Raw genomic sequence first — 72,089 nt, 5'->3', positions numbered from 1 at the left:
TACACCTGGGAAGTTCTTGCGGATTCTGAAACTACAATGTTCATAGATGAGAAAAATCAAAAAACAAAAAATTGCCGGAGCGCTTTTTAAATAAATCGCGATTCAAGTTATCATTTTTAGGGGTTGTTTAGGTTTTCACGAATTAGCTTAGAAACCGCATGGCCTATCGTAATGAGACTGAAGAAATTGTTGTAGATATGAAAATTCTCTACAAGATTGAGCTTTACGGTATTTTCGTAGGTTTTACCATTTTTGAGATATTGAAGTTCTGCCCCCTTATAAAACAGCGTCATGAAGCGTGCGCCTTAACTAACTTATAATTAACACCGCTTACACAGGGGAAGTTTTTGTGAATTCTGAAACAGCATAGTTCATAGATGAGAAAAATCCAAAAACAAAAAAAATCGCTGTAGGGATTTTTAAATAAATTGCTGTCAAAATTCACATTTTTAGGTGTTTTTAGGTTTTCACGATTTTGCTTGGAAACCGCAAGTCAAATCGAAATGGAGCTAAAGAAAATGTTGTAGCTGTGAAAATTCTCTACAGGATTGACGTTTACAATTTGTTCTCAGGCTGTACCATTTTTGAGAAAAAGAAGCTCAGTTTACAATTTTATGTTGTTTTGTTAGGGTTTCGCGATTTTGCTTGAATACGGCGAGTCTTATCGGCATGGGACCTGAGAAAATCTTATAGCTGTGAAAATTCTCTACAAGACTGGCTTATGTAATTTTTCCTATGTTGTACAATTTTTTTAGATATATAAGTTTAAGTTGGGAAATTGCAGTCATGACATTGTTTTATAAGGAGACGATACAGAATTGAATTGAATTTGAATTGTCCCAATTTCAACTTCTTATCTCAAAAGTTGTTAAACCTACGAAAATACAGTAAAGGTCAATCTTGTAGAGAATTTTCATAGCTATATCATTTTCTTCAGTTTCATTTTGATAAGACCTGCGGTTTCTAAGCAAAATCGTGAAAACCTAAACAATCCCTAAAAATGTCAACTTGAATCGCGATTTATTTAAAAAGCGCTCCGGCGATTTTTTTTTGTTTTTTGATTTTTCACATCTATGAACATTGTAGTTTCAGAATCCGCAAAAACTTCCCAGGTGTAAGCACCTTCCATTTAAATTTTATTCAAGAGCACCGTGGGTACCCAAACGAGTGTTCCAATAAATCCCATCTTAGAACTTGATTTAACTTTGAGCAACATATTACGATTGTCTAATCAAATTACGATTGCCAAATCGATTTATCCGTTCGAGTGTTACCGAGTTACCCCATGGTTCAATAGCGGGTTTTTACATGACTCGAAAAAATGTATAAAACCTCTACGGCCAGCATGTGTAGTGGCTGGTGCGCACGGTGCACAGTGTTGCCTCAGTGGACAAAAATCGAAAAATGTGTTCTTGACTTTTTTATAATTTTATGGTTTTATTTTATTGAGAACACTTCAAATAGGACAAACCTCAAAGATGTTGTCGATATTTGGTGTTACTATAAAGTTATAGCTCGTTAAACATAAAACATTTTTCGTATGTGACATTTACTAAAATGTATTTAAAAAAGAAACCCATGTTCATGGAAGTTTTTTAAAGAAGTTATTGACATATTCCACAACTTTTGAATAGGGAATTAAAGAGTGGTCGATAGTCTTGCAATTTATGAAAAAAAAAGTTTACATATAATGAGTATACATAAAGTACCGTTATGTTGATTGAAACAGTAAAGTGTTATACAAAACTCACGAATTTCGCTTCTTTCATGGAGTGTATCTAAAAATTGCAGCAAATTGCAGTTTCGACCATTTGGTACATGAAACAGACATCCCTTTCGAATTAAAAAATGCAAAGTTTACATCCTATAAAATCCGATTCTCGGAGCCACAACCATATCATCATAAACAATTTGTACGAAAGGAGCAAGAATCCATGTTTTGCCTCAGTGGATAAATTCATTTGATTTGACTGCTTCGTTTTATATATACAAATATAAAGCGATTTTTAACGAAATCGGTAAAACTGATCAGAGGCCCAAGCAAAAATCGCATATTAAATTTGAAGGCGGTTCAATTAAAATTGGCTGAGTTATAGCAAAATCTGGGAAATATATATATGGGGGGCTATATCGAAATCTGATCCGATTTTTAACAAAATCGGTAAAACTGATCAGAGGCCCAAGCAAATATCGCATATTAAATTTGAAGGCGGTTCAATTAAAATTGGCTGAGTTATAGCAAAATCTGGGAAATATATATATGGGGGGCTATATCGAAATCTGATCCGATTTTTAACAAAATCGGTAAAACTGATCAGAGGCCCAAGCAAATATCGCATATTAAATTTGAAGGCGGTACAATTAAAATTGGCTGAGTTATAGCAGAGTCGGAGAAATATATATGGGGGATATATCCAAATCTGAACCGATATGGACCAAAACGGGAATTTTTCATTCCTATGCCCGTATAAGTACTTATATAAAAATTCATCGACCTAGGTCAACTCCTTCTATTTTTGTCCACGTTTACAAGGAAACGGCAACACTGTGCGGTGCCCGGACATAACTCCCACGGACATAACTCCCAAAATGATTTTGGGCGTTATGTCCGCTGCCCTTTGCGGACATAACTCCCAAAATTCGTTGGGAGTTATGTCCGTGAAGAAAAGCGGACATAACTCCCAACGATTTTTTCATAATTTATAAATTATTTCTTTGCTTAATTCAGTTGTACTCTGTCTTTCGTTACGAACGGTCGCAAACAATCGCAACAATCAAGAGTAATTTTAAAACTTCTTTCACCAACATACTTGTGTTTACATTTCATTAAGATAATTGATAACGCGTAAAATCTGTCAAAAAGAAAAAAGACGAACAAACTGCAAATGGGCCGAGGGCCTCCGAAAAGCGGGGCTCACCCCAAGAGCAGGTCAAGTGCGTTGAAACACCCCAAACCATCACTGGTATATGGAGGTAGTATTGGCTCTGACCGACCTTCAACGTCACGAAATAACAGATATAGCATTTTATCTGATCCACATGAAATGGATACCACCCAAGAAACTAATATCATAGAGGAAGAAAAAACTCCAAAACCTCCACCAATTGTAGCTGACAGTAGCATCCCACTAAGAGAGGTTCAACATCTGCTGGGCGATGATTGTACCTATAAACGCATCTCGGTGGGTACAAAAATTTTCCCCCTAACACTCGAAAAATATGAGTTTTGTAAAAAAGCTCTTAAAGAAAACAATATCGAATTTCATTCATATAATTCGAAAGATAATCGTCTTTTTACGGTATTCCTTCATGGTCTGCCAAAAATCAATACCGAGGAAATAACTAATGAGCTGGTTAGTTATAATTTATCACCTACTTCAGTAACTGAAGTAAACACAAAGTACAGCACCATTCACGACGCTGTATACAAAGTACAGTTTCTTCGTAAAAACTTCTCTCCATCGTATTTACAAGGTATAAAAACAATAAACAAGGTCTGGATCACCTGGAGAAAACAGAAACCGAAAACCAACAACAAACCCACCCAATGTTGGAACTGTATGATGTACGGACACGGTGGGGAACATTGTAACAGACGACCAGCGTGCATGATATGCGCCAAATCGCATCACACGAGTGACTGTCCGTTTAACAGCACAGACAAAAGACCTGCGGTATTTACATGCTACAATTGCAAGAAGTTCGGTAGAGAGAGAACCGATCATTCAGCCAACGACATCAACTGTCCCCTTCGCGCTTATTACCTTGAGGTACGTGAGAAAGCTACATCAAAACAAAACAGAAAATCACCTGTTAAACGAAACCACACAATTGCTAAATCTTTGGAGAGAGAACAATTTCCAGCAAACAATTTCGCTCCAGTTCAACATCAATTCAGAGAAACTTCGCGCTCCTATAGCGATCAAACGAGAAATACAAATCAAAATGATCTCTTCACAATTGATGAGCTCTTCGGTATTTTTACCTCCGCTCTTAACGAGTTGAGCAAATGCACATCTAAAGTGCAACAGATACATGTTGTTATGACGATGGTTAAGCATGCTTATGATCTTAAATAACTTAATGCACCTTAAAATTCTTCATTGGAATTCAAATGGAATTTCAAACTACTCCCTTCAAAAACAATTGGAAGTATTACTAGAGAAAAACAACATACTTATTGCTTCTCTAAATGAAACATTTCTTAATGCTAATCACAACCCGTATTTCAACAATTATGTACTCCACAGAAATGACAGAACTATGTCAAGAGGTGGCGGCGTCGCGCTCTTGGTCCATAGATCTCTAAAGCACTCATTGCTTCCGCTTACAAAAACTTCGAATATCGAAAACTTATCCCTTGAAGTCACGATAAATCAAAAGGTTATAATCATAACATCCGCATACTGTCCCAGATATTCAAGAAACTTTAAAAATGATATAATTGCACTAACTCCTACTGACAAAGAATTTATTTTACTAGGCGATTTAAATGCTAAGCATCAAAATTGGAATTGTCATACAAATAATACAGCCGGTATTATATTAAATGACCTTCAACAAACCCGAAATTTCTTTATATACAACCCAAATAATCCAACCTTGTTTCCGCACCAGAATAATCGTATTGCTTCAACGGTCGATTTAGTTCTAAGCAACTCAACGCTCTACATGCGAACAGAAACATTAGGATACGAAATTCCTTCCGACCATCGCCCAGTCTTATGTACGGTAGAATATTCCACAATTGGTACTAATGATCTGAGGAAAAATGTATACAAATATTGTAACTGGGAGCGGTACAACTATGAAATCAGCCGTCGCATTATAATAACTAGGTCGTATTCGTCAAAATCGGCCATAGATAAGGAAATTGATAACCTTGTAAAATTGATTTTGTCAGCCAGAGACACTGCCACACCAAAAATACGACACTCAAATTCTTCAAACCTTCCTAGAGATATACTCCAATACATACGCGAGCGTAATAAATTCAAGAGGAAGCAACAAAGAGCAGTAGATGGTCGAACTGTTGCCTTTTATGACCAATGTACGAAATTTCTTAATAAGATTATAGATAGAAGAATATTTTCTGAAAGAAATAGTAAATGGTCCAATCTCTTAGAAAAAATGAAACCAGGTGACAAAAGATTTTGGAAATTAAGCAGAAGTTTAAGAGGAAAGAGAAAAAATCAGTTAACTTACTTAGAAGTTGGTACAAATAAACTAATTTCTGACGCTGAAAAAGCAGAATGTTTAGCTTCGACTTTCTCTCAATCACACTACCTTACGATGAACAATACCCATCCCTCTGAAAGCAGCATTAACCGGAGCGTGGAACAGTTTAAATCACTGCCACCTTTCACAGAAAATATCGAATTCATAACAGAAACTGAAATATCAAGTATACTATGCAACCTCAACTGCTCCAAATCACCAGGATTGGATGAAATTCCCAATCTTCTACTGAAACATCTTCCTGAAAACGGAATAAAACTTCTTGTGGCCATTTTTAATAGCTGCATTCGTTTGAATTATTTTCCCTCAGCCTTCAAGAAAGCCAAAGTCGTAGCAGTTCTCAAACCCAATAAACCAGCAACAAATCCCACCAGCTATAGACCAATTAGTCTTTTAAGTAACATTGGGAAGATTTTTGAAAGGTGTATTCAATCGAGATTAAACGATTATGTTTCCAACAATAATCTACTGGCTAAAGAACAATTTGGATTTAAAAAGGGCCATAGTACGGTCCATCAAATAAAGAGAATCCAAAACATGGTTATAACCAATAAAAGACTCAGAAAATCTACTGGTGTGATTTTATTAGACATTGAAAAGGCCTTCGATACAGTATGGCACAATGGAATCATTTATAAACTTATCAATATGAATATCCCCAAATACCTATGTAAAATTATTACTGATTTTCTGTATCAAAGATCATTTTCTGTGTATATAAACAAATCATTTTCTACAACTAAAGCTATCCCAGCTGGTCTTCCACAAGGCTCAATTTTATCTCCCATTCTCTATAATCTGTATACTGCCGACTTTAAAGCGAACAGAACTTTTGATGTAGCATATTATGCAGATGATACTGCTTTGATAAGTACAAGCAAATTAACTAGCGCTCTGCTAAAGAAAATGGAGTCAAGCTTAACAATGTGTAACAATTACTTTTCCAAATGGAAAATACGAATAAATCATCAAAAGACACAGGCCATCATATTTCCTTTTAATAACTCACCTAAGCGCTTACCACGAAGACAACTACAGTTAAATGGAAATTCCATCAATGTACAGAAGAAAATAAAATATCTTGGAGTCACATTAGACCATAAATTAATATTTCGCAATCACATCGAGGATACCTGTGCAAAAGCAATGAGATGTTTCCGAGCCCTCTGGCCTTTACTAAACAGACGTTCTAAACTTAGTTTCAAAAAGAAGAACCTAATTTACAAATGTGTAATAAGACCAATAATGTCATATGCCTGCCCAATATGGCACAATGCAGCCAAATGCCACATAAAGAAAATGCAAATAATTCAGAACAAATGTTTGAAAATGATTAATAACAAGCCTTGGAGATATTCTACAGCACGATTACATAGCGAAGCTGGATATGAGACTTTTGCAGATTTTTTAAGCATACAAAGTACAAATTTTTTCACAAATGTTCAAAACTCTCCTTATGAAATAATGAGAGAATGCTTAGAATTACTTTAAATACATAATCCCATTAAAATCATCAAACCGAAAAGAAGTGATATGTAATAGATTATATAAAAATAGTCTCTTACATTCTCTTACATTTTCCAATATGTTTGAATTATTTTCTCAATACTCAATTAAGGTTTTTTCCCCATTTTTACCTATAAAACAGTATATATTAACATTGTTAAAAATTCAAAATATATTAATAAGTCCTTGTAGATCTAAGCATAATTTGTTGTAATTCTTAAAGATAAAACTCATAAAATGTCTGTATATATGTATATATAAAACGATACTTTTGGATTGAATAAATTAAATTAAAAAAAAAATTCTTTGCTTAATTTTGAAATTTATAGTTATACATTTTTTTTTAAATTTTAGAGTAGAAGTTAGAATGTAAGCGGAATTATACATTTGAGAAGGCCTAAGTGCCAACCAATATTGAAGTATCCACAAAATCCTCCTGATTTCATAAAATTAGTTAAAAACGAAATTATGCCCGAAATGATGTAAGTAGCAGTTAGGAGAAGTTATTTATTCAGAAAGTTTTTTTCGTTTTTCAGAAAGTATTTGAATAATTGCACAAACACTTTTTATCTTCTTAAATTACTTTTACAAAAACTTTATATTTTCTTAAATTGTGAAAATATTTTTGTAAAAAATCGCGAATATTTTTACAAAAACTTTTTATCTTCTTTAATTGTGAAAATATTTTTGTAAAAAATCGCGCGATTTTTTCAAAAATATTTTCGCCTGCGGCGCTTTTCGTTTTTCAGAAAGTATTTGAATATTTTTTACAAAACCTTTTTATCTTCTTAAACTGTGAAAATATTTTTGTAAAAAATCGCGCGATTTTTTCAAAAATATTTTCGCCTGCGGCGCTTTTCTTTTTTCAGAAAGTATTTGAATATTATTTACAAAAACTTTTTATCTTCTTAAATTGTGAAAATATTTTTGTAAAAATCGCGCGATTTTTTCAAAAATATTTTCGCCTGCGGCGCTTTTTGTTTTTCAGAAAGTGTTTGAATATTTTTACAAAAAATTTTTATTTTCTTTAATTGTGAAAATATTTTTGTAAAAAATCGCGCGATTTTTTCAAAAATATTTTCGCCTGCGCCGCTTTTCTTTTTTCAGAAAGTATTTGAATATTATTTACAAAAACTTTTTATCTTCTTTAATTGTGAAAATATTTTTGTAAAAAATCGCGCGATTTTTTCAAAAATATTTTCGCCTGCGGCGCTTTTTGTTTTTCAGAAAGTGTTTGAATATTTTTACAAAAATTTTTTATTTTCTTAAATTGTGAAAATATTTTTGTAAAAAATCGCGCGATTTTTTCAAAAATATTTTCGCCTCCGGCGCTTTTCTTTTTTCAGAAAGTATTTGAATATTTTTGAAAAAAAAAAATATTTTCTTAAGTTGTGAAAATATTTTTGTAAAAAATCGCGCAATGTAAAAATATTTTTGTAAAAACTCGCGCGATTTTTTAAAAATATTTTCGCCAACGGCGCTTGCCTTTTTTCAGAAAGTATCTGCGAATTTTAACAAAAACTTTTTATTTTCCTGTAGGCAGCATTTTTCGTTTAGGTTGGAAGGCAAATTTTGAATATAATTCGATTGAGGTGGCAACTACTTATTTTGTACTTAATTTTCTCAAAAATGTTAAATCAATTATAGATTATTTTATGAAATGAAAAATGCATATGAACTTAAAGTTAATTTGTAATTTTTTTTCTTATACATTTGAAATAAAAATTGTATTTAAAAAAATCACTTATTTTAAAAAAAATCACTAAGGGGTGTCGGACATAGCTCCCAAAAAATTTGGGAGTTAAGTCACGGCACCTGCGCACGACAACTCCCGAACCGAATACTGCGTGGGTCAACACTTTGTTTATTGTAATATTTCTTCGAATATTAGATGAAATTCGAAGATGGTGCTTATAGGTCCACTCCTTTTAGTGTCTCTCACACAAAAGTTCGAAAATATTCGGAAAATTTATGCGCACGATAACACTTGAAGGGAGTAACCGATGTGGTCGATACTTTGCCTATCGTGAAATTTCTAACAGACTTAGTTAAGGTTCCAATATGGACTCAATCGGTCCATTCCTTCGGGTACCTCCCACACAAAATTTCGGAAAAGTTCAGTTTAGGAGCTGCTCTCGAATCGCTTTGATTTTTGTTGTGCCAACTTGTATGCACTGCCCTCCATACAAGGGTACAAGTTTCTTCTGGGGCAAATCCATACTTCCTGAGAAAATAGCCTAAAGGGTGCAAAAAAACCCTATGACACCGTGTGTAGTAGTTGGAGCGCATGATAACTCTTGAGCGGATCTGCCGCTTCGGTCCAAACTTTGGCTTTCATAATATTTTGTCCAAAATTAGTTTAAGATCGAAGATAAACCATATCGGTCAACTCCATCAAGTATCTCCCCCACATAAGTTCAAAAATGTTCGGAAAAATTGTGAGCACGATAACTCTTGACCGATTCGGTCATACTTTACACATCCTAATATATCTAACAGATGTATATCAGGTTTGAATATGAACTATATTTGTCCACTCCTTCGGGTACCCCCCACACAAATGGTCTGTTCCAGTAAGACTATTCATTTGTTCGTTCGTTCGAACTACCACCAAACTTCTGTTTTTTGAAAATTATTTGATTCATTTTTGCTTTAAACAAAACAACCGTTTTCTACCCGGAAATGCATCATTCCTGCAATTCAATTGCAACGGTCTCCGCAATAAGGTCAGTGAAATTGTGGACTTTATGAGTCGGAAAAACATCATGGTCGCCGCGATCCAGGAAACAAAGCTCACCGCCACCTGTAGCATACCTTGTGATAGTTACAACGTTTTACGGCAGGATCGCACAAGAAGCGGAGGAGGAGGACTTGCCTTTCTAATACACCAGTCTGTCAAGTACAGACCTATCTCGCTTGAGCTTGGCTCTAGTGACCCATACATGGAGTGTATGGGGGTAGCAGTAAAGTGTGGTACTGCCGAGGTAGAGCTGCTCAATGTGTACATACCGCCGATGAATAGCTGTGCCCGGCGTTATATGACCAATATTAGTTTGCTTTTAGAGGGCGATAACCGTCTGGTGCTAGGGGACTTCAATGCTCATCATGAGCTTTGGCACTCCGTCCTAGGTAATGACCAGAGGGCTACAGCGCTGGCAGAGCAAATCGATAGCTCCACGTTTTGCGCGGTGAATGAAGACGCTCCTACGAGGATTAGAGGAAACTCCCACAGCTCGCCAGATATCACCATTGTGGCACCAGGTCTGATAAATGACGTTTCCTGACAATCCGTCATTTCGCTTAGTTCGGACCACCTCCCTATCATCGTCTCCGTAAACAGACCACCCGACTTCATAACCTCTGAACGCCGTACTTTCCTGAACCATGGGAAAGCTGATTGGCAAGGTTTCAGAGAATTTACCAATCACCGCTTCAGACAATTGCCCACCCCCTCAGATCTTCGGGTAGCTGAGAGAACTTTCCGAGACATCATCACTAAAGCAGCCGCTCGCTACATACCTGCTGGTCGAATACCCGAAATAAGACCAAATTTCCCAGCAGAGGTGACGGGACTAGCAAATGAACGTGATGAGCTTCGTCGTACGAACCCCGAAGACCCAAGAGTTAGAGAACTTACTCTTGAAGTCAACAGGCTAGTGGGCGAACATAAGCGGAAAAAGTGGCTAGACCATCTGAAGCAATGCAACATTGGTGCAGGAATAAGTAAATTGTGGGCAACGGTTAAATCACTCTCGAGTCCGGAAAAGAAGGATGACGGTTAAATCACTCTCGAGTCCGGAAAAGAAGGATGACAGAACGGCTGTTACTTTCAACGGCGTGACAGTAACTGACCCAAAGAGGTGCGCGTGTTATTTTAACCGGCAGTTCATAGAGCACCCCGAGAGTGATAGGGCGAAGAGAAGTGTGCTACGCCATATAAGAAGAGCTCTTCCAGCCGAGGAGGTACCACCACAATTTACGATGAGCGATGTTGCAGATGCCATCCGAAACGCTAAATCATCCAAAGCGTTGGGCCCGCACCGAATATCGATGGTAATGCTTAAGCAGCTGGATGAACCTGGAGTTGAGTATTTAACAAGTGTTCTCAACCTATCGTTAGCCACCCATGTTGTACCGGATGCCTGGAAAGTTGGCAGGGTGGTCCCGCTACTGAAGCCTGGCAAGGATGCCAGCAGAGGTGAACCGTACAGGCCGATTTCACTCCTGTCGCCAGTAGCAAATATCCTAGAGGCGCTAGAACCTAGAGGCCAGTTGCCCAACATCAACATGGATTTCGGAAAATGCATAGTACTACAACAGCATTAGACACCATATCCACACATATCAGTAGAGGACTGAACCAGAAAAGGCCGTGCGACCGAACAGTCATGGTGGCTCTTGACCTATCGAAAGCCTTCGATACCGTCAACCATGCCATGCTGTTCGAGGATATAGAGAAAACTAATCTCCAGCCATGTTTGAAACGTTGGGTAATCAACTATATGTGTGGACGCCAGTCGTTTGTAGAATTCAGAAACAAGAAGTCCAAAACCTGTAGATTGAAACAAGGAGTTCCCCAAGGAGGGGTGATATCTCCGGAACTGTTTAACCTCTACCTTTCTGAAATTCCACACCCTCCAGACGGCATAGAGATCGTGATGTATGCGGATGATTGTACGATCTTGGCGTCGGGTCCTATCGTCGATGACATATGTGATAGGTTAAATGTCTACATAGCTGATCGAGTACAGTTCTTCCATTTGAGGAGTATGAAAATATCCACCGCCAAATCCACTGCCACACTGTTCACCACTTGGACGGTGCACTGATTCCGACCACTAACTACCCTAAAATACTGGGTGTAACGTTCGATAGCATGTTCAAGTCGTCCGCGCATGCCACAGCTATTTGCAATAAGATAAGAAGTAGGAACATGGTTCTCAAGTCGCTGGCCGGCAGCACTTGGGGTGCTGATAAAGAAACCTTGTTGACCACCTACAATGCAATAGGCCGGTCTGTGGTAAGCTATGCGGCACCAGCGTGGTCCGCAAAGGTTAGCGCATCGCAGTGGAAGAAGATTCAAACCTGCCAGAATGCCGCCCTGAGGACTGCAACAGGGTGCCTCCTCATGACACCAGTGGACCATCTTCATGAGGAGGCGAAGGTTTTACCGGTGCGTCAGCACAATAAGATGTTGTCGATGCAGTACCTGCTTGGGTGTTACCGCAGTGAGTATCCCTGTCACGATTTAATGGACAGGCTCCCCCACCCAGGCACGTCAGGAGAGACCTTCATGATCTAGAGAGAGAGGTCCAAAGGTATAAAAGAGAACCGCTAGATCAACGAGCCTATCAGGCAGGCTTGAATCGCATTCACACCAACATGGTTGCGCAAGCAGTACGAAGATACAGTGTGAATGCCGTACTTGGAAACCACCGCCCATCCATCGCAGCAGAAGAAGGCCAGCTGCCAAGGCAAACACGAGTGGTTTAGCTCAGTTAAGATCCGGACGATGCAGCCGCCTCAATTCGTATTGGGCCAGAATTGACGCCACGATACCCAACATATGCCCAGCATGTGGATTGGGACCACACGATACTCTGCATTTATTCAACTGCCCAGCTAACCCCATTCACCTGTCTCCTCATTCTTTATGGACGCAACCAGTCCAGGTTGCAGAATTCTTGAGTCTGGATACAGAGGAACTTGATAACTGAAATAATACACGAACGTACATATATGCGTTGCTACAACAACAACAACCGTTTTCTACAACAACAGGAGTTTGGTGACAGTTCGAACGAACGAACAAATGGATCGTCTTACAGGCTAAAATTTCTAACTCATTTTAACCAATGTTTTTGGTAAGTTAGCAAACAAAAGTTGTCGCTAAGTCATCGGTAGGCAACAGTGTTGTTAACTTTTGGTGGTTCTTTTTATTCATAATATTGCGTTTATAATTTACCAATATTTCTTGGTAACCAAAAAATAAGTTAGAGAATTTCATTACTGGTTTTCTGCTTAAAGTCGACTTTATTATGTCATGTTTATGCAACTGATCAAAGCGTAGAAAAAACCGGAATCATATAAATGGGAAAACTTATTCCTCATGGCCGTTTAATAAGCAACTCGGAAATATCATGGGCGAAAATTATCAAGGCTCACTGTGATTATTCATAATTCAATCGGCCCACAACAGTTTTTTTTCGTTCTTATAAATTATAAATGTATTTACTTCTTCATATATATAATTTATTAGAATATGGTCCCACTGGAATTTCACAAATTTATTGAGATAAAAATTAATTGTTTTTTAGTGTATCACAATTTTAAGAAAGTTTCGATACAATTTTAAATTAAAATAGCATTCTATTTTTTAATTTATTTTTATTTTTATTAAATTGTTTTTATACAAGTATCAATTTAAGATAAAATTTAAAAAAAATGAGAAAAACAATTATTTCAGAATATAAGAAAAAAATAGAAAAAAACATAATTAAAAAACTTAACAAATCAAACAAATGATTTTCTTCATCAATAATAAAAAATGCTCATAATCTTCTTTTTGCCTTTAATATAAAACGTAATTCACATTGAGGCAAAAAGTACAATAGTTCTTGATTTTCAATATAAACATTATAATGTGTAAATATAGAGTTGAAGATATATTTATTTTGGGTGTATTAAATAATGGAAAATGAAATGTGCTCATGTCTTCTATTTCCAATATTTTTCCCCTTTCTTTATTTATGCCATGGCATAACAATTATTAGTAAAAATTGCAAGAATTTACCAAAAAAGAAATGAAAAAATTTATATTTTTGTTCTAATTGTTTAATCCTCCAATGTAACATTACGGAAGAGATAGGACATTGATTCCTTGTTGTGTATACGACGAATTGCCTCAGCAATTAAAATAGAAATGTCAATTGTTTTGATTTTATGACATTGTAGTTTTTGTACCTCATGTGGAATGGTATTGGTAACAACAACCTAAAAGTAGAAAGAGAATATAAAACAGTTTGAAATACGACCATTAACTTAGAATTTTATTGATTTACCTCATCAATTGCCGACTCTTCGATTAGGCGTGGCGCATCTGAACTAAGCAAGCCGTGTGTAGCCAACACGTAAATTTTACAAGCACCATTCTCTTTCAAAACATCTGCAGCTGCCACAAATGACTGTACATCATCGATCAAGTCATCCTTGAAAAATAATTGTTAATGGTTTTAAACATTTTACAAATGGTTTCCAAATATTTCTATCGATTTATGAATATTCTTTTGTAATTAGTATGTATGTTGCTGGAGTTGTTTGTTTATGTGAATATGACCTTTAACCCAACAATATATATGTAGTTCAAAGTTGAACTACATAAATATGAATATAGCAATATGTATAGCAAGTGACATAAATAACTGGTAACTAAGGAAGATGTGATCAATCGTTTCTGCTCCGTCTTTATGTTCGCTAAGTCCGCACAAGATAGGACCTTCATAGTGCGAAAAACAGCCTTGGTCCATATTTATCGTGATTTTTGTTCCTTTGGTTGATAAAAAAGCATACGGTTTTTCACACGTATGTCGTGACATAGAGATGCATTGGTTGCAAGGCTTGCTGAGATCCATATCTAGCGAGTTCATAAGTTTTCTTCTTCCAGTAAGGCCATGTTTATATTATAACCTTTTGTAGGGTTAACCTTCCTAATGACCTTTGATGCATACGCAAAGGAATTGACTTTTGAAACACTGTGGGTTCGTTAAATCCGGTTATATATAAACGTACTATAATACCACATAAACTGATGGTCGAACGTTCAGAATTGACTTAAGATGTATCTGAAGAGTTTTTAAAAGCTCAGCTTATAAGAATTTCTCATTTTTTCTTTTCCATCACAATTCAGTGTTGTACCTAGTTATGTAACTTCAGGAGAAAGATTTAACGTAACCCCATCCAGTAGACGGGTAGCAAAAAGTAGTCGCACATAGCCTTTCTAGTGAAGAGCACCAGATCTATTAATTCCAAGACCATTAGCTTTGGATCATAGGGAATAGTCTTGATCATCAACATAGGCAACAAACATTTCCAAATCCATGAGTATATTATTGATCTGGGTTTGATTTCCAGCCTAGACAAATTTAAACAATTTTCAGCGGTAGCTTAAACCCCTAAGCGAAATTTCGGGTTACACTTCCAGCCATGTAAACTAAATGTGGAATCGGTGTGCACTCATTGATATGGGAGAAGTATCCCTTGTTCCTTCAGAGATGTTCGTGGAAAATAAGACCACTTCATGTAATGGTGGAAAACATCTCAAAAGTGCCGACCAAATGTTGAGCAATTCCGACTTCTTGGTCACATGTAGCCAAAAAAGTAGTTGAATCATGAGTGCAAGTGCTTCTGGACTACATCTTTTTACGTGAAAGAAGTCATGATTTTTACAAGGCCATGGTGCAGTGAGGATACTGTCTAATTTGTATCTTCATCACATATTTTGCGTGACTCTGTGGAAGTCAATAAAGAAGCATTTCTTAAGAAGTTTTCGAGTATTTTTGAGCAATAAAAGCGAATTCTCTACTGTAAAAAGTAAAAAATAACCATAACGGATCATGTTTTTTGCTGTTTAAAAGTCGTTTTGCAAAAAACTTATAAATTGTTCATATACAATAAATTCGATGATATGGATACAAATCGGATGTTGTCAAAATATAAAGAATAGACTGTATCTATCATGACTCTCTGTGGACTGCTTCGGAAAGAAGCTATGAAAGTACTACTTCATCATGAAGTAGTTCAATTTTATTTTGCTGGGTTTGTTCCGTTTGCCAGATCCGCATCAACATCAGTGAGATGTAATGGTTGTAGAGAATGGGATGTGTATTCGTGCATGAAACTGGGGGTTCTAGAGTAATTTTTTGAAATTGCAGTAGTGGGGAAATCGATTTAAGAACCCCTAGTTTCATGCACGAATACAAAGCAACTGAAAATACGGAAGTCGGCCATAGTGTGAATAAAGTCCTCAGAGAACATCCCCCATCTATCGCAGCGTCAGCTGCCACGACAAACCAGAGTAGTTTTGGCTCAACTACGCTCGGGATATTGCAGTCGCCTAAATTCTTATTGGGCGAAAATCGACCGCGCCGTGCAAGACATCGCCCAGTATGTGGCATGGGCCGCACGACAACACAAAACACCTTTTCAACTGTTCCGCCAAACCTACTCATCTAACTCCAGTGGATCTGTGGTTACATCCCATCAAAGCAGCCACGTTCCTTGAACTGGATATATCCCTAGAGTCATATTGAACAGAATAACGAACATACACGCTGAAGGTCGTGAGTTCGATTCCCCGGCCAAGCAACATCAGCAGGTCCCATATCATTAAGCTAATATGAATCTGGGTGCAGTCATTGATATGAGAGAAGTCTCCCTTGTCCCTTCAGGGCTGTTTGTGGAACAATTATTATAAACAGTCTGATAAATGACGTATTCTGGCATCCCGTATATTCCTGTCATCGTCTCCGTTAACAAACCACCGACTTTCATAACATCTGACTGGCGTACTTTTCTGAACCATGAAAAAGATAATTGGCAAGCATTCAGAGAATTTACCAATTACCACTTCAGAGAGATTCAGTACCTTAGATACTCGGGGAGCTGAGATATTTTTCAGGAGCATCATGACAGCTACAGCCGTTCGCTATATGTATACCTGCTGATCAAATACCCAAGAGTTATATATGCAACGCCATATGAGAGACCTCTCAGCGAAGTAAGAACCTCCACAATCCGAAACTAGAAGTAATCCAAAAGACCCTTACGAAATCTCGATGGCAATGTTTGAACAACTGCATGAACCCCAAGTTTAGTAATTAACAATGTCCTCAATGTGTCGTAAGCCACCCATATTTTTCCAGAAGAGAAATTTTATGATATTGCAGTAGTGGGGAAATCGAAGCCTGGAAAGTTGACAGAATGGTCCCCCTATTGAAGCCAAGCAAGGGTGCCTGATGAAGAGGCGAAACATAAAGCCAGATTTCCCTTCATGTCATGCTGCCTCCTTACCTATCAAAGGCCTTCGAAACAGTCAACCATGTCAAATTGTTCGAGGATATAAAAAATGTCCTTTTAGCCCTGTATGTTCATACATTGGATAATCAACCATATGTGTTGACGCCAGTTGTTTTTAGAGTGTAGAGTAGAGTGATACATGGAGTTCCTAAGGCGAGGTTGTTGTTGTAACAGTGTTTGTTATTATGTTTGTATGTTCGTTCTTCTGTTCAATCTGGCTCTGGGTCTATCTCTCCTGTATCGTTGGACATCCCCTCTAGAGCATGGATATCCTTCCTGATCTGCCTGCATGTGTCGGGCTAACATGGTAACATCCAAGCAGGTACTGCAACGAAAGCATCTCATTGTATTGCTTTACTGGAAGAATCTATGCCTCCTCATGTAGATGGTCCACTGACGATTTGAGGAGGCACCCTGTTGCTGTTCTCTGGGCGGTATTCTGGCAAGTTTGAATCTTTTTCCAATTCGTATCACATAATCTCGGGGACCAGACTGGCGCCGCATAGCTTACCACAGACCGACCTATGTTATATGCGGTCAACAAGGTTTCCTTATCTGCACCCCAGTTGCTGCCGGCTAGGGACTTGAGGACCTTGTTCCTACTTTTCAGTTTGTCGCAGATAGCTGCGGCGTGCGCGCACAACGTGAAAGTAGTGTCGAATGTGACCCCTAAAATGTTGGGGCACTTTGTGGTCGGAATTCTGCTACCGTCGACCACGACATCCAATTCTCTTCCAAACTGCGCTGTCCATGTGGTGAACAGAGTGGCTGTTGATTTTGTGGCGGAAATCTGCATATTCCTCGAATGGAAAAAGGTGGTAATATCGGTTAAATAGTTGTTCAGACTCTCACAGATGTCATCAGGATAGGTACCAGACGCCAGGATCGTCTGAAGCGGTGATTGGTGAACTCTCTGAAACCCGGTCAATCAGCTTTCTTATGATTGACGAATGTGCGGCGTTCAGAGGTAATGAAATCGGGTGGTCTGCTAATGGAGACAATTATGGGGAGATGGTCTGATCCAAGGAAATGACGGGTTGCCAGGTAACGTCATTTGTCAGACCAGGTGACACGATGGCTATGTCTGGCAAGCTGTGACACTCTCCTCTAATTCTGGTAGGGGCGTGCTCATTGACCGTGCAAAACGTAGAGCTGTCAATATGCTCAGCCAGCGCTGTACCTCTCTGTTCGTTTCCGAGGGCCGAATGCCACATCTCATGATGCTCATTAAAGTCCTCCAGGACCAGACGATTATGACCTTCCAAAAGCGGGCTAATGTTAGGCACGTAATCTGAGATACAGCTATTTCTCGGCGGGATGTATACGTTCAGCAACTCTATCTCGGAAGTTCCACACCTGACTGCTACCCCCATACATTCCATGTACGGGTCATTAGAGACAGGCTCAAGCGAGATAGGTTTGTATTGGATAGACTGGTGCAATAGGAAAGCTAATCCCTCACCTCCACTTCTGATGCGATCTTTCCATCACAATGTTGTAAGCTACAGTTGTTGTTGTAACAGTGTTTTTGTTATGTTTATTTGTTCGTTCCTCTGTTCAATCTGGCTCTGGGTCTATCTCCAGTTCCAGAAAAGTGGCTGCTTCGATGGGATGTAGCCACAGATCCACTGGAGTTAGATGGGTAGGTTTGGCGGGGCAGTTAAAAAGGTGTTGTGTGTCGTGCGGGCCCATGCCGCATACTGGGCATATGTCTTGCACGGCGCGATCTATTTCCGCCCAATACGAATTTAGGCGACTGCTGTTGAGCTTGGTTTCTGGCACCGCAGCGACCTTGATGTTCTTCCGACTCATGAAAGCTACTATTTCCTCGATCCTACTTCGGAGTCTATTGCAATTAAATTGCAAAAAGGATGCATTCTCTGGGATTGGGACAACAACGGCTGGTGTTAAAGGCTGCATGTGCGGTTGTTGTCGAGGGGACTGCGGGGGAGTTTCGTAGTCAGACGACGAGGGAGTTTCGTAGTCAGACGACGAGGGAGTTTCGTAATCCGACGACGACTCACTGGGGACTGTGTTCACGCAGCATGCAGCAACGTAGTCCCTGTCGTAGTCCCTCACGTGGACAAGTCCAGAGCAACCCCTTAGATGCACCCACTCCTGACATCTATCGCATCTCACCGAAGGTTGGATGTGGGTGAAGATGCGGATGTAACAAACTGAGCACCCACCCAAAGCGGGGTGATATCTAATTGTTTCACAAACATACCAGAAGGGACAAGGAAGACATCTCTCTTATCAATGAATGCACCCCGATTCATATTAGCTCAATGATATGGGACCTACTGTTTATCGTCGAGTCCGAACGGCGTGTCTTAAGGCACCACTTGTAGAGAAGATTTACATGGCTGAAATATCTACGGAACTGTTTAACCTCTAGAGATTGTAATTTATGCAGTTGATTGTACGATCTTGGCATCGGGTGCAATCGTCGATGGCATACATATGTTAAATATCTACATAGCTGACTTAGTGCAGTTCTTCCATCTGAGGAATATGGAAATATCCGACGCTAAATAACAGGGTGCCTCCTCCTCATGACACCAATGGAGCATATTCATAAGGAGACGAACATTTTAGGGGTACAATAACAGAACAAGATGTTGTCAATACAGTACCTGCTTGGGTGTTAACGTCGTGAGCATCCCTGCAACGATTTAGTGGACAGACGAAGACACTTCAGTAGAGATCTTCATAATCTGGAGATAGAGGCCCAAAGGTATAAGCGAGAACCTCTGGATCAACGAGTCTATCAGGCAGGATTGTATAGAATTCACACTGCAGATGCACAGACAGTTGAAAGATGATGATGAATGAATACCGTGCTTGGAGAGCACCCTAATCCATCCCTGCAGAAAAACGCCAACAAAGCAGCAACGATAAAATTATATTGATTTAATAAATTAACCCCTATTATTATAAGTCTTCGTTTGTTATTGATTGGATCGAACAGAATTATAACGTTCCGGTATACTTAATATTAAAAGTGATCATTAAATTTCAAGAGGACCTTCTTAATACTAACTTTTAATGTGAAGATTATTTGTAATGAGCTTGCCTTGCCTTTTACTCTTTGTTAGGTTTTATTGTATGCAATAAATAAGTCGTATTCACATTAAAACATCGAGAAATAATAAAACGAAACATTCCATGTTAATTTCTAAAAATATGCATAATTTCCCCACATCTCCCTCTGTTATGTACTTACCACCATAATAGCTATGCGACCATTAACATCACCAACAAGATTCAATGGAGGTTTCACTTTTTGTGGATGTTCAGGTACACCAACCGACACAGAAATGGTACGAGCACGACTAAAGTAATATATTTTTGATTTATTTTGTAAAAAATAACACCCATTAATTTATTAATATTTTGCCAATTTTAGTGATTTGAAATTAATAAAAATGTACTATCATATATGAATAAGAATGGGATGTTAGTTTAACTTTTCAAATGAAACATGATGACGTATAAAGAAAATGCACATGAAGAAATGATGGAAAAAAGTAAATAATAATATATTGTTAAATTAGTAGTATTCGTAAAAGAAGAGGAGTAACACAATTTTGCATACGTTTTTTTTCGGATATACCAACCTAGGTGTTGCTGGTAAGCACATTTCAACTGTATCTGCTACATCATACGAACTGGAGTGATTTTGAATTTTGCAAAGTAAATCAATTAAAACACATCACCGCAATGAAAGAGTAAACAACAAAAATTTTGGCAATTCGTAAATTTTACTTTTGATTCAAATAATTTCAATTTGTTTTACCAGTACCAATTTTAGCATCTTCATACAACAAATACATAGAATATCATATTTATTAGAATGAAATCAAAAAGCAACAACAATTACTAACAAATCATACAAAATGGTAAATATAAAAGCTCTCTTACAAAAGTGTAACAAACAAAACTTGTTAAAAATATCTTTTATCAGACAACAATTGTTAAAATGATTCATGAGTTTTTCGACACATTTAAATGAACTACAGAAAATGGGTTTGTTGACTGGTTTTCGTATTAAAAATGTATTGCACATTTTGTTTATTAATGATATACCTTTGCAGGTGTTTAGAAAAAGACATCTCTCTTCAATTATTGCCATAGTTTACGACTACAAGTCTGTCATTTAAGAAAACCCGCAGTTGAACTGTAGAATTCATGAGGTGACAAATGTAAATTTACATCGTGATGGTAGGTTTTCTTAGAAAATAACAATAACAAACTAGAATAACTACATTTTTTTTTTGTTTTGACAATATTTCGATATCCTCTACTTGCAACAAGTGCAATACTTATAGCATTACATAGGTTAAATCATTTTTATAGCAAAAGAGTATAATAGGCTGGACCGACCGACCATGTTGTACTATACGCCATCAATCTGTCAATAACAAGTTGTCATGGAACTTGAAAAGCGAAGCAATGATTCGAAATTCATATTTTGGGTAAAACAGATTTACAAATCAAAAATTAGTTCGGTTATGAGTGGCTGACTATTAATTAAATATCAATCCAATGGTAGGATCTTGATAATTTGGATGAAGGTTGTCATTGGTGCGAGGTGAGGTTAAAATTCAATGGAGTACCAGGAGCGTAATTCTCGCATACGTTATCGAGTGAGTTTTTGTTCGAAGCCACATTACTAATAATGTATCTATCTGCTTACAGAGATTTCAAAAATTTTCCCAAAAAATATAATTAGAGTTTTTTTAAACTGTTCCCAGCAAAAAATCCTTACTAAATAACGGTTTTTTTTAGTACTTATTGTTAGTCGTAACTACTTACAAAACCCCCACTAACTCATTATTTTAATAAAAAGGGCATATCGCACTAAATAACTAGTTATTATTCTAACCTAGAATAACTAGTTATTTGATGGCCACTGGAAGTAGAAAATTAAGCTAAAAAAACATATGTATGTTTTTCTATTTTTAGAACTGTTAAATTGTTTTTCTTTTTTTTTTAATTTAAATGCTATCATGTTCACCACCAACTGTTCTTTGTTTTTTTTTTTTTTTTTTTTTTTTTTTTTTTTTTTTGAACACACAACCCTCGGATTTTTAGTCGGACACACATGCTCCATGCCACCGTACTCATAACATAGTAAGGAGTAACATAAGTAGTTATTTTTGTTTACATTACTTTGTAATGGAATCTTTAATCTTAGACTAATAAAAGTATAGACGAAAAAATCCTCTCAGTGAGTATGTTCAAATTGAGTGAGAAAACTGCGCTCAATTCCTCTCATTTCTTAAAATGGCAAAAAATATTAATTTTTAAGATATTTATTCTGATAAAAGACAATATGTGAGTAGTCTTTAGCCGGATATACATTCTGATATTAAATATGCAAGAGAATTCTGCAATTTTCCCGTAAAATTGTACCCGAAAATGCAATTCAGTGAAAAGACTGTGCATATATGCAAGGGCGACGCCTAGAGAAAATATGCACATTATAATTTCTCTTTCCATATTTTTATTAGCCTATGCTTCTTTCTGTCAGGAATTTGGCAAATAAGAATGTTATTTGTGCAAAACCTTTAAAAGCACCGATCAACAATTGATCGATTAACACCACAGCGTTAGGATGTGCTACAAGTTCTGCAGTGGGTGCCACCGTTGTGAAATGGTAAACACTCCCGCATTGAACTTTATATGACCGGGTTCGATTCCCTGGCCAATCAGGCTACAAAGAGCAGGTCTTATATCATCGAACTAATACTAATACATTTCAGCGGCCAAATATCCGCGTAAATGTATAAAACACATTTGGATTTGAAAAACAAAAAGTTCTAGGACAGAGAAGCCACTACATAGTCGATACGTCCGAAGATCTGCTTTACCACCAGTGAAACCAGGTAACGTAATTTGGTGACTATGTGGTTTCGAGTCCTTGGCTTTCCTTTTCACTTGCAAATAATTTCCGATCATCAAGCTTAACTCTAAACGAGAAAATTAATACAAAATCATTAAAAACGATATTCGCCCAAAAAGGCAAAATTAAAAAAAAAAAAAAAATAAAAAACAGGCTGAGCCCGGCTTGAAAACATATTAAAAAATGTCATGACGTGTTAGCGTTCAAAGCCAAAACTCATAACTTCAAAGGCAGCGCAAAAAAGCGTTTGTCGTGAAGAAAATACATTTCAGCGGCCAAATATCCGCGTAAATGTATAAAGCACATTTGCATTTGAAAAACGAAAAGTTTTAGGACAGAGAAGCCACTACATAGTCGATACGTCCGAAGATCGGCTTTACCACCAGTGAAACCAGGTAATGTAATTTGGTGACTATGTGGGTTCGAGTCCTTGGCTTTGCTTTTTCACTTGCAAATAATTTCCGATCATCAAGCTTAACTCTAAACGAGAAAATTAATAAAAAATACTAATTGATTTGAAAGAAGTCTGACTCGTATCTTCGGCGATGTTTGTTGGACGATGTGTTTGCTCACTGCATTCTAAATTCAAGCCAATGTGTTTTTAATACGTTGTTTAAATGGAAAAAAATATGAATTAAGGTCCCCGCATCGAGGCAAGATTGTAAGTTTCTCTTTCTGTTAACCTCATTGTCTTGTGAACCACCCTTTATAACGAACTCTGTTGAGTTATTCTTGGCTATCGTTACTCCATTAAGAGTCACCCGCGGAAGTTTTGCATCGACCGATTTTCTTAACATTTTTTCTAACCATTCTAACCAAGTGCTTCGTGTCGTATGGCCAATCTAACGTCATTTCAGATAGTAAACATATACCGGGGGGAAATTTGATTAGTATGTTTGTCACCATATGCTTAAAATTTGCGAATAGATTTGATTGTAAAGGTATTGTAAAATAGACTAAACGACTCTTTTAAATGTGTTGAAATTCGTGGGAATCTCCAATTATCCCGATCGTGCTGATTGTAACCAAATCCTTGAAGTTGTCTATCCATATTACAACACATTCTTTTTAACTCAAACTTCATATATGCTGTCGTTTCCAAAATTGGGCGATTAGTAAGTTGTTACCATCATGAAAATGGTCTATAGCTGTCATACCATCTTTATGAATTCTACAATCCATTATATCAATGCAGTCAGGTATTAGTTGAGTATGTTCGGCTGTGGAGTCGAAAAGGTACAGAATGGTGGTACATGTATTGTAACACATGATCTATTAACACTTTCGCCAATTATTGCTCAATGGGAAATAAGGCCACTGCACCATGCAAAACATAGTTTACCTTAAACTAGGTATTCTGGTTTATCTATGCAGTAGCTAATGTTATTTTTCTGCAATAGGTGGAAATTGTTTTTAGCATCACTGATTGTCACTGTTACCGATTGGGCGTAACAACCAATCAGGCTATTCTGATGTTTGGGAAAAGATACAACCAATAACTTTTATATTTTACTATGTATACTAACTACTGATTGCACGATCATCTCTTCTGGTGTTAATATGGGCAGAGTAAGTTCTAAGTTATCTATGGTGCAACTGTTTACTTCCTGGATGCGAGAAGTCAACCTAAACTTGATAATTTCGTTGGAGACAAATACTTATTAGTTTTCGACGACATTCTTTATTTTTCTCATACGCCACTTACATCAACAAAAAATGAAAGCCTTTAAGGCGTGCTTAGACTAGCCATCAATGTCATATGAGCTGTTACTTATTTTACCCATACGACATCCTTTATATTTGTTAAATTCGATACCAGTTTTAGTTTTTGCGTTCACACTAGGATACAATTTCCTATTACCACATAATATAAATCACGCAACAAACACAAATTATTTTGTTAAAAACTATAATCACACTCACAACACCGCTTAAGTACGATGTCCTCAAAATTCTACCTGGCACCTCGAACATCTAATATATATGTAAGTAATATGTTGAAGACAAAATTGTAGATACGATGTAAATACCCTTACTTTCTCAACTAACATAGTAGACCTCTAATGGTACATAAAGTTCTCTCGTTGCTTAACAGATGCACTCAAACTTCCATTCTCCCATAATTTAATTTGTTATTACTAAGACTTAAATCTGGAAAACTTTATCTTCTCCATATCTGGTACAAGTCTTTTGTGCGCTGGAAATTGTTTTAAGTTTCGCGTGGAAGCACAAAAGGTCAGAGTTGCTGTAGTTTTGCTGTTATTTACATTTCTTTAAATAAACAACAATAATTTTTTGCAAATTTCAAAAAATTTTCCCTTTTCATTCCAAGGATTAATATCGCCCGACTCTGGTATAGACTTTCAAATGCAAACAAAAAATCAGCTTGTCTGCACAATCTTCAAACATTTTTCGATTTCTTTCGATATAAAATAGACCTATTTTCTTAATTTTCTTTAAAATTTTTTTTCGTTGATTTTGAGAAAAAATGCGGCTTTAAACCAACGGAGTCTCGTAATAACAACATGGACGCAGTATTTACTGAAGAAAATTCAGCTTAAAACTCATCGTTGACCATTCAATAATGGAAATTGTTCGAGGCTCCTCTTTTTGTAGGCAAAATGAACGAATTGTCAAATTTTATAAAACAATTTATTCGGCGCTGAGAACAAACGGAGCATTGATTTTTGGACGATGCGTCTGGACGTATGAGTCTTGGCTGTAAAGGAATGAACTGGCCATCTAGTCATCCGGATGCTGTGTAACACTTTTCAGATTTTCAAAATATGCCAAAATGAACTGTCAAATTTTCTGAATCTTTGATATGTGGACGATAAAGTCTTGGTTATAAAATGACCAGTTTAGCACCTAGGCTTATGGAGGCAGAGTTACCATTTTCAAATTGGCAAAATATGTACACACATGTACATTATGAAGGCCAGAAATCGACTAAGGCAAATAGTATTAATTTGGCTTGTTAGAGACCAATTATAAAATATGCCCTGAAGAACATACACACATAAGAAATTAATAGTATCCACATCGTATCTACCAAATAGACGCAGCATTATGTCTTCATATACATAAGTCGGAGTTGCTCGGACCTTGTTCCTAGCGTTTTCACTTTTTGGTCAATGTAAGTGGCTACGAGAAAAAATGAAGAAGGTCGTCGATGATTAATATAAATGTTTTCGGATTACATTTTTTTGGTATACGCTTGCCTTCGGATCTAGTCATTTGTTGAATTCGGAAATAAGAAGTCCAAGAACTGTAGAGTGAAACTGGGGGTTCCACAAGGCGGGGTGATATCTCCGGAAATGTTTAACCTCTACCTTTCTGAAATTCCACCCCGCAGACGGGTCCAATCGCCAATGAAAAATATGATAAGTTACGTATCGACATAGCTGATTTGGTGCAATTCTTCCATATGTGGAATATGAAAATATCCAATGCTTAATACACTGTTCACTGCCTTGACAGCTGAAATGAGGCTACCCCCTCAACATTTTGGATGATGATTCCGACCACTAACTACTCCAAGATTTTGGATATGTCAGCATGTTTAAGTCGTTCGCGCAATACGTAGCTATTTGCGTCAACATCAGAAGTAGCTAGCCGGCAGCACTTCTTACAAAAAGCTATAATCACCGCACCACCCCCATCTATCGGTCTGGAGCCCCTGTTTTGCTTTCGGATCACCTCAACACCTTTGGTACATCCGAATCGCTAGAACCCTGGATGGGATCTCAGCAACAGAAATCGCGGTCAGCTTGCAACCGTCCCAAAGTGCGTTAAAGCCATTCACTGTCTGGGTAAGGATATCTCGCAATTTTTTATCCTGACAGTTGATGACCTTACAAACAGATGTCCTGCCAAAACTTTGTTTTGTCCACATCATCAGAAGTTATGACCTTCCTCAAAAAACCTTCTACCAGCAACCGTTGATCATTTCTGATCTGCCTTCAAGATAAGACTTGTCAATGATTGCACCAGAAGTACATTTGGGACTACCGTTCTCGCAGGCTGGATGGCTCATGTGGCTTCTCACCAGAAGGTTTTTGTGGGTTTCGGCTGGTGCGCGGTAACCTTCGCGTACGATGCCCGTTTTGAGGTTGATGGACCGTCAGTCGAATCAATCATTACCTTCCAGCTTCTGTTTCGTCCAGCAGCTTTAGCAGCATCCACGTGTCGTTGGGCCGGTGGAGTCAAGATGGCTGGGCCTGCGGCACACACCTTCGATGGGATCCGAAAAGTTTAAGACCACTGGTTATTTTGATCTTGACTGGCTGCGGTGTAGTTAACGTAGTCTTTGGGCTGGTGACTTCCTCCGGGCCAGGGAGCGGAATCCATTCGATGGCAGCGAACGCTTCCTTTCAAAGCACGTCACGAAGCTTCAACCGTATATTCCGGAATTCAGCCTGTGTGTTAACAATAATTCACAGTTCTTTTATAGCCGTGTCTGTCTTTTCTCTACCGGGCCTTATTACTCTTGGTGGTTGGGGATGTGAGAGACTACTCCATCTGCCTGGGAAGGGCATCCCATCATCCAACAGAGGGATATCCTCCCAGTTGCTCATGGAAGAACTCTCCCGACTTAGATTTAGAGACGTACTTTCCCTAATGAGATTGAGCAAATTCTTGCCTTGCGTCTTAATGGAGTCATTGATTGTGGAAACCAGTCAGTGTGGAGCAGTCTTCTTCGACCAAATTTACTGTCTATTGTATTTGGTGCAACATTGTCCATAGTCTTAGCGGAGCTCTTTATCAATGGTGTTTTGCTTTCATTTGGAATGTTTTTTGTATTTTTATTAATTTCATCCATAGAGAGAGTTATGACTGGGGAAACAGAAGACCATCATGGCATAGCCCTCTACATGATGAGGGTCATTATGCCTTATCTAAATCGTTTATATTTCTTACAAATCCATTAAAAAAATAAACAAAACCAACCCTAAAAATAAACATGCCAACAAATAAGTAAATTCCAATCATAAAAAAATCATGCACTAAAAATATAACAGTTTAAATCCCATCAGACATACATAATCACACATTAAAAACTAAAATTACCCAGTCTTGAGAACGTTGTACAGAAGAAATTCGAAAGTTGAAATGTACTTTTGTATTTGATACGAAAAATCATAATAATTCAAAGGACAAGATGTGAAGCTTCCTTCACAAGTGAATGCCAGAAAGCGTAATTGTTTTTAAAGATAAAGAATTACAGTTTAGAGACAGGTTTAGGGAGAGAAGAGAGACATGACGAAGTAACAATGATAATAATGAAATAAAACAATAAAACAAATAAAACAATAAATTAATAGAACGCATAGCATACACCAGGACATGTAACAAATGAGAATGTGCATTTTAGACATAATCACACACTTAGGTATACACTGAGAAAAGAGAGCCAGGTGTGTGTTGTTCTCAACAGCTTTTTGCAACTACATGAAATTTAACACTTATGACAGATTTTAGATAGCAGTAAATGATACATCCTAGTGCACACTTAGACAAAATGAAACATGCTGGACATACCTGTTGGGTGGTGGAGAATAACGACCATCGACTTGATCACTTTCGGCTTCTTTGTGTTCACCATGAATGACTCCAATGCCCAAACGTAAACGTTCAGCATATGAGGTGGCTTTTTTAGCTGAATTGGGATTTCGGGCAACAATGACAGAATTGCGATAGTCTGGTATCTACAAAATAAATTATGTTGTTATTAATATCAATAAAATTGAAATACTTTAACCCATTATAGCTTACACTCTCTTGAATGTACTGTAACAGAAATGGTGAAGCTCTTAAATTATCAACTGGTATATCAAAGAATCCTTGTATTTCCTTTTGATGTAAATCCATGGTAATAATGTGTGTCAATCCCGATGTACACATCATTTTGGCAAGCAATTTGGAAACAATACAACCACGTTTCCTCATTTTACATTGTTTGGAATAGGGTAAATAGGGAATAACACCCACAATGGATCTGGCTGATGAGGTCTTACAGGCATAGGCCATAATTAACAATTCCATAATATTGTTGTTAGCATCTCTGAAAACAAAGAAGAGAACAATTAAAATAATTAAAAGCACATTATTTATTTAAAACTTACTTGGTTCCTGTTTGTATAATATAAATATCCTTGCCTCTTACAGAGTCACCAATTTCCACCATTGTTTCGCGATTTGTTTTGTGAAACACCGAACAACCACCACTCTTTACACCCATACGTTCAGCCACTAAATTGGCCAAATCTGGATGAGAGTTGCCATGTATTATAACAATATCGGATGCTGATGTGGAATCCATATCGCTGCGACAACGCTTCGGTGGTCGTACACTACCCAATCTAGTTGAAAGAAAAGAAAAATATAAAGGGCTTAGTAAAGTGGCTGTGGGTTGTGTATACAATAAAATAACGGTAAAAAATATAACAGCGTTAACTTTTTGGAAAATGGGAACTATATACCAAGCCAAATGTAAGAACGCAAATATTTAAGTTAACTTGCTTTTAGATGGGAAAACACGGATTAGTACTTATAGGGAGAGGTGCATTATTATTTGAATCTACTGATCCAATCGGTATCCCAATTAAGTTATTGAATTTTTTATATATCTTTATGATGTTACCACACCGAAAAAAATAGTTATAACTGCTATTGCAGCAATCCGAGGAGCGGCTAAGACCAGACCGACCACGCATTTCCTAAATTAATTACATCTCACCGATGTTGATATTTGGTGGATGCGTACCTGAAAAACGGAACAAATCCATGGCCAGGGTTTCTTCCCCATTCCCGGTATTACTAAAAGGACTAGGAACAAGCATTCCGGCATATATTGCCGCTCCCATGGCGGAAAAATATACCAACACAAACACATAATTTCTGTGGTGACGGCCCCTGACCGAAGATTCTTATTCGCTATGGACAATCGTCTGACGTCCAATGGAATGACATCCCTACGGATGTGTCGCGGAACTGGATCTTCTATCACACTATGATGATTGGAATGATACGGCAGATGGAACGCTAGGAGGAACTGTCTAGTCAGCAACATATTATGTTTCCTGAGTGAATGGATCTTGGTCTCCTAATGGAGGTGATCCCCACTGGATATTTGGATTATACGCGTTGCAACTTGGAACACATTGTTTTGAGATATTTGAAAATGCCTCCATTTTGTGTCGCTAAGGAAGGAAGACTAGACTGAAGCAGCATAGTTAAGGGTGTAACTACCAATGACTTTATACAGCGCTACCAATGTTTCTTTTTCCCAACCCTTGGAGGTGCCAGCTAGTGTTCTGGGGACTTTATTCCTTTCTTCTATTTTGTTGTTGTTGTAATAGTGTTTGTTATTATGTTTGTATGTTCGTTCTTCTGTTCAATCTGGCTCTGGGTCTATCTCCAGTTCCAGGAAAGTGGCTGCATCGATGGGATGTAACCACAGATCCACTGGAGGATGAGTAGGTTTGGCTGGGCAGTTGAAAAGATGTTCTGTGTCGTGCGGGCCCATGCCACATACTAGGCAGATGTCTTGCACGGCGCGGTCGATTTCCGCCCAATAAGAATTTAGGCGACTGCAATATCCCGAGCGCAGTTGAGCCAAAACTACTCTGGTTTGTCGTGGCAGCTGACGCTCCTCAGCTGCAGTAGATGGAGGATGTATTTCGAGGACTTTACTCACACTATAATTGCTTAAGGCCTTGGCAACTGCATCCGTGTGAATACTATTTAAACCTGCTTGATATGCTTGTTGATCTAGGGGTTCTCTCCTGTATCGTTGGTCCTCTCCCTCTAGAGCATGGATATTCTTCCTGATCTGCCTGAATGTGTCGGGCCTACCCACAAGATGGTGATTGGGATGGCTCACACGGTAACATCCAAGCAGGTACTGCAGCGAAAGCATCTCATTGTGTTGTTTTACTGGAAGAATCTTTGACTCCTCATGTAGATGGTCCACTGAAGATATGAGGAGGCACCCTGTTGCTGTTCTCAGGGCGGCGTTCTGGCAAATGTGAATCCTTTTCCAATTCGTATCACATAATCTCGGGGACCAGACTGGCGCCGCATAGCTTACCACAGACCAAACTATCTCGTCATATGTGGTCAACAAGGTTTCTTTATCTGCACCCCAAGTGCTGCCGGATAGGGACTTGAGGACCTTGTTCCTACTTTTCAGTTTGTCGCAAATAGCTAAGTCGTGCACGCACGACTTGAAAGTAGTGTCGAATGTGACCCCTAATTTTGGGGCAATTTGTGGTCAGAATTCTGCTGCCGTCGATCACGACATTCAATTCTCTTCCAAACTGCGTTGTCCATGTGGTGACAGGTGGCTGTTGATTTTGTGGCGGAAATCTGCTTATTCCTGCTATTGACTATCCAACGTTTCAAGCTTGGCCGGAGGTTTGTCTGCTCAATGTCCTCAAACAGCGTGGAGTGCCTGACTGTATCAAAGGCTTTTGATAAGTCAAGCGCCATCATCACTGTTCTATCGCACGGCCGTCTCTGGTTGAGTCCTTGACAAATATGTGTGTGCTTACGGAATCCATGCTGATGATCGGCAACTTGATAGCTATTTCTGATACTGGGGAGGACTAAGGCCTCGAGGGTCTTTGCTACGGACGACAAAAGCGAAATCGATCTGTACGATTCACTTTTGCTGGCATCCTTGCCGGGCTTCCGTAGTGGGACCACCCCGCCCCTTTTCAAGGCTTCGGGAACAATGAGGGTGGATAGCGACAAGTTGAGAACTTTAGTGAGATACTCCACTCCCAGCTCACCCAGCTGCTTCAGCATTACCATGGATATTCCATCAGGGCCCAACGCTTTGGATGATTTAGCGTTCCTGATGGCATTGACAACATCATCCATTGTAAACTGTGGTGGTTCCTCCTCGGCAGGAAGAGATCTGATGCGACGTAATACTCTTCTCTTCGCCCTTTCACTCTCGGGCTGCTCGACAAACTATCGATTGAAATAACTTGCGCACCTCTTCGGGTCAGTCAACGTAACGTCGCCAAACGTGACTGAGGTCCCATCTTCGCTTCTTTCAGAGTTCGAGAGTGACTTAACCGTTGCCCACAAATCACCTATACCGGCTCCAATGTTGCAACTCTTCAGATGATTTAACCACTTGTTCCGCTTATGCTCGCCGACCAGCCTGTTAACTTCCAGTGTCAGCTCCCTGACTCTGGGGTCATTGGGGTTGGTTCGGCGAAGCTCATCACGCTCATTTGCTAATCCCGTCGCCTCTGCTGGGAAGTTTGGCCTTACTTCGGGTGTTCGACCAGCAGGGATATGGCGAGCGGCTGCAGCAGTGATGATGTCTCGAAACGTCCTTTCCGCTACCCGAACATCAGAAGGATTGGGCAGTTCTCTGAAGCAGTGATTGGTGAACTCTCTGAAACCCGGCCAATCAGCTTTCTTATGATTGACGAATGTGCGGCGTTCAGAGGTAATGAAATCGGGTGGTCTGCTAATGGAGACAATTATGGGGAGATGGTCTGATCCAAGAGAAATGACGGGTTGCCAGGTAACGTTATTTGTCAGACCAGGTGACACGATGGTTATGTCTGGCGAGCTGTGACACTCTCCTCTAATTCTGGTAGGGGCGTCCTCATTCACCGTGCAAAACGTAGAGCTGTGAATCTGTTAGCCAGCGCTGTATCTCTCTGATAGTTTCCGATGGCCGAATGACACATCTCACGATGCGCATTAAAGTCCCCCAGGACCAGACGATTATGACCTTCCAAAAGCGGGCTAATGTTAGGCACGTAATCTGAGATACAGCTATGTCTCGGCGGGATGTATACGTTCAGGCTCAAGCGAGATAGGTCTGTATTGGACAGACTGGTACAATAGGAAAGCTAATCCCCCACCTCCACTTCTGGTACGATCCTTCCTTAGCACGTTGTAACCATCGCAACGTTGTAAGCTACAGTTGTTGTTGAGCTTGGTTTCTTGCACCGTAGCGACCTTGATATTCCTCCGACTCATGAAATCTACTATTTCCTCGATCTTACCTCGGAGTCCATTGCAATTAAATTGCAAAAATGATGCATTTTCCGGGTTTGGGACAACAAGGGCTGGTGTTAAAGGCTGCATGTGCGGTTGTTGTCGAGGGGACTGCGTCGTAATCCGATGACGACTCACTGGGGACTGTATTCACACAGCATGCAGCAACATAGTCCTTGTCGTAGTCCCTCACGTGGACAAGTCTAGAGCAACCCCTTAGATGCACCCACTCCTGACATCTAATGCATCTTACCGAAGGCTGAATGTGGGTGAAGATGCGGATGTGACAAACCAAGCACAAATATATTGGTCCAAAAGGATTCGGAGCAGGTATTCCGGGATATGCTGGTCCCAACACAGAAAAACGAAACAAATACAAACATATCGCTCATTTACTCAAAGAGTGGCATAACTCAAAAAATGGGTTTTTTGAGTTAGCAATTTCTATTTTTTTTACGACTTCTACTTTATCTTGTGTCAAATTTTCAAGTTAATATCTCTAAATCTCAACGAGTTACAGTGTATTTTCTAGGAGTTTCGCATAAATCATCAAACAAGCTTTTTGCATTTATGAAGCACTAAAACACTTCAAGTCATGTTTGATCTTGCTCAGAAATGTAGCACTGACATCTGACTAGTTCTCTGCAAAATATGGTCCAACTAGTTATTTTAGTTTTTGTGTAATAATTTTTTTAAGTCGGGAAGTCAAATTTCAATCTACAACTTAAAACGCGTTTTTCTCGAAACTTGATTTTTTGAAATGTGTCACTATTTGAGTAAATGAGCGATATGTACACTGAGGTGGCAGCCGCTGGCCGGAACAATGATGTTGTGTAGTTCCGGGTCAATCCGGTACAAAGAACCCGCTGCCGTGGGATTCTATTTTGTGGTTTATATCTGTGCCGTGCGACGAGAAGTGGAGAAGATATTCGAAGATTTCATGTCCAGGAAGTGAAAAGTGGCATGGATGACTTTGTAAGGGATAATGTAAGATTGGTCCGGAAATAAATTATTCATTGTGGCTAAGTAGTTAGAAATCCGATTGTAATATCCATCTGTTTCAATTTCAAGATTATATAGTATACATTTAGCAAAAAAAAAAAATAAACAATAGGCTCGAATTTCCCCCATTCTGACACAATAAGCTTCAAATGAACCCTTTGAGGGTAACGTCTTTGGGCATTTCAGGTGACGATATAAATTTTGGAATATAAATTCCCTCCCTTATACAAAGGTGTTAAACTTGTTATTTATTATATTCCTTTATTATATTATATTTAACAGATTTTGTTCTGCGTAATATTATATGCTGATGTTTGGTGCTGGCTGGCGGTCACCACCATCGCCCTACTACACAGATTTATCTTACTTGTTGTTATTATTAAATTCTAAAGCTTTTTAGAAAATGGTCTTCTTTACTTGTTTCCAAAATTCCAACCTTAATCACTGCCAAGTTTAACAATGTTGTGAAATATAGTTGAAAAGTTTGACATTATTTTAGAACCATGGAAACAACGATAAACAATGTGTTTCCCAAATTGTTGCATTGTTTGGAAAAACTTTTCTATGGCATATTGTGAAATACTTTAAGCTTTAATACTTAATAACAAAATCATTGCCCAGTTTAAATGTGTTATATTTATGAGGTCGAAAACAATGTCTCATTTAAGGGGAAAAATGTCGTCTTAAAGGATAAAGAAAACAAACAACAACTTCGTAGCCGAAATACCGATACATTATCTCCATATTCACCAAACTCCTTTTTTCTGTCTGAAACGCAATAACGTAATTTATGTGCTGGTATGTAGGCAGCAACAGCGGCAACAACATAAACCATATAACCCAATGAACTATATTTTTAATACACGTGGGCCAACGTTGATTCCAGAAAATACCTTACTTTGCAGCGAGTAGTAAAACAAACAAATGAGAAATGTTTAACGTTCGTTAGTTCAATGTTGGGAAGTTGTGTACTGCCTACAACAACTTTATTCCAGGATATTAATAGCAATTAAAAAATAACACGATATTTATAGGTGGAAAATGTTCAAATACTGTTGTCTGTTCAGAGTTAAACAAACTTTATCGCACATGCGAAAATTTTTGAATAATAATCGTCATAAAACTTGTGCAACACACAACAAACTAAAAATGAACTAACAACAGCGTTACGATAGCTACAAGCCGCGAACGAAAACAAAAACTTCCTTGAATGTAGACCAAGCAAACTGAAACTAAACTTCTTCACTATTGCTCACTTTAGTGCAACTCTCGCAGGCATCGAAGTAAAAGAATAATTTATGCGAGAGGTAGAAAAGCAATTCGTATTGGAATTTATTGATCAAACAGTGTAAACAAATTTGCAAAATGTCAGTGGAATGAAGACATAAGAAAAGTGAAAAAGCAAAAAGGAATTTCCAAGATATAAAGCTCTAAAGAGCTAAGGAGAAACGTCAAAACGACCATCACTCAGTCAGTCAATAAAGTGTTTTTAAAAGTGAAACTCAACTCAATTGAAAGCTAAAAATAAAATAGAAAATTTCAATTTCAACTCATCAAAGTAAATAACAAGAACACAGATTTTACCTTGGAGATTATTACAAGACGGTGTTTTAAGTTTACGCCTAACAATATGCAATAGAATTTCATTGGTTGACGCCTCCTAAAAATATACTTCCTACACATTCGCATAACCAAATAAAGTGGTAAATTGAAAAGAAAACAACTGCAACATCAACGAAAGTAAAATATTTTTGCACGCAAGAAAAAGTTCAAGTGGATTTTCTTAAGGGTCATTGCACCAGGCGTTGAAGACTTACTCAGTCCAACGTATGTAATATGAAAAGCCCTTAAAGTATGCATTTTTATAGTAGTTCATATTTGAAATGTAATTTAAATAACCCCATGTTTTATGCAGGAAAATATGACGTTATTACAACAAGAGTGACATGTAAGCAACAGAAAAAATGGGTGATTCAGGTAAGAAGAACTCAATGGAAATAAAAATCATGTGTAAGACTAAACTCAAATGGTTCCATATGAGAACAATGTAAATGCTCATTACGATTAATAAAATTTATGGATGGAAATAGAAATTTTTTGGAAGGAAGTATGGATTCGCGCCGAAAAAAATTGTACCGTTCTAACTAGAGCCGAATACAAAACTTGTTGCCAAAAATTTAAAAACAATCTCAGACGAGTCCTTAAACAGATCTCTTTCTAAACTTTGTGTGGAAGGACACAAAAGACTGGTTCGATAGAAATAAAACGATCTACAGGAAGTATTGACTTGCCCCGAAAAAAATGCGCAGCAGGGCCCGCGCGAATAGCTTTTTGGAAAAATTTACAAAGGGATCCGAGATAAGCTGTTAAACTGCACTTTTCACAAATTTTATGTGGGAGGTAACCGAAAAGCCCGATACATGACTAAATGAAATAATACTATGTGCAAAGTTCGGACAAATCAGAAACTCACTGCGAGAGTTATCTTGCGGATTTGCCATTTTAGTTGGTGCATTATCCATTATCTCATGAAGTGTGGACTTGCCCCCGAAAAAATGTATCGTCGTAGGGACCGCAGGGACAACGGCTGACTTCTGTATCGTCAGTTGCTTGGCAAATGACTACAAATGTGTGAAGTATTATGTCTCATAACACCGTAGCACTTAACAACTGCGAAGCTACGTGTTTCAATCAAAACTTCAAAATTGCACATTTTTAACGCAGGTAAAAAGCATTTCTGATGCATTTTGTTGCATTTTCGAGGAACAATGAATGAGTGTGCAACTGAAATATTTTGACGATGTTTAAACAACACAAAACAACTGACGATACGGATGTCAGCCAACCTGCTGAAAAAAATTCAAGAGGGAGGTACCCGAAGAAGTGGACCGATATAGTCCACATTCCAACCTGATACATGACTGGATGAAATAATATGATGTGCAAATTCTGCACTAATCAGAAACTCCCTGCAAGAATTACTTGCGAATTTGTCATTTTTATTGGTGCCGTCAGGGTTTCTTGGAACTTTTAAGCCAACAACTCAGGAAGTATGGACTTGCGCAAGAAAAAATTTTTGCTGTCGTAAAGGGAGCCGCAAGGACAACTTACTGAAACAAATTTCAAAATGATCCGAGAGGAGCTCTTAAATTTCACTTTTTCCGAATTTTGTACGAGAGGTACCCGAAGGAGTGGACCGGAAGTAATGTTACCATCTTAGAACTTAAACGAAGTTTGGACAAAATGTTACGAATGCCAAATTTTGCTTCGTTCGAGTTATCGTGCGCACCAGCTAGACAGACGGACGGATATTGTTCAATCGACACCAAATTGTCTGAAACAGATTTCGTCCAGATTATTAATTTGATGAGGGTGTAAAAATCGAAAAACAATCTCGATATGAAATATCACAAACGTATTTTTTGTGAGACAATCAGCGCTCAAATCAAAAGATGGCAAAGCTTAAACAATCGCAAAAGGACTCCAGAATGTGTTAAATGTGCTTAACCTGTATGAATCAATTCTGATAATTGTTGACTGTAACAAACATTCGAAGGGAAAGTCACCCCACGTCCAAGTTCAGCAACTTGTGCTGGATTTCGTTCTTCGCGTTGTCATGGACGATTAGCTCCACAGGGCGACCAAATCACCAAACCTTTTGTGAAGGATTTGATGAGTATGAGTAATTATTAAAATTATTAAAAATTTAGAGCAGTCTTCACCAACGACAAAAAATGGATTAAAGAAACAGGCGGTCGCGACGTCAAGTTTCTGTTCCGACACTTCACTGAGTGGCCTGAGAGCCCTTTTGGGAAGGTTATGCAGATTCCAAACATTTGGAACGGAATCTCGGAACTCTTGTGTCATTCTAGCTCCTCTTGGCCTGAGAGCCCTTTTGGGAAGGTTATGCAGATTCCAAACATTTGGAACGGAATCTCGGAACTCTTGTGTCATTCTAGCTCCTCTTGGCTATATTCTGATGCTTGCAACCAGGAGAAAGTCTCGTAAAACATATTTATTCATTTCTTACTGTTGGACTGATCATTGGTTCAGTAGTAAATTTTTCCGCAATGAGATTGGAGAAAGGGAACAAATTCCTCACGAAAATTTTTTCATGAGTGCCCTGTATAGCATCCAAAAAAAAAAAATAAGATTAGACGCAAAAATATTGCACTGATACGTCTTTTGTTTGCGGGAAGGTTATGTTCGGAGATGGGTTTTATCGGTCCACGTTTTGGTATAGCCCCAGATTTCACCACCAGATTTCATGTATTTTTGTCTTAATTGAAAATAATATAGAAACGGTACCACATGATTTCACATACAGTCGAAATCGCTTATAACGACGGTCAAGGACCCGACAGAAATGATGGGCATAAACGATATGTCGTTCTAATTATACCCTCAGCATTTATGCTAACGAGGGTATATACACTTTCATACGGGCAAAATGTGCCTCATCGAAATAATGGTTTTAGACCCCAAGTATGTTTGGACGAAATGTGTTTCAGACAATTTGGAGTCGATTGAGCAATGTCCGTCCGTCTGTCTATCTGGCTGGCTGGCTGGAGCGCACGATAACTCTCGAACGGATGAACCGATTCGGTTCAAATGGCTTTCGTAATATTTTGCCCAAACTTAGTTTAAGTTCGAAGATGGGCAATATCGGTCCACTCCTTCCGGTACCTCCCCCAAAAAAATTCGGAAAATTTGTGCGCACGATAACTCTTGAATGGAGTAACCTATTTGTTCCATTCTTTGCCCATCGTGAAATGTGTACCAGACTTAGATAATGTTCCAATATAGACTAAATCGGCCCACTCCTTCGGGTACCTCCCACACAAAATTTCGGAAAAGTTCAGTTCATGGCCATCTCTCGAATCGCTCTGATTTTTGTTTTAGTAACTTGTATTCACTGCCCTCCATACGACGGTACAAGTTTCATTAAGGGCAAGTCCATACTTCCTGAGAAAATAGCCTGAAAGTTGCAAAAAATCCCTATGACACCGTGTGAGGTGGTTGGTGCGCAAGATAACTCTAGAACGGATCTGCCGATTCGGTCCAAAATTTGGCCTTAGTAATATTTTGTCCAAACATAGTTTAAGTTTGAATATAAGCCATATCGGTCCACTCCTTCAGATACCTCCCCCACTAAAGTTCAAAAATGTTCGGAAAATTTGTTCATACGGTAACTCTTGAAGGGAGTGGCCGAATTGGTCCCTCCTTGACACATCCTAATATATCTACTAGACATAGATCAGATCAGCATTCGATGCCTCAATTACGATGGTAAAAGTTTTTTCAGTGGCAAGCCCATACTTCTTGAGCACCAACGGGTGTAAAACGCCCTATGGCACCATATGTATGGCACCCACTTCCATAATGGTCAAAGTAGATCCATTCCTTTTAGTATCTCCTCCGCAAAACTTTTGATCTCTAATCCTAATGAACATTTTTGTCGGTTCAAATTCCCAAAATTTAAAAAGAAAACCCCTAAATACATACGTTTTTTTGGGAACAAATTGTTTCAATATATACAGGCTGAGGGTATATCTCTATCGGCAAAGCCGACTGATACTTTTTTTCTTGTTTTTATTTGTTTTATGTGGGCTATAAAGGTCCGCAGATATTGGACTATTGGCGACTATTGGATTTCGTCGTTATATATGATGACGCTATAGCGATTTCGACTGTAATTTGTTTCTTTTTATTTAGAATTTCGGTCATAATCGACTGTAATTTGGCCCCATGACTACTCCACCAACTTAAGGGGTTATGGCCACTTACAAATTTTACAAATTCGAAACATTTTTTATTGATTCATTTTAAAGTACAGATAGAATAGAATATGTTGCAGCCTATCGGACAAAAATTAGCTGAGATATGAGCGTTAGAAAGAGAACATTTATTGTGATTTTCACGTAACATCGAAGTTTTAAACGCGGTTTTCTCGAAATGGCATTTTTGAATGCAGTGCCCACTGTAGCTTAAAAATGATCCGATCTTCGTAAGTTTTTGTGGTATTTATATACATATAAAAAGCTTGTAGTTAAGCGATAGACTTTGTTTTAAAAAATTTTTTTCGTATTGATGGAGGAAAAACTGCTCATTTCTTTAGTTAAAATCGAAATTTTCATTTTGACAGTCCATTTTTTTAAAGTACGAGATTATTAGGTTCTTAATGATCCAACAAAAACATATGCTGTTCGGTTTATTCGTTTTCGCGCTACAGTGCTCACCGCAAACTGCTTTAGTAAAAACAGTGTTTTGTAGGCGCCCATTTGTTACAACACTGTGCAATATTTTTCAACAAAAAAATTTTCGAAAGTATCTCACGGTGTGACATTTCAGATAAAAACAAAATATTATAAAAAACATTGTCGGTCAAAATTACATGTCATGTTCTACATTTCTTATAATTTCCCATATTTTCCAGTGGTCAAAAACTTCTCAACAAAAATAGTGGGCCTTTTGTTATAGCCCCCATATAACAGTAGCACCCGATTTCAGGATTATTAAAGTTTTTGTCTACATGTTTGGGCCAAATTTGCTGTGATGACTATTCCGAGTGGTCAGAAAACTTCCCTCACCACAAACTGTGGACATTCGTACCTTCGTAACAAAAAGAAACCCAATTATTTTTATTATTGTAATTTACAATATTCTCCAAGAGTGTGTCATTTATACAAATGATCATAAGTACATATAAATGACGGCCTCTTGGAGAAAATTGTAAATTGAAATATAAAAAAATTAATATAACCCCGCATTATTGGAGATTTCATGCAGAATTATTTTAGGATGATTAAAAAAACCGCAAGAATCTTTCATCCTCATATCATTAATTGTCGCCTGAAACTGAGAACCTTGACACAGCCTCATCAAACCACATAAAATGCGATTTTACAGACTGTGAACTTACAAATCGACTTGAAAACCACAAACGAAAAAACCGATTTCCTCACTATTCCAAGTATTTATTGAGTATAATAGGGCATTCGAAAACAGAACTGCGATTTGGCAGCATTGTCGGGGAGATTTGTATATTCATAACTTGCTTCTCAGATTTCCGAATGTTTGTTGGTGGAATAAATATCCAATGATGCCACTATCTTACGGTATATAACATGGCGATCTTGCGTTATCCGTTCACTCACGACCTTCGATTTTTAGCGAGTGTCGGCCTCGATTGAATTCATTAAACCAGTTTTTCATAGTGCTATATTAAGGTCCTTTATAGACATACAATGATTTAATTATCCGCCGTGATTATCAACGTTGAAAGTTGTGAAAAATTATCGGACGAAAATATTCACAAAAAATTTCTTTTTTTTTTTGCAGTGATTTTTCAAAGTCACGGTAAACAACTCAACACAAACTTTTCAATGGAAATGTAAGATGACATCTGGCAAGTCTGCGTATTGCCTAGGCCAGAAACTGTTTTAGTTTCCCTCGTATGCAAATATTGGAGCACTCCTTTCGATAGTTAGATCATAGGATTTTTTAAAACTTTGGACCGCCTGTGAAATGTTCAAAACGATCCTCAAACAACCCTTAATGTGGACATCTTTGATCGTATCAAGATTTATATACCATCGTCAGCCTAAAGGCTGATAGTATAATTATGTGGACCCAATTTTGGAGGTGACAGATGAAACTCAGGGCTTTGGTTTTGGCATTTCCCCCTGTAGAGGACTAACAGATAAAGATAGCGTACTCCTAATACTAGCGAATTGAAGGAGTACATTCCCATGGTTTTTAATTGGCGAACTATTAAAACCTCTTGTAAATTAAATAATTGCGCTACTGCAGCTTTACCAACAACCTGATCTACTCTTACTCCAATTACTGGGGTAGTCTTAAAACAGTTGAATCGGTAAATATCAATACCTTTTTTCGATTATAAAGCTGTTTTTGTCATCTCTTTACGCTCAAAGTTGTTCTACGATATGTCTTTGCAAGATGGCATTATGACAGAACTACTCCAAACACTTCAATATCAGACGTGGTTTAAGCAATTAAAAAAGTATCAGTCGGCTTTGCCGACAGAGATATACCCTCAGCCTATGTGAAATTGAAACTTTCATCTACGGACAGATCGAATGTATTTAGGGTCTTTTCAGAATTATGTGGTCCTTTTTGGGCATTTGAACTTGCCCACAAAAATGTGGAATAGGATTAAAGTTCAAAAGTGTTGCGGAATAGGTACTTAAGACAGACACTACATCATATGGTGCCATATCCGAAATTTTGTGTGGGATTTACCCGAAGGAGTGGGCATATATAGTCCATATTCGATCCTGATCTATATGTGGTAGGAATATTAGGATGGGTAAAGTATGGACCAAATCGGGCACACCCTTCAAGAGTTATCGTGCGCAGAATTTTTCCGAATATTTTTGAACTTTTGTGGGAGAGGTACCTGAAGCAGTGGACCGATATGAACAAATAAACATAACAAAAACACTGTTACAACAACAACAACAACCGATATGGCTTATCTTCGAACTTAAACTAAGTTTGGACAAAATATTACGAAGGTCAAATATTGCACCGAATCGGCAGATCCATTCGAGAGTTATTTTGCGCTCCAACCACTACACACGATGTCATAGGGGTTTTTTTTTGCAACTTTCAGGCTATTTTCTCAGGAAGTATGGACTTGCCCCAAATGAAACTTGTACCATTGTATGGGGGGTAGTGAATACAAGTTGTTACAACAAAAATCAAAGCGATTCTAGAGCAGGTCCGAAATTTTGTGTGGGAGGTAACCGAAGGAGTGGACCGATAGAGTCCATATTAGAACATCATCTAAGTCTGGCAGAAATTTCGCAATGTGCAAAGTACGGACCAAATCGGTTACTCCCTTCAAGAGTTATCGTGCGCATACATTTTCCGAATATTTTTAAACTTTTGTGGGGTAGAACCGGAAGGAGTGGGCCGATATAACCCATCTTCGAACTTAAACTAAGTTTGGACCAGATCGGTGATCCGTTCGAGAGTTATCGTGCACTCCAGCCAGCCAAATAGAAGGACATGGCTAAATCAACTCCAAATTGTCTGAAACGGATTTCGTCCAAATATACTTGGGTCCAAAACCATTATTTCGATGAGGCACGGGATTATTACGTCGTATATAGATGTTGTATGAGATGTATAAACATATTAAATTAGAAAGGTTAAGCTGGTTAATTCATCTTATGACAAGTTAAGTATTCGAAAATTGACCATTTGTCGGCTTATGCAGAAAGGAAAGAATAGAACTTCAAGTGAAAAAAGAATTGGCCATAGTAGTATATTCCACGTCCGGCCCCAATAACAAACGCTTTGTTATAGCAAAGAAAGTAACTAAAATTATGAGTGTAACTGTCCTTAAAAGGAATATTTATGGAAAACGTATGTATAAACCACAATTCTGTACCCACATGCCAAACGAAATTACTACGTATTTTGTTAACAACAAAAACCCCATTTAACCTTAAAGCTCAACATGTATTACAAAGGTGTGCGATAGTGTCATGGCACGACACTTGAATTAAATGCACAGCAATTAAAATGCAAATCCTGGCGGTATTCAAAACTAACAACCAAACAACACCAACTATTATGAGTTGTGAGATAAATGACGGCACGCATTCATGGAAAACCGAACGTGTCAAAAGTAAAACAGTTTTGCCCATGAAACGCCATTGGGAGGAAAAACGATATGACGGTGGGATTTAGCCAACCATTGTAAGCAAAATAGAAGGTGATTCTACCAACCCGCCACAAGTAAAAAAAATATGGGGACCAACGCGCGAGAGTGAGTAAATTATCAACGTCAATTGAAATGTCTTAGGTTAGATAGAAACTGGCTTATACACAAAGGTTATGGGAGGTACTTTATTCTTCTTCTAAGGATAATGGAAGTTCAAAGAAGACTAAGTTTCTGTGTGGTTGAATGTAGGTCGCCATAATATTGAAAAAATAAGTGTGTGTGTGTGTTTCATTAGAAGATATCACATAACCAATAAGTGTTCTTCACTTTATGATAGCGCCGGAAATTTGAAAAAGCCATTTCCCATATCCTCGCAACAATTTAATTACAATTCAATAAAGGTTGAAAAAATGAATTGGATTTAGAGGCTCAACACCTTTATGGCGTTGGTAAGTGAATTTAGATTCACAGTATCTTTGGAATAGACCACAAGTAAAGTTGTGGAAAGTAAATCTTAAGGGATTAATATTTAAAACAAAAATTATTATGTTGGGTGTAGCAAAGGATCCTTTGGAGCATACTAGCATGTATGAACGTATGGAAGAGGGTAAATATAAAATAACGAAAGCGTATTTGGGAACACAAGATGAAGTGACCATGCACTCGTGCATATTAAAAATTGTTAGTAGGACTATGATTTTTAGAAGTTTGGACCGATTGTCGCAGGAGGTATAGACTTCCCACGAAAAAAAACATAACGTTGCAATTAGAACAAAAAGACTAACTTCGTTAAAAACTCCATAACCATCACGAGTCCTTAAACTGCAAATAAGCGAAAATTTTGAACTATTGTGAGGGAAATACCGGAATCAGTTGTCAATCTTCGAACTTGAATTAAGGGAAATATTACGATGAGAAAATATTGACCAATTTCAATCACTCCTTTCAAATGTTATATTAGACGCCATCCTTTTCAGTTGGTTGCCGTTTGATTTTTTGTAAAGCGTGCAAAGTTTGGACCGAACCAGTAAATCTGTTCGAAAGTTATCGTGCGGACGGATAAGGCTAAATCATCAAATTGTCTGAAACGAATAAAACATAACTTTAAACCTTTCTGTTTACTTCTAATTGCAGACAGTGAAGGCAGCGATGGAGAGGGTGGTATGGGAAATGTTTCACGAGTCATTATCCGACCAGCGGGTGTAAGTGGCAAAGCGAAAAGGGGACAAATCTGCTTCGATGCTGCATTCGAAACTGGTAACCTGGGCAAAGCAAATTTAATTGGAGAATTTGAATACGATCTATTTCTACGGCCGGATACCTGTAATCCTCGCTTTCGATTTTGGTTTAATTTTACGGTGGACAATGTAAAACAGGATCAAAAGGTCATATTTAATTTAGTGAATTTAAGTAAATCGCGTAATCTCTTCAATGCAGGGCTAACACCTCTGGTAAAGTCATCTTCACGTCCCAAATGGCAACGTTTGCCAAAGAAACATGTCTTCTATTATCGTTCGCCACATCATCAAAATCATTATGTACTGAGTTTTGTCTTCTGTTTTGACAAGGAAGATGATGTCTATCAGTTTGCATTGGCACCACCCTACAGCTATTCACGTTTGCAGTCGTACCTGAATGTTATTGAGGCGCGTCAAAATCAGGTGGAGAAAAAATTTGCAAAGACGGTGTTGACAAAGTCGTTGGTAAGTTAATTGAGGTTTGGAAGTGATGCATTTTAGAAAATTTTAATTTCGGTTCTTGGTTTCAGCAAAATCGCAACGTGGACTTAATCACCATTGACCATGTCACCGGAAAAATGAAAACAAATCGCATTGACCGCAGCTTCATTCGTGTCATTGTCATTCTGTGCCGTTCCCATCCCAATGCCAGTCCTGCATCCTTTATGTGCCAAGGTTTTTTGGAATTTTTGTTAAGTAGCCATAATATAGCGAAAATATTACGTGAAAATTTCGTATTCAAAATTGTGCCAATGGTCAATCCGGATGGGGTGTTTTTGGGCAATAATCGCTGCAATCTTATTGGCCAGGATATGAATCGTGTGTGGCAAGTGGCAACGGAATTTTCACATCCTGAAATATATGCCATCAAGAATATGCTAAGGGAAATTGATAATTCAGATGTGAGTATTTCAAAAATTCAGATTTTTGACTGGTGTCAATGCCAATTGATAAACATACACAAGTAGGTCAAAGGTCAATAGTTTTAAACAGAGGACATCAATATTTTACTCGAAGTCATCATGATGAAAAGTCAATGGTATCAACTATTGGACAAGATATTTGAACAGAAGTCGATGATATTGACCATAGAATTGTATGGTATTGACCAGAGGTCATTGGTATTGACCAGAGGTCATTGGTATTGACCAGAGGTCAATGGTATTGACCAGAGGTCAATGGTATTGACCAGAGGTCAATGGTCTTGTCCGGGAGTCAATAATATTTGACCAGGATTCAATAATATTTTACCAGAGATCAATGGTATTGACCAGAGTTCAATAGTATTTGACCAGAGTTCAATAGTATTTGACCAGAGTTCAATAGTATTTGACCAGAGGTCAATGGTATTGACCAGAGATCAATGATATTAACCAGAGGTCAATGGTATTGACCAGAGGTAAATGGTATTGACTAGAGGTCAATGGTATTGACCAGAGGTCAATGGTATAGACCAGAGGTCAATGGTATTGACCATAGGTCAATGGTATTGACCATAGGTCAATGGTATTGACCAGAGGTCAATGGTATTGACCAGAGGTCATTGGTATTGACCAGAGGTCAATGGTATTCACCAGAGGTCAATGGTATTGACCAGAGGTAAATGGTATTGACTAGAGGTCAATGGTATTGACCAGAGGTCAATGGTATAGACCAGAGGTCAATGGTATAGACCAGAGGTCAATGGTATTGACTAGACGTCAATGGTATTGACCAGAGGTCAATGGTATTGACCAGAGGCCAATGGTATTGACCAGAGGTCAATTGTATTGACCAGAGGTCAATGGTATTGACCAGAGGTCAATGGTATTGACCAGAGGTCAATGGTATTGACCAGAGGTCAATGGTATTGACCAGAGGTCAATGGTATTGACCAGAGGTCAATGGTATTGACCAGAGGTCAATGGTATTGACCAGAGGTCAATGGTATTGACCAGAGGTCAATGGTATTGACCAGAGGTCAATAGTATTGACCAGAGGTCAATGGTATTGACCAGAGGTCAATGGTATTGACCAGAGGTCAATGGTATTGACCAGAGGTCAATGGTATTGACCAGAGGTCAATGGTATTGACCAGAGGTCAATGGTATTGACCAGAGGTCAATGGTATTGACCAGAGGTCAATGGTATTGACCAGAGGTCAATGGTATTGACCAGAGGTCATTGATATTGACCAGAGGTCTTTGGTATTGACCAGAGGTCAATGGAATTTACCAGAGGTCAATGGTATTGACCAGAGGTCAATGGAATTTACTAGAGGTCAATGGTATTGACCAGAGGTCAATGGTATTGACCAGAGGTCAATGGTATTGACCAGAGGTCAATGGTATTGACCAGAGGTCAATGGTATTGACCAGAGGTCAATGGTATTGACCAGAGGTCAATGGTATTGACCAGAGGTCATTGGTATTGACCAGAGGTCAATGGTATTGACCAGAGGTTAATGGTATTGATAAAAGGTCAATGGTATTGACCAGTGGTTAATGGTATTGACCAGAGATCAATGGTATTGACCAGAGATCAATGGTATTAACCAGAGGGTCAATGGTCTTGACCTGGAGTCAATAATATTTGACCAGGGTTCAATGGTATAGACCAGGGGTCAACAATATTTGACCAGATGTCAATGGTATTGACCAGAGATCAATGATATTAACCAGAGGTCAATAATATTAACCAGAGGTCAATGGTATTAACCAGGTGTTAATGATATTGACCAGGGGTCAATATTATTTGACAAGAGGTCAATTCTTTTAACCAGAGGCCAATTCTATTGAACAGAGGTCAATGGTATTTGACCAGATATCAATAGTATATGACCAGAGATCAATAGTATATGGACAAAGGTCAACAGTATATGACCAAAGGTCAATAGTATTTGACCATAAGTCAGTGGTATTGACCAAAGGTCAATAGTACATGACCAGAAATCAATAGTATTTGTCCAGAAGTCAATAGTATTTGACCAGAAGTCAATAGTATTTGACCAGAGGTTAATGGTATTGACCTGAGATCAATGGTATTACCCAGAATTCAATGGTATTGCTCAGAGGTCAATGGGATTGATCAGAGGTCAATAGGATATGACCACAGGTCAATAGTGTACGACCAAAGGTCAATAATATATGACCAGAAGTCAATAGTATTTGACAGTGTAGGTCAATGGTATTGATATGAGGTCATTGACAAGAGGTCAAACGTTGGAAGACCAAACGTTGAAAAGGAAGAACGTTCCTTCGTTCCGCAATCTTTAGCAAAACAACATATTTTGACATCATTCTTTTATCCCCTTTAAGATTCCCATAGCACAACAAAGGCACTAATTACCTCTTTATCCCCCCTCTTTCCCCCCTCTTTCTCATTTGCAGTCATATCAAATAGATTTTGTCATTGATTTACATTCTCACACAAGTCTTCATGGTTGTTTTATTTATGGCAATACCTACGAGGATGTCTATCGCTATGAAAGGCATTTGGTATTCCCGCGGCTGTTTGCAGGAAATGCACCTGATTATGCGGCGAACAATATGATTTTCAATGCTGACGAAAAGAAATCTGGTTGTGCTAGACGTTTTTGTTGTGAACGTTTAAGTGATACGGTGAACGCTTATACCTTGGAGATATCAATGGGAGGTCATTATCTAAAGGATGGAAAAACTGTGGCCCTTTACAATGAGGAAGGATGTAAGTAGAGAGAAAGAGAATATACTATAAACTAAAAAAAAAATAAAATAATTTCAGATTATCGCTGTGGCCGTAACTTAGCTAGAACATTTTTACAATATTATCGTTTTATAAATGTCCTGCCGCTGCCATTACCCACAGAGGTGCGACAAAAGAAGCGACGCCCTAGAACCCATCAATCGAGATCACGTTCTAAAACCCGCTACGAAGTTAAACCACGGCCCAAAACTACACGCTGCTATGCTCCCATATCGTATACGAATTTATCAATTTGTTATGATTCAGGGGGTTCTTCAGATGAGGGAGGTTTTTCACCAACCCGTGCAGTGGCTCCGGGTAGTAGTCATTTCAGTGGTTATCGTAATTATCGTCGTGTAGCAAGTTCAACAACAATACCCTCAACATCAAGTCAGCATCAACAGACCCACGATCAATTCGCCCTGTTACGCATTAAATCTGGACGTTTAGATTTGGCTCATGATGCTCTGCTGCACGATTATTGTGGCAAATCAAAAAGTCAATCACCCGAGAAACAGACTCGCTTTGAGGTACCAGTTAATGTACCACCAAAACCATATCTTTCGATAATCGATTTAAATCAGTTGACGAGAGGAAGTCTGAAAATGAAATCGGCAAGTTTCGAGGATTAATTACGATTTATAACGATTAAGATGTTATTTAGTGGAATTTACATTTCTTCTTTATCCAAGTTTACATTTTTTCTATGCTTCGGCTTGTACAAAATGTATTTCCGATATAAAATAAATGCTTCCAGCCACAACATTTAAACATAGAGTTTGTATTTTTTGATAATGGAACATTAGTTAAGAAGTGCTTAGTTTGTCACCATAGAAAATAAAGAATTTCTATTCATCGGATGAAGCCAGGGAGCCTCCGAAATTGCATTTTTTGACACTCAAACGACATCATTGAATGTATATCAACTGACCAAAAGAGTTCATGGTAGCAATTAACAGTTCAAGACCGATGGCGACATAGGCTGACTTCCGTGTCTTCAGTCGCTTGGCAAATGACTGCAAACGTATGAAGGATTATGTTTCTTAATGCCGTTGTACTTAATAGCCAGCTACGTGCTTCAAAACGTCAAAAATACGAATTTTTATGCAGGTAAAAAGCAAACATATATCATTTTTTTCTGATGCATTTAGTTGCATTTTCCAGGAACAATGTATGAGTGTGCAACTGAAATATTTCGACGAAGTTTAAACAACACAAAGCAAATAACCATACGGAAGTCAGCCATACTGATAAGGAATATGCCTCGGTTGATTAGCAAAATGTATCTAGATGGATGCATACCCAGCAAAATGTTCGATGACAGATCATGAGTTGAATCATAGGTGCAAGTGACTTGTCATAGGTGCAAATTTAGGTGAATCACCGATGAAATTTACAAGGGAGTGACACCTGATTTCACCTGTTCATTGTCATGGCATTTTGCACCAGTTCATTGTCATGACATTTTGCACCAGTTCATTGTCACGGCATCTTGCACCAGTTCATTGTCATAGCATCTTGCACCGGTTCATTGTCATGGCTTCTTGCACCAGTTCATTGTCATGGCTTCTTGCACCAGTTCATCGTCATGGCTTCTTGCACCAATGCTTTGGATCCGGATTTTTGCCAATTAGAAATAAAATTCGCAATACAATTATGTAATTTGTTGAATTAATAAGAATACAATGCGCAGATGACTTGTATCGCCAGATGTTATTTTTCTTTATTTTGTATGTAATTTTCAAAATTATATATTATATTAATCTGCAATATCATATTTATCTCTTCCGATGGCTGCAAGATACTTCTTTCAACTTGGGGGTTCCGTTTTTCCAATATTCGATAAATTATGTGTCAATCTCTGAACCAAGCTCATCGTTTGGGAAATCTAGTATAAATTTGAATTCTGTTATTTTATTTCAAAAGAAAAAGCTTATCCTGTAATAGTTACCACGTTATGGTCTCTTTTATACTTATTTTACCGATCTCCTACTTTGCTTCTCTCACTTTGCATGCCATGCTTGTGATATCGTGATCTTTCCATTGGAGTTTTGTTCCCTCGGGTCGCATAACGTCAAATGGCTCGTATTCATATGCCGGTGGCATCTTTATCCGTCCTGTTAACATGGCCCAACCAACCCAATAATTGCAGCTCGATATGTTTTACTATATCGGTGTTGGTCGGCTGGGGAAGCTCGTAGTTTATAGACCGGGTCTTTTTCATACTTCTTTTTAATATCCACAAAACGAAACAGGTTTCCAAACACAAATTATATTTTTCTTTTGTTTTATATCAATTTACATTGTATTTTTAATTAAAATATATAAATTTTGCCACTATCGACCACTTTCATCTGACTTTTATTTTCATTTTAACAATTACTTTTGCAAGTACACAATTATTCGGGTATATGAGTATTTGATAATTTATTGTGCGGTTACTTATCAATTTATTTGAACTCATGATAATATTGTGACAAAGATCGGATCTTTCACGACTTCAATTGCACTCATGAAAATTCGATGAAAAAGATCGGATCTTTCATGACTTCGATTGCACTCATGAAAATTCGATGAAAAAGATCGGACCTTTCACGACTTCAATTGCACTCATGAAAATTCGATGAAAAAGATGGGATCTTTCACGACTCCTTTCGCACTCATGCAAAAGAACCAGTGAAATCATGATTTCACATGGAATCACTTCCATTTAATTTTGCTGGGATTACGACGAGATTTTTAACAGCGTTGGTTGTGATTTCAAGTCTCCGACAACATCATGCCTATTTTAAATAATTAATCTTATATATTTAGAAAAAATTGTATAAATTAAAACACAAAAATCATCTCTATTGGATCGATGAAATAGGTTCAAATGCTGATGAAAAGATCGGATATTTCACGGCTTCCTTTGCATTGGTTCAACTGCTAATGAAAAGATCGGATCTTTCACGACTTCGTTTGAACCAGCGCAGAAGATGCCATGAAATCACGTCATCGCATCCTTCAAATTTTGCTGGGGAGGCATATAAAGTGCTGTCGAACATATTGTGTAAACAGCTAAAATGTATGTTTAATGGAATAATCGACTTTAGACCTGTCGAATCAACTATAGAACAAAATACTCTACGCCATATCCTAGAGTGGAGTCACTAAAAACAGAAAAATACATATGTATGTATTGAGTTTGACATACGATTATGCCGAAAAAATCACCCAACACATCAGCAATTAAAATGGGAAAGAACCTCTCAGACACTTTCAGACAAGTGTGTAGAGTCCAATACGCAAGATGTCCAGTAAACTCAGACCAACTGTGGACGTTGAATTTAATGCAATTTTTAGTCAGGTAATAACTTTATCGACCTCGGAACCGCCATAAAAAAACAAACATCTTCTGTTTTCAATAAAGAGAAAAATAATATTGGCCAACAGATCACATCAAATTCCAACAACAAACCAGCGACGGCCGGTTTAATGTATCTTGCCACGAAGATCATTGCAGTTAATTTGCCGGAATGTACACTGTCAGGAACTGCAGCAGCAATACGCGGTGTTACAGACTACGTCTGGCACTGCTGTTGGGAGACGGTGACAAACGGAGCAAAACCATGGTCTGGGGTTATTCTCTATCCCGGCACGGAGCAGAAGTATACGGAGCAGGGCTTCCGGGACATACCCAAAATAAAAAAGGAACAATATAATCGTTCGTTTTTATTTTGGGTACGTCCCGGAAAGCCTGCTCCGGTGCCGGGGTAGAGAATAACACCGGACCGTGGTTTTGCTCCGTTTGTCACCGACGTAGTCTGTAACACCGCATATTGCTGCTGCAGTTCCTGACAGCAGGGGTGCCAAGTATGTGGTTTTCCGCTACTTGTGGTGATTTTTGACGTACAAAAACCACTGTTTAAGCAGGAATGTCAACTGTTTTAAGGTAAAAATCGCTACAGACCTATGGTGCGTATGAGGCTGTAGCGATTTTTACCTCGGAACAGTGTACATTCCGGCTGATTAAGTCGAAATTGTGGTCGCGGTGATTCAGGAACCGTTATTCGCCTGACATCAGGCCATTATTGGAAGGTGGTTGGAAGCGATCCGAATCAATTAAATTAAGACGTATAACCTTTAACAATATTCTACTAAATACCGGTAAGATTTTTAAGTGTGATGCCTCCGCCAGAAAGGCATATATATACGAACCATTATACGCCCCAAGGGAAGGTCACATTTCCGATGGAAAGACCATGTTGGAGATATCACAAAACATGACATCCAAAATTAGAGGAGTAAAGTAAACGATCCTATTTGGTTCTATTCTATTCTTAGTTCAGCTTCTGGAACAAATGTTCCGTATTGACCTACCTACAGTATTGGCCAAAACTAAAGCACCCCATCAGTACATTTTTTTAAATTATAACTTTTTTAAGAAGACAAAGTTGTAATTTTGTTTTGTATTTTTTATTGTATGTATTAGGAATTCAGAATTTAATAAGCAAAAGTTAAAATTGAAAAAAACATTTTAGGTTCCAAATATAAGGCGACAAAAGTAAAGCAAATGGCAGAAGCACATCTTTTAGGCATAGAGGATATTAAATTATTAATTATTTCAGGCGAAATAATTAATTTTCGGAAAATGAAACTTAAATCCCAAAGTACGGAAAATCAGGAGGTACCGTTATATGGGGACTACACCTTTCTCAGATGTAATTCGAAACATTTTAGTTGTAATTCGTAACATTTCATTTGTTATTCAATAATTCTATTTGTAATTCGTTACATTCCATTTGTAATTCGAATTATTCTATTTGTAATTCGAATTATTCTATTTGAAATTCAAATCATTCCATTCAAATCATTCCAATGAATCTAAGTTTAATTTAAAGGATTTAGATGGCATAATGCGTGTTCCAAATGGGCAACGGTTAAAAACAAAATATTGTAAAGGCACTGTAAAACATGGAGGCGGAACATTATGATCTGTGATTTTTTCTCGGACCAATTCATGGACGTAGCCAGAAATAGCTAGGGAGGGGCAGCTGCCCACCCCTAGATCCTACAAAACAATTCATTTGTATGTAAAAAATTATATATATTACGAAAAAACAAGCAACTCAAAAATCAACCGAAAAAATGCAAAACCAAAGAAAATTTATTTGAACCGGCAAAAGTAGTCTGGGAAGCAATATCGCCTGAAATAGTTAATAATTTAATATCCTCTATGACTAAAAGATGTGCTTGTGTCATTCAGAATAAAGGATACGCAACGAAATATTCATTTCACTAGTTTTTTTGTGCCTCAAGTTGGGGGTTGCTTTAGTTTTGCGCTTATATTTACGACCTAAACTGTTTTTTGAATTTGAAATTTTGTTAATTAATTTTTGAATACCGTATGTTCGTGTTTTCCAATAATTAAGATATAAATAACAAAATACAAAAAAGGGTTACAACATTGTTTTCTTAAAAAAATTATCATCTTAAAAAAATGTACTGAGGTGGTGCTTTGGTTTTGTCCGACACTGTAGGTATGTATGACGGTGTTTCATATAAGTTTGTATGAAATTATAAAAGGGGCACAAAAATTGTCAACATTTACCTGCACGAGGTTTTTTGAACATTCATTCAAAATCAATTTACAAAGCATACCTGTCGTTGAGCTCGTGTCGGTAAAAAAGAAGAAAAAAACCATAGCAAATCAATTTAACCACAACCTAAATAAAAACTTGTGGTTTTAAAATTTAAAACAAAAATTTGATAAACCTGAACTTTTCAAATAAAAAGTAAAAAACACATCTCAACAAAACTGCTAAATCAATGTTAAACGTCCACTTGTCTTTGTTGTTCTTACAGAATGAACAGTTCTGGGAGCAATTGGGTTCTTCTCTGTCGATTGTAGCTTTCCTGCATGCTTTCCCCTCATTATTATTAGAGCTTATGAAGGCCCCACTAATATTGGCAAATTATGTTATTCAAGCAAATACAAATAGTAAATGCATAATTAAAAACAATTAATAATCCTAAACAGATACAAGATAGGGATACAATTAAGTGTAGATAATTAATAAGTGTACAAAAAAATCTCAGAAAATAAATTAAGAAAACAGAAGACTATTTGTCTATATGCTACGGAAATTTTAAAATATGCCACAAAATAATACGGCACATTAAAAATATTTGTTGTGTTCTATTCTAAAAAATAGTCACTGGTCATCATCTCAATTACAAAAGAACTTTTGTTTTTTAATTGTTTCAATTGTGAATGTCACCCGTCTTAAGTTTTGTTGTATGTATGCAAATACTTTAAAATCCCAATACGATGAAATTACTTAAATAAATGACTAAAAAACGTTTTGTTGTCAGCCAAATAGACGCGAATTATGATGGCATTCTCAATACTAAATTGGCCCTATGCCAATAGTGTGTGTGAGATATAACAATGTCTATCATCATCAACCAACCACTACTGGAAGGGAAGCTTAAGAAAAAAAAAAAAAAACAAAATAAAACACATCAATGAACTTTTGAACAATAAATTTTCACGAAAAGTCGACGGCATGTGTAGGTGGCCATGTGATACAACAGTTGATTTGTTTTTGTTTCTATCTTTTCACAATTGTGTATGTCTGGCGTTGAATTTTAGTCAACATTTTTATTAAAAAATTTCAAATTTGATGAGTTTTCTCTATTCATTTTTACAACAAATGTTTGTTTACAAAATTTATCAATACGTGTTTTATTTTCACCAAGTAATTTGTGTCATTATCTTATCTCCTTGTTGTTATTGCTAATTACTCTAGATTATTTCAATTAATTATAAGTATCTATTTGGCGATGAATATTCAGATAGTACATAGACAAATTGTAATAATTATAGTATTGTAATAATCATTAGTTAAGGTAGTGTCAATTGTTACCAGATTTGTCATATGGTCTGAGAGACCATAGACGAAATAAACTACGTCATGATACCTACAAGCAATGTGGCTTTGCATTTGTTTTCTTAAATCGAATGTATTTTGAACAAAGCTGTAAAGCAAAATCTGAGATAAATTCAAAACAAATCACATATTTTGTTCTTTAAAAAATAAAATGTCACCTTAGCCTCATACTGTTATATTTGATGACAAACAGAACCAAAGGCCGCAACGAAAACAATTGCTACATTTAAAAATTGAATAATTTTTTACTACACACAAGATTTATTTATATACTCAAAGTGTGCGTACGTAGATGTTGATAAGAATCATGGCACCACGGTACATACACAAATCTTCAATTGAATCAAATGAGGCGGTAAATTAATAAGAATCAAGAAATAATAATGCAACAAAGGGGAGACAATTAATGGGAAGCTACATGGGTCATTCGAAATACAACAAAAATTATTGATTACAAAAAATACGTAAAGGCCGGTAAAAACATTCATATCAACAAATTTATTTATTATTAATGAAAAAATGTCCCAATCTTTACTTTTATACCCTCAGACTTTAGGTTAACGAGATTACATATATATACATACTCTAATGTGATCAAAACTGTGACGACTCTTCGAAATAATTTTAGAACCAAGAATGTTTGGAGGAAATCCGTTTCAGATAATGAAGTCCAAGTGTCTGGCTTGTGTGCACTATGACTCTTGAACAGATCAACTAATTTGGTTCAAATTTTGCCCCATGTAATATATTGTACAACCATAGATCAAGTTCAAAAATGGGCCATATCGAATCGTAATATTTCATCTAAAGAAAAAATCAGGTTCGACCTTAAAAATTGGAAACATGTTTATTAAATGTTTAAAGCCAGATCGAGGATAGCTTTGGCAGTTTAACTGCAGGTTATCCCCGCAGGCCCTATTAAGATATTAGCTTCGTTTTCTGTACTTTCTAATAGTAAAACTCGTAAAAGAGAGAACTGTAAAAAAACTTTTCTCACACAAAAGTTTTTTGAAATAGTTGGGGAACGGAAAAATGGAAAATATGTACGTCAAAAAACTGAAACAAATGTCAAGACGCCGGCAACCATGTTACTATTTTTTTACACGCTCAAGTTTGTCGAGTAAAAAGTTTTCAAAGAGAGCGTAATTCAGCGCAATTTTTGTTTAAAGAGAAGTGAACATTTTACAACTTTTTTTGTACGGGAACGGGGTTTCGGGTAAAATGTGTAAAAATTGTAAAAACTTTTTAGTTCTGGAACAAAGCTATTGTATTTTTCGCGAATAATCTGAGATAATTACCCTAAAGCCATGGTACAATTATTTTACAGGTAGAGGCAAGTTTTGTCGCACAACAAACGTAACAAAAACAACCACATATAAATTTGTTTTTGTAAGTAATACTAGTGTCACTGGTATTTGTAAACAAAACATAAAAGTGTCAATAAATTATTTTATTTTCAAAAAGAAATATTTTTCGATTTTGTTACATAAATTTGAAAATCATAAATGAAAATACTTTTTATGTTCAATTCTAATGTTTCCAACCTATTCCTCTAAATGGATAATTACATGCAGGAAGGATATTTGTTAGTAAAATGTTTGGGGTCGCCAAAAATGTAACACAAAATGAAAGGATGTTTCAAACTTTTGTTTTTGAAATCAAAAAAAACTTACATAAGTTTTTTAGAGCTTTATTTTTTTTAATTTTACAAAATAACACACATTTTGTGGCACCTCATCTCCATCGCCCTGCATGGAATCACATATTGCAAATATTACCTTAAATTGACACTATGTTGATTAATGCATCATAGATAAACATCGACGTAAATGTAGGCCAACTTCTCAGTGGCTAAAATTCCTCACAGAATTATTCTGAAAAAAAGTCCCCATATGTGGTGTCATAATAAGTGGGACAGTTCGTTCGGACTCGAAGAATCTTTCATTGATATGAGGGAGGTCTTTCCGTTTTATCCTCGGAGATATTCTGAATAATATTTTGTTCTCAAAAAATATATGGTAACATGGGCGCCTTCGCCATTCCGTTAAAGGCAAAATTGTGAGAATGAAGATGTATCATCTGCCAAAAGTTGGCTGTTCTGTCATAGGTATGTTATTTTTTGTGATATCTTCTTTACCTTTTGTGATATCAAAAACCTATTTTATACCGTTAGAAGACAACTACTGAAGAATATATATCCCAATAGTTCGCCAGAAAAAAACAATTACAAATGTCAATATATTAATATTATGGAATATGTAAGGGGTGGGGCGCCTACGCCATGATAGGGGCGTGGTGTGTTAATGTAAATTCTGTAAATTCTTGTAAATTCTCAAAAATAATATTTTAAAAACAAAATTATAACCATTTATATATCAAAACTTATAGTCAAGATATGCTAATATTTGTACCAAAAATAATATTTCAAAAAACTTTAACGGTGTCGGTAAGAGAACATTTTGAACAAAAACGTGGCGAAGCCGCCCCATGTTACCATATATCCCTAATGTACATAGGAAATAGAAATAAGAACACAAAATGTCTTTTGGAATTTGTTTCTAGTATTACAGGAGAATCAAAACAGCTATCACTTAATTCTACCTGCAAATTATTGTACCATGCCCTAAAACAGAAAAAAAACCTACACTCACCAACTGTCAAAGGCAGTACACGATTTGGTTGAAACTTTGCAAATTTGAAGAAGGGTACTATCCGTTCACTACTTCTGGTACTCCTCCACAAGCGCCAAAACAATGTCTAATATCTGCATTTATTCGGAACGTCCATAAGGTAAAGGCCCAAAAATTCACAAAAGCCTTATATTTTTTTGGCAAGTTGGTACTTCTGGAAAAAAACCACATAAATAAACTATTTTTTAGACAAAAGGATGTTGGTTCTACAGTCGATACTTGTTTTGTCCATAGGTGAAAGCTTGGCAGCTAGCCTTCTTCTGCTGCGATGGATGAGGGGTAGTCTCCGAACCCGGCATTCACACGGTACCTTTGTACTATCTGAACAACTACATCTGTGTGAATATTATTCAAGCCTGCCTCATAGGATCTTCGATCAAGAGGTTATCGTTTGTACCTTTGACCTCTCCCTCCATATCACGAAGAACTCCTCTGGCGCGCCGGGGTGGTGCAAGTCTGTTAACTAGATTATGCATGCAGCATCGACAACATATAGTTGTGTTGGTATACCGGTAAAATCTTCGTCACAACATCGAAGATGGTCCACTAGTGTCATGAAGAGACATCGTGTTGCAGTCCTCAGGGCGGCATTTTAGCAAATTTAAATATTCTTCCACTGCGTAGTGCCAACAATTGCATACCACACTGGCGCCCCATAACTTACCACACATCGGCTTTATAAGAGGTCTACAAGCTTTCTTTGTCAGAACAAGTGCTGCTGTTCAGCGACTTGAGAATCTTGTTCCTACTTGTGATCTTGTCTCCCAACATTTTTCGGTAGTGGTCTGAATAAGGAAACCATCGACCAATATGTTCAGGGCGAGCTTCATTTCTGCCGACCATGTGGTAAACAGTGCGGCAGTGAATTAAGCGACGGATATTTTTATATTCCTCAGATGGAACAACTATGTAGGCATTTTACCTATCACATATGTCATGGACGATAGGACCCGATGTGTTCTGTATATACCCGAACAGCTTGGCCACCATGAAAGTTCGATCGCACGGCCTGTTCCCATTGAGTCCTCGACTGATATGCATGGTTATGGCGAGTAATGATGTTGTGGTTGGTCATCACGGTGGTAATACTTCTACTAGAAACTCCGCCACTTGCAACCAAAAAAGATCGCCTGGCTTCAGCTGCGGAAAAACCCTGCATAAGGTATTCGACCAGCAAGAAAAATATCTTAGCTACCCGATGACCTGAGGGAACGAGCAGCTCTCTGAAAAGGTGAGTGTTAAATTCTCTACACCCTTGCCAAACAGATTTTCCATGGTTCATTAAAGTACGGCGGTCAGAGGTAATGAAGTTGGGTGGTCCGCTAGTGGAAACGGTGATCGGATGATGGTCTGAGCCAAGGAAAATAACGATTTGCCAGACCGGGTGTGCAATTCTACATCCAAAAATTGATATCCATACCTTACACCCAGGTTCGTTCTGCCAAATTCTTGCGGGTTTTCCAAAGTAGGATTTGTTTAGAAAGTACCTGGTCCATCCTCATAAAAAATAATACATTCTCGTATCCTCGTAAATGTGATCCTGCCGGATGAAGTCTATACTAGGCGGTCACGAGCACCACATGTGAAAAAATAGTGTATAATGTGAGTATTGGACGATTATGACAGAATTGGACCAATTCTTCACGACAAACTTTTATCACTACTTTTTACCATAGGTATTTATCTAGTCCTTGGTGCCCCGAACATATCTTTTTTGCACAAGTACAGATCTCCCGCGAAGCTGTATAACGTTGTGATCAGGATAACAATGTATAGCTCTGATCCAAGTTCCAAGCCGATCCCTGGGGTGTCGCTAAATAACGTAATGGTGCTAAAGTAAACATTTCCTCATAACGGGATGTACGGATTTTCCCCGGAAACACTAACTTGGGCCTAAGTTACCCTGCAGTTACACATGCCAGTAAATTGGTGCCAGTCGAGTACATGTATTATACTCGAAAGTGCCGAAAAAGTGTTCGACTGACATTCAGTTATCTTGTGCGTTTACACATGCCAGTGCAAGTTCAATTTCAAAATTATTTTAAGCAGCATATATTTCAGATTTAAAACACAATTCACAACATGTTTTATTATTTTTTATTTCGTTTTAAAAAGATTGTTTTCTATCATAAACATAATGAATCTGGTATTGCAGTCTTTTCAATATTGTATAATCCCAGAGGGGAAATTTTTTGTCAACCTATATTTTTATGAAAAACATCAAAATTATGTGTTTATTTACTACTAATATATTGCAGCTACCGAGATGTATTATTTGTATTTTATAACCTTATTGAAAATAGGCATTAAGGTAGATGATTCATTCAAGAAAATTTTAGATTTGGAAGGGGTTTATAGAATGAAGATCAATAAAATGCACCATTATGTAAAGAAGGATCAACTTATAACACCATTTGTTATTCAAAATTACAAGTCTGAATAACACCAAAGACCTATCACTACAAAACTGTCAACAAAGCGCTAGGTGAACACGTAGCACATGAGTATGTTTAAAGGAATAACCCCTTTCTAACAATAAAGGATTTTGAGGTTTGCTGAAATTGGTCAGATCCATGAAAGTAGGCATATACTATTCAAGATAAATGTTTCTGGATTATTGATTTTAAATTTAATCGTTTTAAGCTCCGGGAAACATATTATCTTGCGGTCTCACTAGACTATCTCCAATTTGCCTTATGTTTACAAAATTATTGAAATTTGCGTAGGTCCCATAGAGATGAATATAGGTTTATCGTGGCATACATTACGACATATCGGTAAAATTCAGTCCAGATGGATAAGTATTTATATAATCAATAGCTCAAACCATCATATTACAGTTTCTTAATGAAAATTTTTGTGTCAAACGGATTTTACAGATGCACACTGCTGGTGGGTACATCCCACTATTCGCAAATTTACAGAGATGAACAAGAATATGATGTTTTATTTGATGTTTCTATGAACTACTTGCCTCATTGAATTTGTTTACATGTGCAAAAATCGATAAAAAAAAACACTAAAAAACTGAAATTTTCATCAGTCCTTGGGACCCTAGGTGTACCCCTTATAATTCCCTTCTGACACTGAAATTTCGGAGACTGGTGGAGAGTATAACTAGTAGACTGGAACTTATTCACAAACGAAAGGGATTTAAAACTGAATTTGGACGAACATATTGAAACTATTCACAATATTAGTGATTCTTTTAAGGTGTGCTAATTTCGTGTCCAGTGATTTTAGGACATTTTTTACATTTTTGGGGGTTAGTCAAATTGACAGTTATGTTTCAGTTTCTGTATTGCGTGGTATTCTTTAAGCATACTACTAAGAGTATATTAATACAAAAACTTTATTCAATACAACTACTTTTGAAGGTCTTCTTAGGCAAAATAAATGTTGGGGTGTGCTAATTGTGTGACCAACACTGTATGTCGCGTGCACAAAAGTACTCTCCATAAGCTTTAAAACGATAACCATATTGCCCACGTTAGAATTGTAAAATGTCAAGGCCCATATATCGGGAAGTATGAACCAGTCCATAGGGGAAGGTCTTAAATCACCGTCCGAAGGCCGTCTACTTAACACTTACAATTTAAAAGAAAGTTATGATCGCGCAGCCCACTTTTGCTCGTATCCATAGGAGAAAGTCTTAAATCACCGGCCGAAGACCGGCTACTTGAAAACACTTTTTTATTATGTTGACGTATAATCATTTAATAACTTATTATTATAAAACAATTATAATTATTGGCGGAAATGGAAAGTACTCTTAGTAAGCTTTAAAACGAGGCCCAAATTTCGAAAAGAATAAATTTCCTTGATAAAAACTATACATCCTATGCATCGTTGGAATCAGGATAGAAGGGGAAATGCCGAATTTTTCCGTCAGATACCGCTAAAGAAAAGGAGTGTATCCACTGCATAACGATATATCCGGCCTGTTCCTTTACGTGCAAGAATTTTCAAGTTTTACTACTTTTTACCCGATAAGCGTTCCCGTTTTACTTCAAGAAGCATACAATGGGCATGCGAGCAGTTTACATATTTTACTACTTTTGCCACATTCATAATTTTTTTTTGAATGTAAAGGAACAGACCAGCCGCTATGACAAGGAGAATAATGAAAAACTGTGGTAACATTTTTAAACCGATTTGATAAATACCTCTAAACGCCATTTGGCTTAAATCTAGTTTAGTAAAAACTCTCCGATTTTTTCGAAATTTTTTCCATAGGTAGATATTTTTACGCTAATTACGGGAATGTAAAATTTTCTTGGGGGACGGACCCGGTTACCCGGTTATTCGACCCGAAAGTCCGGGTACCCGGTACCCGATAGACCCGGTTCTACTGAACCGATTCTTACAAAATGGGTATCGTTGGAAAGCTTATGAAAATACCTATCCAACAAGTGGTCATATGATGGGGTTATCTCCAGGGGTTCAGAAGTTAGAACCAAAATACCTCTTTTTGGACCCGGGTTTTTCCATAAAACCCTCAAAAAGTGGAAAAAGGGCCCATTATGGGTACTCAATTAATTCACGTAATTTTATAGCTCATACTTCAACCTTTCCAAAATGGTGCCATTTGTTATAATACCTTCACTGGGTCCAGAGATATTGACCTTAGAATGAGAGAAAAATTTAAAATTTAGAAGAAAATGTTGTTCCCATTCCCTAGATTTGAACCTGTCCATAGGAGAAAGTCTTAAATCCCCGGCCGAAGGCCGTCTACTTAGAGAAAATTTATACTTTAAAAGAAAATGTTGGTCCCATTCCCTAGATTTGAACCTGTCCATAGGAGAAAGTCTTAAATCCACGGCCGAAGGCCGGCTACTTAGAGAAAATTTATAATTTAAAAGAAAATGTTGTTCCCATTCCCTAGATTTGAACCTGTCCATAGGAGAAAGTCTTAAATCCCCGGCCAAGGCCGGCTACTTAGAGAAAATTTATAATTTAAAAGAAAATGTTGTTCCCATTCCCTAGATTTGAACCTGTCCATAGGAGAAAGTCTTAAATCCCCGGCCGAAGGCCGGCTACTTAGAAAAAAATTTACTTAAAAAATGTGATGAATTTAGAAAAACTCTGGACCCAGTGAAGGTATTATAACAAATGGCACCATTTTGGAAAGGTTGAAGTATGAGCTATAAAATTACGTGAATTAATTGAGCACCCATAATGGGCCCTTTTTCGACTTTTTGAGGGTTTTATGAAAAAACCCGGGTCCAAAAAGAGGTATTTTGGTTATAACTTCTGAACCCCTGGAGATAACCCCATCATATGACCACTTGTTGGATAGGTATTTTCATAAGCTTTCCAACGATACCCATTTTGTAAGAATCGGTTCAGTAGAACCGGGTCTATCGGGTACCGGGTACCCGGACTTTCGGGTCGAATAACCGGGTAACCGGGTCCGTCCCCCAAGAAAATTTTATATTCCCGTAATCAGCGTAAAAATACCTACCTCTGGAAAAAATTTCAAAAAAATCGGAGAGTTTTTACTAAACTAGATTTGTTCCCGCCATTTAAGCCAAAAAGCAAAATATGCATGAAAAACTAAGAGGTAGTTTACACTATCTATCAATGTCATATGACACGAAAAAAAAACCATTCCATATCTACCCACGGAGGCAATGTGGAGACGTAGTTTTTTTAGATTTTTGCTGGTGTGGGCCCACAGAGTAAATGGCGTAAGGAAAATCTCCAATATTGCAAAGATTAGCGAATATATAACGATGGAAAATTTCATGTCATATGACATTTACATATAGTGTAAACTACCCCTAACGCAACAGAAAAGAACACAAAACATATGTTAGTTATCTTTTCTTATACGAAGTTAAATTCCAATTGGAAAGAAAAACAAAGGAACAATAACAAAACAAACCAAGGCAATCAAAAGCACAAACAAAACGAAACAAACAGCAAAACACACAGAAAAATAAAATCAAAATTTGAAAACACTTTACACATCTCTGGAGCAATACTTGGAGTACAAGGAGGGCACTAAATGGGAGAAAGGGTAGACAGAAAGAAAAGGAATTAAAAAGACGGGACAGTTAAAAAAACATGTGGTGGTAGTGGGGTATATAATCGATATTAATTCAATTAACACTGATATGTAAAATAAAAAATGTATACCATAACAGCTTTTGTACATACAAATGAGAAAAAAAAACAAATTCCATATGTTGGTGGGTATAGAATTAAATATAAAGCCGTATAATAAATGTTTGTCTATTATTAACAAGCTATGCGCAAGAGGGGGAGGTCACAGTAAAGTCATTTTATGTTTTACAAAGGGAAAAACAAGGTCCTAGGTATAACACACAAAATTATAATACATTTACTTGTTTCGCTGAAGCAACATTTTTTGGTTCACCAAAGATTATATTTTAAATGTATTTATAAAACAAATTGAAGCTTCATAAATTTTCCACAGTTTGCGGTACACGAATGCTGGAATATTCTTGGGTTTTTCTTGTTTTTGTACAGCACAAAATTCTTGCTTCGATTCACTTGCACTGATTGTTTTAGGCCAACTGCGAGATTTTTGGATTTTTCGTTACTTTTGTGAAAAATACTCGTTGTCTTTTTTGCAATTCTCCGTTAATTTATTATCACCTTTTTAATGCAAATATTTGTCGTTTGCAATAGGATAGGAATACATGAACAACACACACTCACACTTACAACGATTGCTTGCAAAAAAAGGAAATGAAGAGTATCTGTTTTATCTTTTTCTTTTTGCAAGAACGACAACAAAACAAAGACTGCTCGGCAAAAAAAGCACTCACGCGTGGAATAGACAAAAATGCAAAAATTTGTATGAAAACAGAATGTCAAAATTTTCTAATTGTTGCTGTGTTATGATTTGCCGCCCATTATCCTTCATTTCGTGGTGTTTATGGTGGTGGTTTTTGCACTGTTTGTTTTTATTAATTTCACATTATCACCCCACACAAAAAATAAAATTATCTTAATACAACTGGAAAATTTTAAATTACTTTTTAGACTTTTCGTAGAGAGCGCCTTTGCCAATTGGTTTTTATATAACTTTTTATAGATCTTCTTCCTTAATTTGTTTGCCAAAAAAACACTTTGTTGTAATTTATTACTGGCTAATCTGCAGTTTTCTGAGTTCACGAGTTTTTTTCTGCTTCGTTCTACTCCTCACACTGACATTTCCACATTCGTTGCGTTCAGACATCAGTGCCACGCTGTAACAATTCATCGCCGTAATGGCATCGTCGAAATGAATGCCAAACGGCGTCATCGTCTTAATTTTTAGTACAAAAACCGTTACCATGTTGTGTTTTTTTAAATTGGACGGAAATGATTTAAATCATGGTGCAGTGCTTGGTTTACATTTACGAAATCCACTCGATTTCAACTTTCAATTCCTTTGCGTATTACGGCTATAACCAAAAAAAATACCAGCACATAGCCGTGTAGAGCATGGAAAACTATTATGAAATACGGTGTAAATTTTTCTCTATCGCAAAAAAGTTTCCGCACCAAACGCATTGAAGTTCAGTAAGTCCCGGGCCACACAACAGTAATTTCACTGAAATTTTGCTATGAAATTATGCGTCTCTAGATCGACGTCCATAGTAGAGTAAAATCATAAAATTGGGGAATTCGATTTAAGAACACCTAATTTCATGAAATTTTTTAATGAAATTCACGCTAGTGTGGACCGGGACTTTCATACGTGCAAAATGTACCTCATCGGGATAATGGTTTTAGACCCCAATGCTTGGTTTACATTCGGCCTCGTTTCGTGATTTCGTGCGGAATCAAGCAAAATTATTATGATTTCGCATACAAAAATGAAATCATCTCATTTCGTGATTTCAGCGAAATCAACATCGAAATCACAGTACACATGATATACAACCTTGCTTTTGCCTAAAAAAGTACCAAAAGTTGCAACACTTTTCATAACACTTGTCACAAACATGGTAGATGTGCGAATTGCTGCAACAAAAAATGTTAAGTCCAATTTACATATGCACATTAAATGATTTCGTTTTATGAAATCCTAGAATCAAATGAAGTGCATTTACATCTGTTTTTTGCGTCATTTGCTTACGCACACAATCGCACATACACACTTATACAATAACACAAACACTCGCACACAATATATTTGTTCAGAGAAATAGGAATTTCAAAACACAAATGTGTATCGAATAACTTCACTTAATTAAATATTAAAAAAAATATAACTTTTGTACGTTTTTTAACCATTTATTTACACTGTTTTTTCAATTTTTTTTTTTTTTTGACGCAGCTATCGTCATTTATTTTTGTATGGTAAATGACGCAAAATATTGCCTGTTTTAGCAAATAAATGACGAAACAGCTCCAAATGACGAAAAAGTTGCTAATGTAAATTGGACATTAGTATCAAAATTTGTAAACAATAGGTGTGTCTTTTTACGTGATAATTTGTAATAATTATTACGAAATGTTACTAAATGCTGTCTTTTTACACAATAGTTCAGTAAAAGAGAGCGAAGTGAGAGAACAATTTTGACAGTTGCTTGCTGAGAAATTGCTAAAAGTTGCTGAAAGAATTTTTCCCAGCAACATTTAGCAAGTTCGATCAGCTGTTTTTTAATCATCTGCTAATGGTCGCTCAATGTTTACCTTATTTTTGTGGAAAAATACTATAAATATTAAGATTCGGCTATATTTATTGATTATTTTATTAATATATTAATTATTTTTTATTTATTTTGCTTAAAATTTAAGAACTTTTTCATTGTTTTGGAGTTAGTTTTTCTTTCATGCATTGACACCAATGTTTTTGTTTTGGTTATCAACTGTTATCTTGCTAAAGTTTACTAAATGCTGTCTTTTCACTTTTTTCTCTATTTTCGTATCAAAGAGTAAAATCTCTCTTACTCTCTGAAAAGAAGTTACTGAATAATTATTACTGAAAAAGTAAAAAGACACAACTAATGTGAAAAAATATTAAATTACTTTGTTACAATGCTATTTTTGATTGTGTTCTCGTACTTTTTTAATGGTAATTTTAGAAAATAGAGCGAATTGTCAAAAATTGCTTCCCCATACAAATTTCCTAAAAAATACGGGAACGGAAAAATAATGGAAATTGCAAAAACTCCAGCATAAATGTCAAAATAAACGTATCAGCTATCATATTAGATGCCAATGAACATGCTTGCTGCTAGTTTCTACTAGGCCAACATTTTATGGCAGAAAACAGGATAAGAGGGTGTTATTCGTCGCTATTTTTGTTTAAAGAGAAAAATCAAAATCAACGTATCAGCTATCGTATTTAGATACCAATGAACATACTGCTAGTTTCTACTATTTGTAAAGCAGATTAGAAAAATTGTAAGGCAGAAAACAGGAGAAGAGGGTGTTATTCGGCGCTATTTTAGTTTAAAGAGAAGTGCAAGTCTTGCTAGATTTCGGAGCACGGGAAAGTATTTTTAGCACTAAACGGGAAAACTACTGCAAGTAGTAATATTTTCAGGTTGTGAGCACAGCTTTTATCTATCTATCAAAATTTATTATTATGATGTCTCAACGATAAAATCATTATTTATTTTTTGGTACTATACACAATTAATACGATATATAGATAATTTTACGATAATTTTCGAAATAAAGTTGTAAAGTTCTATATTGTCGTATATTTTTGATGTTTAATTCAATTTACAATAACTTGTTTTGAAAATTCATGTTCGATCATATGCATCTACCTTGATCATTGTGATATGTTTGAAATCAACAAAAAAATAAGTGTGAACACCGGGGTGTATTTCAGGATTTCGTGAAATCCAGTGGATTTTGGAGCGCAAGTGTAAACTTGACATTAGAGATATTATATGTATAACATATAAATGTAACTTTTTTAAGTATTTAGTCATGGTAGAACAAGAAAAGGTAGCAGCAATACCCAGCTGACTGAACTGGGTTGTAGTGTTAGACCATGTCTATATTATGGTCTTTTGCAGGGTTAACCTTCTTTATGAGGATTTGTTTGACATATAAGCAATGGAATTGACATTTAAAACCCAGTGGGTTTGCTAAATCCGGTTATATGTAAACGTACTGTTAGTGTCAAATTTCATATGACATTTTATACATTTATTTCTGTTTCGATGTACATTAGGGACATATATTTTTTGAGAAAAAAAATATATCATTCGGAAAAAAACCATTTCCCAGAAAGACTTCTTCATATCAATGATATGTAACCTCCTCCAAGTTCGAACGATAAGCCGCGCAGTAAGTCACCGCTTGTAGAGGCGATACAACGTTTGTTAATATGTGAGGTATTTTGTTAAAATTTAAAAAAATAAAGCCCTAATAAACATGTGCTTCTTTGATTTCTAAAACAAAACATTGAAACAGCTTCTCCTTTTTCTATGAATTTCCAGCGACACCAAACTCTTCTGCAAGACTTTATGCATTTAGTGGAATGATGTGGAACCATAAAAATTGAAAATGTAACGAATTTTCATTCATGTTTTCCAAAATATTCAACTAAATGTGAAAAATTATTAGTTTTTTAAATTCAAATAATTTATAGACATTTCCTTGTTTTGTTTACAAATACAACTGGTAGTAACGTTACAAACAAAAACAAATTCCTTTGTGGTTGTTGTTCGAGTTGTATTTGTTGTAGTATTAACTTTACCTTGTATTTGTTCTACCATGGTATTTAGTGGAGAATTAAAATCCAGAAAATCTTAGGCCCTTCCAACGTTTCATTAGCAAATAAATGAAGATTACGAAAATAACCCAAAATTTGACGCGTCAAAATAAAGTTTACACTTTTGCCAAACGCAAGAATTTTTTTATTTCTTTAACAAAAGTAAGGGATATTTTGGTGGTACCGCTTTGGTGTAATTTTGGCATAAAATAGGCCTCTTTTTAAGTTTTTGTCTAATTTTTTTGGCAAGTACTATATGGATTTGTAGTCTTGAGACTACAGTGAGTGATCCCATACACATAGGAGTCAAATATAGCAAGATGGTGAATGCGTCAGATCTCTGCCTATATGTTACGTAAAACTTTGGTATTAGCCCCATTGCTCTAGATTAGAGTCTTTAATATCGTGTCAATTAAGATGGAAGATATTGTTCTCATATTCCGGAACCCATAAAAGCCATTTATCCGCACTCCGTTACTGCAATGGCCCCCTGAACATACACGAGACTTCGCAATATTTGATTGTGTATACATCATTCTTACCGTTAAAATCTTTGTTCATATTTTTTGTACAGTTTTGCCATTTTTTGTGAACCTAACTGTGAAAATGGTCGGAGTTATTGAAAAACATCGTTTCCTACACAAATTTTGCTATAAAATCTGCAAAAATGGAATGTTAATGTGGTAAATGTGAATGGGAATGTGGCAAACATACTTAAGCATTATGAAGTCTTCTCTATGTTCAGGGCGTCAATGACAGATAAATGGATTGTGTGGTTTTCGGGATATGAGAACAATATCTTCCACCTTTATTGGCACGATATTAAAGACCCTAGTCTAGAGGAATGGGGCTAATACCAAAGGTTTACGTAACATATGGTCAGGGATCTAACACATTCGACTATTTTTATGAATTAAATGTTGCTATATTTGACTCCTATGTATATCGGATCACCCATTGAAGTCTCTAGACTACAAATCCATAGAGTACTTGCCGCAAAAAATCTAAACACAAAATCAAATCTATTTTATGCCAATATTACACGAAAGCGGAAGGTCCAATTGGGGAATCATCACCGGATTACACCAAAACACTCATTGATTTATTGTTTTGGAGGCTCGAATGTGATGAAAATAAGTTCAAAAGCCAAACGATTCTTTTATTTTCTTAAAGAAATTAAAAAATTCTTACGATTGGCAAAAGTGTAAACTTTATTTTGGGTTATTTTCGTAACCTTCATTTATTTCCTGATGAAACTTTGAAGGGCCTAATATTTTCTGGACTTTAATTCACCACTAAATACTTAAAAAAGTTACATTTATATGTTATACATATAATTGGTCTGTTCCAGAACCTGCAAGAAGATACTATTTTTTACTACGATAACATTTTTTCTTTTATGTTATCGCAAAAAATAGTAAAAATTAGTAGATTCTTGCAGATCTGGAACAGACCAAATATCTCTAAGTCGGTGTAACAGCTATACCTAATTTAAGTCGTGACGTACAAAAATATTCACCTACCTACCACAACAACGCTTTCTGAGCGTCCGTATTACCCAAATACGTGGAATCCGAAATCCCATTTAAAACACAAAATCCGCGACAGAAACTTTATTAAATGTTTTCATTCGTAAAACAAACATTTTTCCTTTGCAATAAATTGTATTTCATGTTTTGTTGGGCTTTTGTTTTCAAAATACAAAACACATACATACAATAACATATCGTACGTTCTGTCAAAGTTGAAAATGTTCAACTTACAAAAAGTATACGCTCGACGTATTTCGGTAATTCTCATAACAATACATGTGTTCTACCCTGGGAATACGGTCGTATTTAGGCATAGGAGTTAGTCCCAATTTACATTAGGCGAGTTTACTTGCGGCAATTGTCAGTTTGTAGAAGAGAGGGGTGAGGAATATGGTAACCCTTTGCCTCTCAACATCCTCTCTCACCGACGAACTGACAATTGCCGCAAGTAAACTCGCCTAATGTAAATTGGGACTTATAATGCAATCAAAAAAATGTTGAGAGGTGGAAACTTTATTTAGACTCACCGTATGCCGCTTTGTCTTGCCTCCCTATTTAAACATTTACCTAGTCAGAAATTAAGTTGGAATTTCTTTAATCCATTAATTTTTATTGTTATTAAAGACTCTAATCTAGAGGAATGGCCAAAGAAAACCCCTAAGCTGTTAATATCCCGTTTTATAAATGCTGGCAATAATTATATGCCTTTTAAGACAAATGTAGATTTTGTCAAAATAATTATGTAATGCCCATAAAAAGATTTCATGTCTTTGATGACTAGTAGTGAAATTAAGTGGAGAACAATTTTGCCTTTGACATCATTTTTATCAAATAATGTTATGTAGGACAATTTTGCATAAACTCAGATAAAGTGCAACTTCAACCCTTATACTATGTTTACATTTATGAAATCCACTCGATTTCATCTGTCAATTCCATTGTGTATACGTCAAATGAAAACTCATCTGAAATCGATTGGATTTCATTTGACGTTTGAGCAATGGAATTGACAGTTGAAATCAAGTGGATTTCGTAAATGTAAACATAGTATAAAACTGTTTTTAATTTTTGCATATTTCTGGAGTTTCGATAAGATGTACAGTTTTAATGTATTATAGGATCTATAGAAAAATTTTATGGCGAACAAAATTGTAGAATTTTTAATTAATTCTCTTTCGAGTTGAGCTGTTAGGCCTTTAGAGATACATTGAAAAATTAGGAGTCTACCGAAGTCCCACGCATCCAACCATTACACTACGTTTCACGGGTGGTAAATCCGATCTTCAGGTGTATTAGGATGTTGTTTTTGTGGCAGACGAAGGCAAAGCTTGGTAACTGGTATATATATCGAACTTCATTAGATAAATGTATATGCGAAATTGTGTCAGTTAATTGAAACTCCAAACTTTTCCTATAGTCCTGCTTTGGTAATCCCATTTTTCAATGTTCACAAATACTATGGTAAGTTTTATTCCTACATCATTAGTAATTGCTCTTCTATATCAGAAGATTTTATTTTTTGATCATCAATTATTGTCTACTAAAGTTTTGACAAGTTGATGGTGGCTTAGAACGCTAAGACGCCGGCAACCTTGACACTCAGTTGTCGGAGACCCAGGTTCGAATCCCAGCCTGGCTCATGCTGAAATTATTTTTTATTTTTGCCTTATTAAGGCGAAGGCCATTTATAGTGATATTTAATTAATTCTCTTTCGAGTTGAGCTGTTAGGCCTTTAGAGATACATTGAAAAATTAGGAGTCTACCGAAGTCCCACGCATCCAACCATTACACTACGTTTCACGGGTGGTAAATCCGATCTTCAGGTGTATTAGGATGTTGTT

The 72,089-nt window shown here is 37.0% G+C and overlaps 2 protein-coding genes across 26 annotated transcripts; one reads left to right on the top strand and one right to left on the bottom strand.

The window, feature by feature from the left end:
- Positions 1-13,116: 13,116 nt before the first annotated feature.
- On the bottom strand, positions 13,117-65,243 carry LOC141389461 (phosphoribosyl pyrophosphate synthase-associated protein 2). 21 transcript variants are annotated; one of them, XM_073960961.1, is made up of 8 exons: positions 65,027-65,233; positions 28,852-29,088; positions 28,502-28,790; positions 28,268-28,434; positions 20,439-20,489; positions 20,045-20,153; positions 13,806-13,952; positions 13,117-13,737 (listed from the first exon to the last, which is right to left on the bottom strand). In XM_073960961.1, the coding sequence occupies exons 2-8, from the start codon at positions 29,046-29,048 to the stop codon at positions 13,579-13,581; spliced, it is 1,119 nt and encodes a 372-aa protein (XP_073817062.1). In that variant the 5' UTR covers positions 29,049-29,088; positions 65,027-65,233; the 3' UTR covers positions 13,117-13,578. The 21 variants fall into 21 exon arrangements, with proteins under 21 accessions (XP_073817062.1, XP_073817059.1, XP_073817065.1 ...); XM_073960958.1 differs by having other exon boundaries at positions 64,370-65,202; XM_073960964.1 differs by having other exon boundaries at positions 64,707-65,199.
- LOC141389460 (cytosolic carboxypeptidase 6) lies at positions 34,906-49,169 on the top strand. Of its 5 annotated transcripts, none has more exons than XM_073960952.1 (6): positions 34,906-35,609; positions 35,673-35,734; positions 44,589-45,157; positions 45,223-45,594; positions 48,061-48,376; positions 48,434-49,169. In XM_073960952.1, the coding sequence occupies exons 2-6, from the start codon at positions 35,722-35,724 to the stop codon at positions 49,024-49,026; spliced, it is 1,863 nt and encodes a 620-aa protein (XP_073817053.1). In that variant the 5' UTR covers positions 34,906-35,609; positions 35,673-35,721; the 3' UTR covers positions 49,027-49,169. The 5 variants fall into 5 exon arrangements, with proteins under 5 accessions (XP_073817053.1, XP_073817055.1, XP_073817057.1 ...); XM_073960954.1 differs by having other exon boundaries at positions 35,128-35,584; XM_073960956.1 differs by lacking the exons at positions 34,906-35,609; positions 35,673-35,734 and adding an exon at positions 43,427-43,559.
- Positions 65,244-72,089: the final 6,846 nt, after the last annotated feature.

This window comes from Musca autumnalis, unplaced genomic scaffold (assembly GCF_047663935.1).
Source record: "Musca autumnalis isolate F117 unplaced genomic scaffold, ASM4766393v1 scaffold_1, whole genome shotgun sequence".
Classification (NCBI taxonomy): domain Eukaryota; kingdom Metazoa; phylum Arthropoda; class Insecta; order Diptera; family Muscidae; genus Musca; species Musca autumnalis.
The sequence above is the reverse complement of the archived record's forward strand: the minus strand, read 5'-3'. Positions and strand labels throughout refer to the sequence as shown.

Excerpts from the sequence above, each read along its gene's own strand:
- LOC141389460 (XM_073960951.1), top strand. The coding sequence starts at position 44,001 with ATGTTGGGTGTAGCAAAGGATCCTTTGGAGCATACTAGCATGTATGAA. Across the intron at positions 45,158-45,222 it reads CGGTGTTGACAAAGTCGTTG|CAAAATCGCAACGTGGACTT; the intron begins GTAAGTTAATTG and ends TCTTGGTTTCAG. Across the intron at positions 45,595-48,060 it reads GGGAAATTGATAATTCAGAT|TCATATCAAATAGATTTTGT; the intron begins GTGAGTATTTCA and ends TCTCATTTGCAG.
- LOC141389461 (XM_073960958.1), bottom strand. The coding sequence starts at position 64,389 with ATGTTGCTTCAGCGAAACAA. Across the intron at positions 28,791-28,851 it reads ATTATACAAACAGGAACCAA|AGATGCTAACAACAATATTA; the intron begins GTAAGTTTTAAA and ends CTTTGTTTTCAG. Across the intron at positions 20,490-28,267 it reads TATTCTCCACCACCCAACAG|TTCGTATGATGTAGCAGATA; the intron begins GTATGTCCAGCA and ends AAATCACTCCAG.